The 72,089-nt window shown below is 39.5% G+C and overlaps 2 protein-coding genes across 2 annotated transcripts in view; one reads left to right on the forward strand and one right to left on the reverse strand.

The window, feature by feature from the left end:
• Positions 1-7,873: 7,873 nt before the first annotated feature.
• On the reverse strand, positions 7,874-33,521 carry LOC126382745 (macrophage mannose receptor 1-like). Its single transcript, XM_050032798.1, has 31 exons — positions 33,371-33,521; positions 32,452-32,808; positions 31,918-32,088; positions 31,518-31,673; positions 30,467-30,577; positions 29,056-29,193; positions 28,750-28,926; positions 27,471-27,625; positions 26,799-26,912; positions 25,582-25,697; positions 25,312-25,460; positions 25,025-25,224; positions 23,898-24,013; positions 23,348-23,420; positions 23,076-23,229; positions 20,723-20,761; positions 18,556-18,719; positions 18,381-18,442; positions 17,735-17,835; positions 17,459-17,601; positions 16,318-16,423; positions 15,920-16,047; positions 15,785-15,829; positions 14,521-14,623; positions 13,464-13,696; positions 13,076-13,241; positions 10,638-10,802; positions 10,367-10,483; positions 9,252-9,407; positions 8,941-8,970; positions 7,874-8,729 (listed from the first exon to the last, which is right to left on the reverse strand). The coding sequence occupies exons 1-31, from the start codon at positions 33,471-33,473 to the stop codon at positions 8,488-8,490; spliced, it is 4,290 nt and encodes a 1,429-aa protein (XP_049888755.1). The 5' UTR covers positions 33,474-33,521; the 3' UTR covers positions 7,874-8,487.
• A 9,888-nt stretch (positions 33,522-43,409) lies between these two features.
• The window catches only part of si:ch211-106h4.4 (MAM and LDL-receptor class A domain-containing protein 1), a 45,416-nt gene continuing 16,736 nt past the window's right edge, over positions 43,410-72,089 (forward strand). The window contains exons 1-31 of the mRNA XM_050032325.1: positions 43,410-43,581; positions 44,722-44,853; positions 45,040-45,164; positions 45,510-45,747; positions 46,530-46,792; positions 48,230-48,320; positions 48,468-48,608; positions 50,643-50,774; positions 51,725-51,858; positions 51,963-52,134; positions 52,947-53,066; positions 53,282-53,436; positions 53,526-53,621; positions 55,346-55,436; positions 55,550-55,669; positions 56,906-57,008; positions 57,090-57,240; positions 57,395-57,614; positions 59,317-59,440; positions 59,936-60,065; positions 60,168-60,246; positions 62,436-62,591; positions 63,504-63,629; positions 63,715-63,930; positions 64,026-64,145; positions 64,580-64,735; positions 65,501-65,592; positions 65,669-65,836; positions 69,471-69,668; positions 69,788-69,896; positions 70,575-70,697. Coding sequence (XP_049888282.1) covers positions 43,410-43,581; positions 44,722-44,853; positions 45,040-45,164; positions 45,510-45,747; positions 46,530-46,792; positions 48,230-48,320; positions 48,468-48,608; positions 50,643-50,774; positions 51,725-51,858; positions 51,963-52,134; positions 52,947-53,066; positions 53,282-53,436; positions 53,526-53,621; positions 55,346-55,436; positions 55,550-55,669; positions 56,906-57,008; positions 57,090-57,240; positions 57,395-57,614; positions 59,317-59,440; positions 59,936-60,065; positions 60,168-60,246; positions 62,436-62,591; positions 63,504-63,629; positions 63,715-63,930; positions 64,026-64,145; positions 64,580-64,735; positions 65,501-65,592; positions 65,669-65,836; positions 69,471-69,668; positions 69,788-69,896; positions 70,575-70,697 — 4,453 coding nt within the window. The remainder of the gene's footprint in view (positions 43,582-44,721; positions 44,854-45,039; positions 45,165-45,509; positions 45,748-46,529; positions 46,793-48,229; positions 48,321-48,467; positions 48,609-50,642; positions 50,775-51,724; positions 51,859-51,962; positions 52,135-52,946; positions 53,067-53,281; positions 53,437-53,525; positions 53,622-55,345; positions 55,437-55,549; positions 55,670-56,905; positions 57,009-57,089; positions 57,241-57,394; positions 57,615-59,316; positions 59,441-59,935; positions 60,066-60,167; positions 60,247-62,435; positions 62,592-63,503; positions 63,630-63,714; positions 63,931-64,025; positions 64,146-64,579; positions 64,736-65,500; positions 65,593-65,668; positions 65,837-69,470; positions 69,669-69,787; positions 69,897-70,574; positions 70,698-72,089) is intronic.

Here is a 72,089-nt window from a genome sequence, read left to right on the forward strand (position 1 = left end):
ACGAGGAAAAGGAAAGCCAGGACTCTTCTGTGCAGACCTCCAGGTGTGTTTGAATCCATGCTAACATCCAGGTTTGCCAACGTTTCATCAGCCGAACTGGACGAAGCTACACAGCTGCAGATCAATGTAAATACAAAGTAGCTTGTGAGTTCGTGGCGTGTGTGCCGCGTTGCCTGGCAACAGACTGGGGGAACTGTTGGTTTTTTTCGCGGAGCTACATAACATACTTAAATAATTCATTTAATGACCTTTTGTTAACATTTCCTTACTCAGCATTGGTCTTTAAGCTGTTGTTGAACTTGTATAAAAGCAATATGACACTCCAGGTCGTGACGTTGTACTGTATATCGTCACGGCTGTAATTGTCTTCTGCGTGGATGAACCCAGTTAAAGATTACCCGCCCGGATGGGACACTCTAAAACTAAAGCTAGCACGCCCACAAGGTATGGTCAGTGTGCGAGCCACATGGTATCTGAGTGTGAGCACACAGTTTGAGCAGAAACAGAGTAGATCCAAGCGCAAGCAGAAGCTATTTGAGTGCGAGCGCAGGGTTTTTGAACATGAAATCAATAAATAATGCTCTCAAACTGATAGATCACTCTCTTAAATAAAGATAGGGATAAAGCTCCATAGGAAGTGCTCTAACACTTTGATTAAAGTAGTGATATTTTTAGTAATAATGATATGATGTTGACACACTGACTTGACCACTCCTTCAGTGATGAGTAATACTAGTACTGTAAGTGACTTACTGTGGGAGGGTTTCCGCTTCTAATGTCTACTAACACCACAGCAATACAAAAAATAGTTCATCTTACAACTTAAGGATACAATTGTTTTAAATGAGCTTACTCAGACATTTACATGGAAATAAAAGCAGAATAGGCAGAATAAGGCTGCTGTTCAACAGTTTGGAACCGCCTGCCACAAAAGCCAAATTGAGTACATTTAGATGATGGAGAGGACTAATCTATATTTTTTAATGGTCTTTAATGCTTTTAGGTTTTAGAAATTCCTATTTATTAATAGATGTTATTTTGTATTAAGAGTTTGCAAAAAATGTCGTGCTTTGTTTATGGAAAGCAGAACTCTGTACAATGATTCAACCAGACTGACAAATGAAAGGGCAGACAGAGGAAAAGAGGATACCTTTGAGCAGCAATTCCATGGAAAGATTCTGAATAGAAGAAGTCCCCAGTGATTGGTTGCGTTAGAAGCTTAACATCAAAGTCTGTGCAGATTTAAACAGAAACAGGTTTCTGATTGTGTCATGTGCACAATAATGTCTGTAACAAGCTGGAATTAACAGACGTGTTGTTTTAACAAAGCTGTTCTTCAAACTTTACTATAGAAATAGAAGGCTGGTCTAAGGTTAGCACTATTGGAATCGGATCAGGACATATCAGGTGAATATACTATGGACTGACAAATCAGTTTAAACCTATTCAATCTAACCACTGTGTAGACTGCAGAGGGCCTGCAGAAAAGAACCTTTTCAAAATATTTTGTGCCCAATTGAGTAATACTTTATTATAACCATCATTAATAAATGGTTTATTATTACTTACTTAACAATGCATGTGTGCATGAGTGTGTGAATGAATGAGTGTGTGAATGAGTGAGTAAGGGGTGCATCCATGCGAAATACAGTGCGCTGTGTAGCTGTACTGGATTTTTTAGTAATGGAATTATTCAAGTTACTCAACGACTCGTTTCAGCCATAATTTTATTGTTGCACATATAACATTTTCTTTTGCTGAATTAAGTATGGGCGGCACTGTGGTACAGTGGTTAGCATTGTCTCCTCACAGCAAGAGGGTTCCTGGTTTGAACCTGTTCGAATCTCGGTGTTTGCTTGTTTTTCCCATGTCAGCATGAATTTTTCTCTGGGTACTCCAGATTCCTCCCACAGTCCAAAGACATGCACATTAGGTTAGTTCCTGACTGTGAATTGGCCGTAGGTGTGAAGGTGTGAATGTGAGCATGAATGGTTCTGTCTCTATATGTTAACCCTGTGATAGTCTGGCGACCTGTCCGGGATGTACCCCCCCAGTGACTACCAACAGGATAAGCAGTTATGGAAAATGAATGATTTTTTTATCTTTTTATTTTTTTTAATTTAACCTTTATTTTACCAGGAAATAGTCCCATTCAGTACTCAAATAGTCCTTAATCCTACTTTTCAAATGTTCCATATATGGCAGGTAATCCATTTTAAAATGTCTCTGTAACTCACACCAGGACGAGGGTGCGAATACTTTAAAGGCACTTTCACCAAAGACAGTCCGTGTTCGACGAACGACATACATACTTTGTCCATCTGACCGAAGATTACAGCTCCTGGCGACTTTAGGAATCCAGAGAGAACATAAATAAGAAGGCAAATCACGCAATATAACCTTATAAAGACAAATGTACCAATGTTCCAATCTACGATTGTGCAAAGAAGGCCAACCAAAACTCTCATATAAGCTGCAGTGACGAGTACGAAAACCAGAATCAGTTACAAATCTTAATGCTGCATGATACACTGAATCCAGCAATTTTCAGAGAAGATATATTTGCATGCATGTATAAAATGTCACTGTAGTCAAGTATTGATAGAAATGTTGCTTGTATAAGTCTTTTTCTCACACTAAAGGAGAAACAACATTTGTTTCTGAAATAGAAACCCAACTTAACCCTGATTTTTTTTCATAAGACACTCAATGTGATGTTTAAAAGACAAATTTTCTTCTAAGAAAAATCCCAGATATTTGTAGACTGATACTCGTTCAGTCACTTTGTCATATAGCGTAACAATCTGACAAACTTCATCATCTGTATTCTTTGACTTCGAAAAGCACATCATTTTAGTTTTGTCAGAACTGAAAATATATTACGCATTTCTTAATGGTTAATTATTGATTTGTAAACTGTATATAAACATCATTTGGATGATGATTTAACTTCAGTGTTAAGTGGTTACTAAATACTGTGTAGTGCATCTACATGTATAAACATTGCAGCTTAATAATGGCCACCCAAATAATGTTTATAGATGCGTTACGCAGTATTTATCAACCATTGAACAAAGTATTATAATCATCAGTTACAACTTCATAATAGCTATCCAAATAATGTTTATAGACACTTTATAAACCAATTATTACAGATTAACAAATACTTTAATGTGTGCAACAATAAAAATATTGCATTACTAATAATTAGTAATAACTATCAAATATTTAATTGTTTGTTTGCAGTAAAATAATCAATAATCAATTTCCCATTTATTTATAATGGTTATTATGAAGTTTTACTTTACATACCACTGCAGAACACAGTTCGAGACCAACAGACAACAAAACTGGTTTTGTTTGAGCAACGTGTTTTTCCAGCAGCTTTTTAGTCACCAAACGCGAGTGTGTTACAGCGGGGTTGTGCTGTCACTAAAACATAACCACAGTATATTACTTCATAGATATATTTGTTTACCTTGATTGATATGGATCAAACATAGGGATGGAAGAGGACAGGAGACCTTGGGGAGGAACAGATGAGGAGATAAAGAGAGGAGACAAGTAGAGTAAAGTGTAAAGATGAGGGCAGGGTCCTAAAAAGCTTCCAACCACACAAAGTCTGGAAGGGAATTCTGCAAGCTTTGTCACCAAATAATAGTAATAAATCAATACATATATTGAAAACAATGTCTGCATTTTCTACAGTACCATGGTCCTTTAACAGGTCATGGGAAGTGACTGAACTGTACATTGCTGCCACAGCAAATCTTTCATTCTATAGGACACACTGTGTGTGTCGTTTGTTCTGACAGTTAATAGTAAGAACCGGTTTGATGATGAATCAATGTAGTGTTCCGGTTACAAAAAGAGGAAATGGTTTCTGGGAATCTGTGTAGTGAACTGTGAGACACCGGTGACGAATCATGAGTCCAGAGATTGAGAGTCTTGTGTGAGTCCTGGGGACAAAGGTTAGCCAGTGACAGTTGAACAAGTTGCTGCAGACAGCACAATTTGTTTCAAGCATTTCCTCCTAATGCCTCACCTTTATCCTCTTTATTCATAGCCATTATGTAGTTGGTTTTGTTGTTTTCTTCTAAGGTTAGTGCATCAACTTTTAAAAGCAATTGATAAGCAAAAGCATCACATTTCATAACGTTTTATTCTCATTGCCCCTTAGGTTCAGTCGGTTGCTGGTTTGCTGCACTGTTTCCTTTAATCAGTACAAAACCAGGCCTAAACAAGCACTGATTATACTGTAAGGTTAATAGTTCAACCCTGTATGTATCTGCACCTATAGCTATGTGATTTTTTGTGGCTTTTACAGTCTTTTGCTGAGCTTTTGACAAATAACCAATTGCATGATGACAATGCAAAGTGATATTTAGGATACAGTATACATAGGGAATGTTAAGAATGAGTTAGTACATGTAATTAACACGTCTATGGCCAATTAGTCGTTTTTCTGGATAGTTTTTATTTGGGATTATTTTTTTATTTCTTCAACCACTCTTTAAGAGTTTCTGACCTCTTTGTGATGCCTGCATCATTCTTCCAAAATACCCAAGGATAGGGCTTGGGACAGCTGCTGTTTTCTTCTGCATCACAGGTTTTTACAATTGCTAACAAGCATTATCTATTCCTCAGAGTTTCCTTTACCACAGCAACACAACCTTATCACACAATTAGCCAAATGGTTCATTCTCTGCTCAAAACCACGTTTTGTTTATTAAATATCAAAAAGCAAAAAAAAACAAACCTTCCTACATGCACTTACTCTATCAAATATCAATGTCAAATCATTTTTTCAAACACTAACATATTTTCTATCCAAGAGGAACATGTAATCAATTATAGACCAACAGCTTTCAAAATACTAACAAGTGATAAGAAAAACTACATTATCATGTTGTATTTCTATAATATACTATATAAAATCCATTGTTTTTTATCATTCCTTTTCTTTTTTACTGTAATCCGCTCTAAATTGTTTGGTTGAGTCTCAAAAGTGTGTATTTTTTTGGTAACATACTATCTTAAAGTGAAAGCATCTTTAAAACTTTATTAGCAATAGAAATTTCAGCCATGAACAACAAAAAAATCCAACATACATGGCCTTGGTTTCCGAAAAGAAAGGGGGGGAAATGCACAGATTTAGACAGTCCTGGTCCAGCTACTCCTCTGCCTGGTTCTCTTTGTCTCCCTTGATCAGATACTGCATTAATATTTCTCTTTCTTCTCCTCTGTGTTTTTCTGCATCCACATTAGACAAAATTAATCCAAAAAGTCCCCTTTTGACTGTACCCATGCGATTTACAGAACTTAAAGGCATGGCTACTTTTCTGATTGAGATTTGAATCAGCTTTGGTTGGGCTATTTTACACAACTTACAGTAAATCAGCTGTTTCTCAATGTTTCAGTGTTTGTTCATTTAAAAATGCATGTCAGCTCTTTCAGTCAAGCTTTTACAGTTTCTGTTGTTGCAGAGGTACTGTAGAGGCTTTGTATTGTATTTAAGGTTTGAACAGTCAGTTTTCATTTATGGCTTTCTCTGTGCACTTGTAAATAAGACAGGGAAGATCCATACTTTCAGTGTAGGATAAGCTTGTATGTAAGGACGATTGAAGCATTTTATAAATGCGTTACCTGACTGCAATTATTGTATTAACTGTATGGCCCACAACAGAAGGATGTGCCAATGTTAAGACTTTTACAAACTTGATCACATATTGAACAAAAGGAAGTTAGTGATTGTAAAAAAAAAATGGTAGCCTAATTTAATAAGGTGTTTAGACATGCAGTTTTCAGATTTTCAGTGGATGATTGTCAGTGTTTAAACATGTGCAAGGTCCACATACGAGAGCAGTTGCTGTAGACTGCTGGTTCCCAGACTGATGATCCTGACCCCCACTAGGGGCACCAAAGCGTCATGGATGGTTACAAGGCCTTCTTGACTTTAACGGGTGCAAACAAAAATGCTTTGAAGAATATACATACAGGATGCCTTCATCTCCGCATTTCATTCATTTCTGTGAAGAAACTAAATGAATGTGCTATTTTTAAAGCTTGGATTAATATTTGAAGGTATAAACGAAAAAAAAAAATCTCACAGGATAAGAGCACAGTGAAGACCTGAACACAAGCTATATTCACAGAGCCCTCCATCTCTCCTAAACAGCCTCATCTTGCGATAGAAAAGCACAGTTACAACAACCAAAGAGCTAATAGAACAATGCCCAAGTGTCAGTGAGAGGAAAACACTGAATACGTAGGGGAAAAAAAGATATAGTAAACACACATTCACACAGGTTTACAAATGTGTAAAGTGTGAATGTGTATAACCGACTCTCAGTGAAAATAAGGGGGACTCTCAAAAAGTTGTAATACTCCTCAAACAACAAAAGCGCAGTAGGAAAAAACAGACATTTTTGTTTGGAAAAAAACCCCCCTCAAAACTAGGCAATGTAGCAGCAATGTCGAGACAAATGTTCACAGTTCTGCTATAAATGTGTCATTAAATTACAAACTGAGTGCACAGCAGAAAAGGTGCCTTAAGTTTGGCACGCCAATGCATTGGCTAGAAGTGTTAATGGTTTCAGAGATAAATGAATCAATGTAAGTGTTTAAGCATTCAGAGAAAAATACATTTGTATGATTGTTAAAAACAAACAGACAGAAAGAACTTGTCTCTGATGTAGTTTTTTACAGGAAGCAATCTTTTTAAAGTTCATCCAAATCACTCATTTTACACTAACTTCCTGTAGTAATTAACCTTTCGCAAAGCCTCACCCCTTTGTGACGGTCCGGCAAGCTGTCAGAGTAAGCATAGAGCCCACACTGTAAATAATTTTGAAATATTATCATATTTTTGGAAAAATGAAATGGTGATTCCAGAGAGAAGCAGACAGAGCGGTCTACAGTCTGTGTTTGAAGGATGTATCCAGGATGTCAAACTGACTCAGCAGCAACAACAGTTTAAAAAGACAAAGATAGTTAGAAGCTAAAGCCGAACTATAGGCTACAGATCACAGTGTAAAAGTGAACCATCACATGACTGCTGATCGCCGCAGAGGACAATGAATATAAAGGGAAACTTTGACAATATTGAACCAGCTGTGTGGCATTGCGGTATGTGCAGATGAACAGCTTCACCCTTGTGCCACTGCCAGCACCCGGTCAATGCTGCCAGACGGGTGGGGATCTCCAGGGGAAGTCAAACACCGTTCGTCTGCGCACAATGCGATGACACACAGCTGTTTGAATATCAGCAAAGTTTCCCTGCTTCCCTTCACTGGTTCCTGTACAGCAGGGTCGGTCTTTGTTTCACTGTTATAATCATTAAAAAGCAAAAGCAGCATGTGTATACATTCAGTAGGCTATATCTTCAGTAGCTAGCTAGCTAACCCTACACTTTTCAGGGTCTGATTTTGGTTTTGGAACAGGGAAGAAACGTATATCTTTTTCCAACCTCTCCAGGTAACGAGTGTCATTAATACACGACGTGCCCCAGGCACAACATTTAGCTCCAAATCCACAAAACCAGCCTGAAAATGAAGGAATTCTGAAACGACTGCATTAGAGTCAATGGAGCACAGCCGAGTCGTTGTCGGTACCTGGTCTGAGGCAGCCCGATGCTGCGTTATGATTGGCCAGTCTGCATCCAGGGGTGGAACTTAGCAAAGGGTCAATTGCGCTCAATATGTAAGTTAATAATTGTACAGTTTATCACTTGTTCTGTTATTGATATGCATTAAATATTATATGAAATATCCATAAAATATGTAACTTAGTCAGGGGTCACCAGTTTATTCAGTAATGTAAGAGTGGTTCCTTAAGGAAAAAGTTCTAGACTTCAAAAAGAGTCCAAGACTTTCAAGTTCTCCATAACTAAACAGATTTCATACCTCATTAATAATAAATCATATGTGCACAGTGACTTATTGAGTACAAGCACACAAGATAATAAAAGTATGCAAGACTATAGAGCTAACAGAAACACTACCACTTTTTTTAACAGCTAGGAAGGGAGGATGATGGGAAATGATTTGATCCTTTGTGATATTTTATTCATTAAATTACAATTTATTGTTTAGTGCCAAGTTTAATATTCATTTAACAGTAACAGGCGGTGAGATTTTTTTTTTTACACATTTCAAGAGTGCAAGCAATAAACACCATCTAGTAAGCATAACATGTAACAATTATATACAGTCAATCATAGATAAAAGACAAAATCAAATAACAATCATTCCCATTGAGACATCCTAGAGCCTAAATTATTCTGTTCCACGAGGTCAGACATTGCCAACTTCATTGAAACTCACACTAAGTGACATATTGTTAAATAACTGAATATATATACCGAATATAGTAAACACAAACAACAAAACAAAGCAAAAACGCTAATGAAGCATCAACGCGTAATACATCAGTCTGGGATATAGTACAGTATAGTGCATGTCCCACTAGATTCTGCTCCTTTATAAATCACAGAGTTATAATAGGCTCGGGGTTTTCTACTTCTGCGTTCTCTATCAGTTTGTTGGTGTCAACCACATCAGGCTGGGATCGTTCACTGTAGAGCGGATTTTCAAAGGTGGGTAATGGTTGTGGAGACTTCTTGTAGAGGTAGAATGCAACGACTATCAGTACAGAAGTGATAATAATGATCATCACAACTATCAAACTGGTGTGGACACGACTGCGAGGATCTTGACCTTTCTGGGGATCTGCATGAAATTCATCAAGTAGATACTGATCAGTCAAAACAATTCAAAACTGAATTGAACTTTGAATATAATTTTCCTTTTAATGTTATTTCACTACATAGTTTCTGATAACTGTCAATGGTGCATTACATGTCACTTGTTTTTCAAATAATATTATTATGACATAAATACAATATGACATAACTTAAGGAAACAAAAAGGTGTAACTTACCAGTTTTTGATCCAGAATCTCCAGGCATCACTGTTGGGAAAAGAGGGGGAAAATGCTCAGATAACTGATCGCTTTTAAAGAACAGAAATGTATCATGTCCACCTCCACCCCGCGTCCACGTCTACAGCACAAATCATATAGATGTAGAATAATCATACCTTTTTCTTTTTCAATTTTCTTAGCTTTTTACGAAAATGGACTTCTAGCAGAGTCTTAAGTATGGGTCCCTCTTACTCAAGGATTTTTTTTGAAAAGGCTACATGTGTGAGAGGTGCCTATAAGAACACCATACATGGGAATGCTGATCTTACCTTTGGGTGTTTCACAGACATATGCTCTGTCGTGCCATCTGCGACCTGTCCTCCAAGCCCCATCTGAGGCTCCGATCTCTCCATAGTCATCATCAGGCTCATCTTCAGCCCAGTTAGTGTAGTCCATGACTGTTTTATCCAACCACTTCCATGTCCCTAGAGCCGAACAGAGACTTAATGTTTTACATATTTCACTTTGATAGTTTGTCATATCACCACTTAGTATCATTATGTATGTATAATTTGCCCCACGTGTGCTGTGGCAGCCATGTCACATGAAAAGTGAACAAAGGAACAAACAATTAAAAAGAAATAGTGAATTTTTGTTACACATATTTTCTTAAATGAGTTATTTTTATTCCAATTTTTGGGGGTTTGTTTCACGTCATCAGCAGGGAAACTTATTGCAGGACAGTTTGTTTTTATGTGCACAAGGATAACATGTTACACGTTCCTGCAATTGGTTTCACTTTATTCCGACCAACAGGTGGTGGTACTGTGCGAAACCATATTGTATACTTACAAAACAAACTAAAATAAAATTTAAAATATACAGTAAAGGTCTTTAGTTTGGTCTTTGTCAACACAACAAGCATCAGGAGGTAGTGGTGCATGTTTATTAAGACTGGGATGTTTACATTAACATGGGTCAATTGGCTTTACGAAATGTTGTGTTTGAATTTTAACACCTTCTTAGAACTTCTAAAGTCTTGCCCCCAAAAAATACCCTCCATTTTTAAAGAATAAAAACTAAACTGAAGCAAGCAAACCCGCAAGCTAACTGAAACTGAACTGAATTGAAATTTAAAGTTAACAAAGAAATAAAAAAAAATAATGAAAAACACAAACACATAATGACTCTAGTGCAAAAGGAGACGGCTAGCTAACAAACGCGGATGTAAACAAAGCAGGTTTCGATGGGTTCCAGTGTTGGCTTTGTAAATGTTTTATGAGGACGGAGATGTAATCAACAGGTCTGTTTGATCCGGAGGATACACACAGGGTGTTCTTGTGAGAAACAGTGAAGGTAAACAAAAGAAGTCCACAGGGCACCTTATAAGTACAGTTTTTACTGGAAAGAAATTTTAATGCAGGGGAAAAGAGTGTGATCATACCTTTATGAGTTTTATACAGGCCGATCCAGAAACTGCTGTGGCTATCTTGAAATATTTCCACATTGCTTTTGATGAACTGTTGCTCTGCAGGATCCTCAATGCTAGCCAGGATTCCACCTTCACAACAAAAACAGTCAGGTTGTAACGACTACAAAGCACTTATTACTAGTAACCGTAAATCAATTTTTACTGACATCAGTTAACATCATACCATACACTCGATCTACATAGATCTAAAATTGTCCAATTTTCTCTGCAGAGTGTCTCTTACCATGTCGGACACAGCTGCTAGCTGCATCTGCCCATTCAATTTCCTCTGTTGCAAACAAATAACAATGACCCTTAAATGGCGTCCAGGTAAAACTCTGGTGGTACTCCTCATTCGTCTCTTCAGGGCAAACCCCTGGGAAGGTGGTTGACTCTGTTGGTGGCACATCTGTGTGACAGAGACAGTGATGAGGGGGTCAGCTAATTATGAATTATTCGATACAGTGAACTTAAAACCTTTATGTAGTGTCATTGTAATAACCAGCTCTGATACAGATCCTGAATTAAGGCTGTAGCACTGTGTCTGAATATACTGACTTTGTCGGTAATCGTGGATTTCTTTAAAGAAGCTGTATACGACATTCAGAGCATATGTGTGATTAAGAGTCTGAACTGGGATTGACTGCACGTGACTCTCACAAAAAGAGGTGGCTGAGCCAACAGCTAAGGGTACTAACAGTACAAACATTGCTATCAGCAACAGCGTTGACGGAGCTGACGGTGTCACTATGGAGAGGACCAGAGGGTTGAGCACAATGCTTTTGTGCCGCTGCTGTTCCACCACCATCAGTCCAGATCTTGTTATCAGCAATAACACCCTCATGAGTGCAGTACAGAGTGCCATAGCTGAAACAGAAATCCCATTAGTCCACTCTATTTTTACACAGCAAATAGTGGTTTGCTGCTATATCAATGCTCTGAATGTTGCAAAGGCTTACAGCTCCTCTAATCACAAACTCACATCAAGGTAAGTATTAAGTCACAAAACCACATCTTAACTAATAGAGTGTGGGCAACTGAATTTGATAAAACAAAACTGATGTATTCTTTTCAGTGAAAACCATGTTTCTGCAAATTTGGTGATGTTTTTTTTTATGATTAAGAGGTGATGTTTTTTTTTACGATTTAGAGAAGGATTATCTTGAAACTACATTGTTAAAAAGCCAAAAACAGAGCGTGTTTTCTGAGCTCATGGACAAGTAACATGTTTTGGAAATACATGGTTTTTACAGGACAACAAAGACTATTAGACTGTAAACTGTTGCAGTATGGATTCAGTGCCAGCAATGAGGGCAGTGCTGCAGTTGCTGCCCTCTGATGGACTTCTGCACTGCACTGCACTGCAGTGACAGCTATTAAAGGAAGGCAACCCTCACATAAGAGGCTATTGGCTGATTTAACTCCAGCTACTCCCGCTCCCCTCCTTTTATTCCCCTTGGGCCTAACCGCCACACCTACTGGTCTGCCACCAGTGTAACACTCCAACCCACTCTCGTGCACCTTAAGGCTTTTACGTTATTGATTATTACTGTTGGACATTTGACCTTCTGACTCCACATAAACTACACGGCCACTGCTGTTTTGTCTTCAATTATTATTATTACTTTCTTAATCCCCCTGAGGGGAAATTCAATTTTTTCACTCTTTTGTCATTAACACACAGGTCTGAAAGACACACACATGCACAAACAGGACCTATACATGCACAAAGTGGAGAGATGTCAGGGTGAGGGGGCTGCCTTGGTCAGGCGCCCCAAGCGGTTGGGGGGGTTTGGTGCCTTGCTCAAGGGCACCTCGGCCAAGGAGGTGAACTGGCACCTCTCTAGCTACCAGTCCACGCTCCATATTTGGTCTGGATGGGGACTTGAACTGGCGACCCTTCTGTTCCCTCCGGAGCTACTGTCCTCATATGCACTGTTATACATTTCTTTTTACTATGCTCACCACACAAATTGCCCCACAGGAATAAATACAAATTTTTGAATTGAATTTATAGGCCGACATATACACAGATGCCAATATATCTGCAATAAGATAATAATGGCTCGTAAATATCAAGAAATTGCAGCACAGAAATGCCTAACTTTCTCTGTGATACACCTCCACGCAAATGTATTTCCTTATATAGAGAAATGGAGGTGTAGCAGTATGCTGATTGCAAATAGCGTGCATGCGCCAGTTAATTTAGAATGATTTTACTGACTAACATATGTATGGTGGTAAAGACAAAATCAGACAGTGCTCACACATCATGAATTTTGTGTGTGCACTCATTTTGTGTGCAAATTAAGGTCATTTCTATGTAAATATTAGTGAATGAGGCCCATTGGGCTCACTTTGATAGTGAATTAAATACTAAAAACTATTGACCACTAACAACTCGCCAATTTCTACAGGGACCGCCTGGAACTCCCTCAAAGCCCTTGTTGAAAACCACTGCACTAGAGAGTACAAGTGAAACGTCTCGCTTAGTATGTACCTTGGTCACAATTCTTTATTAGCACAAATCTACGGGATTCGTACCAACATTGTTGTTTATGCTAAAAGTAATTACTATCGGCCAATTAATCATTATCAGAATCAGTTCAAAAACCCACCAAGGTTGACACTCGGCATGACTGACGGACTGTATTCATTTATGTTACATACTAATGATAGTACCTGTAGTTTGCATGCAAACACTGTTCATGGTCTGATTGCAGAAAGCAGTCTTCCATTTTCCATCCACGTCCAGGTACACACATGGTTTGTCTCTGCTTGGTTCACCTTCACCCCAGCCAGCAGCATTCAGGTGCCAGCCATCAACGTACCTAAAATACCCTGCTGTCTGATAGCAGGAATGGATCAAAGGGACATTTTAAATCAGCATGCACTGTAAATGGCTATTTAAAATGTCTTTCTTTGCTAAAAGGATTCAATAAATATTCACTTTTACATAACACCCCTGGTGTTACAAGTAGATGATCAGCTGCATTGTGAAGGTTAGGAACTAGCTTATAGAAGTTTTTGTTCTACAGTGCAGTAACTTTAGGTGGTCGCAGCCCTGTACCTGCTGTTTGTTCAGTCCAATCCAAAGAGGAGTTTTGAGATTCATAGCAAGCAGCTCGACATAGGCCTGCGTCCACTCATTTCGCAGACTAGCCAGGTTGGCCTTTTCACTTTGACATTGTTTCTTGGCATCATCCCAGGTCAGATTTTTCGTCACAACCTTGATGCTGTCATTTGCCAGAGTTACATAGATGTTTGAAACTGCTGGCTCTGGTTGAGGCTGGATATTTGGGTCTGTGAATAAAATGAGAGATGATATCAGTTTTATTTTTCATTGTCAGAGACATCATTTTTGTCACAAGAACTAAAGGTAATTATGTAAGATTTAGCCTATTATTTACACGTTCAATCTTTATTTTACTGCCACAGGTTTCCAAACCACTGTGTGTATGCATGCATATTTTTTGTAAACCAAGAATACTCAACTACGTGGAATACAAACATATGCTTGGGCAAAATGGTGCTGTACATGTGAAGGCCAGGAGGGCCCCCTTGACACTTTGAGCACTTGGGCCTGAACCTAGTAGGCCCGTTTAGAAATTCATCCATATTGCTATGTAAAGATATAGTGGAGTAATGGCATCCTGAGCAGAAAATGGAGTCACGCTACCTCTATGTGTGTTGTAATCCAAGCTTCTCTCTTTGTTGTTGTGGAAGCCATGCTTGCATGTCAGTGTATGCGAGTCCCTGTGAGTGTATCCTACTGGTGCGCTCATTGCCACTACTCTGCACTGTGCTCGTAAGGCAGTTACTGCTGACACTGAGGCAGTGTCGTTAGAGAAGCATAGCACCCACTCCCTGCTTCCCCTCAGGTTAACAGTGTTAGCTCTGTCAGCAGTGTTGCTGTTATTTTTGCTGTTTATTGAGTTAATACCGTTGTAGCTAGCCGCTGACTGCGCAGTCTATCCCACCCGAGACTAGTCTGAACCATAGAAACTCTTTGAATGTCACATACAGCTCTTTTAACGTAAGACACACGTACTGTACTTAAACAAGATATTGCATGATTGACTTTTAATCCTAATACAATTTCTGAAAGAGAGAAATGATGAACTCACCAAGATTTCGAAGACAGACAAATCCATTAGTGTCATTGCAGGACTTAACTATCCATTTACCAGTGCCAAGGGTAGGATTGCTGGTCATCACAACACAGTCTTCCTGTTGAAGGACATTGGGAATGGTTCGGATTTCAAAATCTTATCAGTATGAAATAAAAAAATAAAAACCAGTGCTGTCTTGTTTAAACTTGAAGTGGTCTTGATTGTCTTGATGACTAAAGGAATTTTTTAAAACAATCTATCGCACGTTGTTTAAAGTGCATGGCTCAAGTGCATTTTGGGTGTGTCCAACCACTTTTGCTGGTTAAACTGAACATAGTCTGGGTGCAAAGTAAGACACAAGAGGCGTAGGGGTTGTATTTAGTCCCTTCATTAATTATAGGTGTATTTTTGGTGTGTCATGAATTCAACCAATCAGATCAATTATCTCCCATTCCCGTTTAAAAGCCAGAAGTGCCCGTAGATGCTGCACTGCTATTTAAATGGTGGATTCAGCAAATTAGAGAAGCGACTGGTTTTCTGCTGAGAGTAATGTAACAAATATTGTGGGGCATTTAAACAACTAAAATCTGTAGTTCTAAACTTGACAGAGGAAACAGCACTCAGCTTTTACCTACTGAAATAATCAGTGAAGTTATGCTGCTCCTTGTGCATAAATGCGCACAGCATCTTTCTGCATAGGGAGTTGGACTTCAGCTCTGCAACTCTGCTCTGCTCTCTGCTATGTTCACATTTTAGAGAATGTAATTATTAATATTTTCCTCCTTAATGAGGTATTATGTCACCCACCTGCAACCCATCCGACTGTCTCTGTGTGTGTAACAAGCTATGTCTATGTAGGTGCATGTCACTTTCTGAATAATGTACCCTTTAAATAGCAGGAAAATACTGCACTATTGACTTTAGACCAGGTGTTGATTGGTCAATGGTGCAATCTCTTTCTGCTGCCTCAGAATAGTAATACACCAACACTACACCTGACCACACCCCATTTTAAGACCTGCATACCCATGGACATACAGATGAATGCAAGTTCATTTGCTACATATACAATGTGGGTGCTGGCCATAAAAATAACAACTGTCAGTCCGAAACCAGCAAATAAAGGTGCACTATGCTATGCATCACTTTACACCAAGTTTAAGATAGGGCCCCAAGGATTTAAAGTTTGTCAAGAAATTAATTTTATTATATTCTTTTATCAAGACTTAAACTAAAAAATAATGATATTTCACATTAAAGTCTGTCTTGGAAATGTTACCTCATTCCATCTCTGATAAAAGGTCCCAGGACGACGTCGATATTTCTGAAGAGCAGCACAAGATACATGTTTCAAACACTTGTATTTGTAATAAACAGTAACTCAACACCAAGCTTGTGCATTGTGTGAACTTACAGAATAGCCCCAGTTTGTGTATCGCCTTGCTTTGCCATCAGTCCAGTAAAATCCATCTTGTTTTAAGCCATTTAAACCAATCCACAGGTCTGTTGTTGATACTTCAGCCATTACAGTGATCAAAAATGCTGAAATTTTCAAAGTTGGAGTTAAGTTATTTCCATCTTTTATTTCCCTCATTTTTGGCTAAATTTCGAATGTAATGTGGACAAAGGTCTAATTCACAATTACATTACATTCAAATTAGTTTGACAAAACATATTAACACAACTCACTTCTAGCTCTTTCCCAGACATCTTTCAATTCAAATATATTTTTGCCTATTTACATTGTACCCACAGTTATATATGATAATGATCATTATGAGAAAAAATATTTGGTAAAACAGTAGGACAAACCTTGCACACGCCTTGAGGGAATTGAGACTAAATTGCCTCCCATGGTAATGCACTGTCGCCTTGCATCTTCCCAGGTGACCCTCCGGTTAATAACGATACTGTAACACTACAGATAGTGACAGAGAAATGAAAGTGATTTTTCACTCTACAACCAAACACTAGCCCTCTTACACTGAGTTTTGATGACACTGATGTGATCTTCAAAATGTCAGTGTGCTTATTCTTTTACACAACTCTGTATTTAATAGCTACTTCTTTGTGGAAATTCTGAGATCATTTTTTTATTCAGTGTGTGAGGAATACATGACTGTAGCATAAAAGCTATTGATAAATATCAGATTTGTAGCATTGTATCTCATAGTCTTAAATGTATCACTTTTTCTTTAAAACAAATTTTAAATGTTGCGGCAGATGACATTTTAAAATAAAATAAAAATCAAATAAAATCTTTTATTTGCATTTTGCAAAATGACAAAAAGCACATGTGAAACACAGATGCTTTACATCATTAGACATTAGAAATTCACATTGTATGTTGTAATTTTATCCTGTGACATTTTGCATATGTGCTTTTTTGTGTTTTTATTTACTTTTACTTTAAATATAACTTTTAATTATTGCCAAAGATGCATCTATTTGGTACTGGAGGTATTTTAGAGTATAATTAAAGAATACAAAGTATAACTGGATAATGGGATATTAAACTAATTGGCCCTACAAACGTAGCATTGTCTGCAAAGCGAATGTATTGTGATAAATCTTTTGTTTTTTCTTTTTCCATCATGCCACTCCTACATGTAGTGTTTCCAAATTAAACTATGACAAGCCCTCCCTTTTGGGTAGTACCCTAATAGTTGCAACACCTGCATCAGTTAGGGCATGTTATGTGTTTAAAACAGGGCAGTTGGTATGGCATAATATAATTTCAAAAGCTGATTATTTTACTTTAGTGAGATGTTGAATAGCAGTTTTGTAAAACACACCTGAACAAAGTAATTCAATCTCAAGGGCCCTTTAATGAGAGCCACTTTAGATCAGTGCCATGTGACAAAGATTGACTAAATGCTGAAGAAATGACATTTTAAAAAAAAGGTAGTACAAATTTGCACGAGAGATTTTAACAGAAACCTTGAATTCTGACCTTTGAGTCGAATTTGGACCACTTGAGTGGGCAGCCGCCTTTAGGAGGAGGTGGGGGGGCAGCAGTGGTGTTGACAGGTGCTGAGATGCTACGTTTACAAATGAACTGGTGCTCTTGCCCACAATTACATGTGCGCCAGAAGCCTGTAAGTACAACAGAGATACAATGAGTAACATTTCAGCAGCAACATTTTACTTAATCTTATCTTATCCAGAACATCTCGTCTAGAGTAAACTCTTTGTTTAATTTGTCTGTCCTCAGTTTGCTACTACTCACCCATATAATAAGTCATCATAACACAGTTCTCATGAAAGGAATTGGTATCTGGCTGATCTTCATCCCATTTCTGTAACCCCACAGGAGAACCATCCAGCCACCTTAAAGCACACACAGTTCAGTTGAATTGCAATGTGTAAACATGCAAACAATAATCTATCCACATTTGACTTTTTTATCCAACTTTTTGCTGTTTTGCATGGTAAATAAACAGAAGACAAACAAAATATAGAGGTGAAAATAAATGTAGTCTGACAAGTGGGAAAAAAGTACTGTGCTACAAATGTCATATCTAATCTATCAAATATATTAATTATGCTATTCAGGCTGCCAGCCCACCCACTGTAAGGTTTCGTTAACTCTTAAAAATAGTGATGGATGGATGCATGGATGGAGTGTTTAATTAATCTCAGTGGGCAATTTTACTGTTAAAGAAGCTCAGAGTATTAAAGAAGAAAAATATACAATACTTGTCAACAATAACTTGAATTAAAAATGGCAGAATTTATGTTGTACAAATACTCATGTACATGTGTGAGCCAGACATAGTGCAAGTAGTGCTACATTAAATTCAAACTATACTGTAATCAGTAGGCCAAGGAGTTAACGTTCACTGTATTACTGTATGGACTTCATCGATACTCACCAGAATGACCCATCAAGATCCACCTGCATACCCACATAATAGGAACCATAGCTTCTGGAAATCTTTGAACACACACATGGAAATGCACACAAATTTAGTTGTTCTGTCAATATGTGTAAAATTTTAATGAGTCGATTAGCAAACAACAACAACAACAACAAAAAATAACTCCTACCTGTTTCCATAGGAAGGTATTTTCGTCCCTACTGCTGATGGATACCAAGTCACCGTGCCTCCGCTGACAGTACTCTCGAGCATTCTCAAAGGGCATTGATTGTCTGTTAATATAATACTGATTCCCTCTCCACACAAGCCAACCATCTGCAGTGGTGTTGAAGTCTGCAAAGGTCACAGAAACATATTGACAATTTTTGCCTTTTATTTTTAAGTTTCTTTCTGTTACAGTAAAACTTGTACAGCTTACACTTAAATGGGATGTATTATGCTCATTTCAGTTCATACTTGTATTTTGAGTTTCTATGGGGGACATGCTTACATGCTTTAATGTGAAAAACAAACAAAGAAAACAAAAAAAACCCTTTATTTTCTTAATATGTCCCCCCTCCCAAAATTGCCCAGTCTGCGTATATTTGTCAGCGTTTCTGGGTCTTCCGCATCTTGGTGCACATTGGAGATGTTTGTGTTCAGGGCTCTCTGCCAGAAAAGCCCTTTCTGGCAGAAATGTATTCATTATAATCTAAACAATGATTGCTTTTCTAAACTAGTGTTAATTTTCACAGCTATATTAGATTTAGTCTTAGTCTCAGTCTTGGGATGAAAATGCTTATTAAATTTAGTCACATTTTGATCATTTTTATCCTTCATAGTTTTAGTCTAGTTTTAGTTGACAAAAATTCAAAACGGTTTAGTTGATGAAAATTCATGACATTTTTGTCAACTGTTTTCTTTGTTTTTTTCTTTAAACTACTCTGGTAAGGCTAATTTGTGTATCAGAAATTACAGTCACAGTTACAGGTTGTGTAAAACTTCCATTTAGACATTTTTTTCCCCCACAAATACAAATAATTTCTACACACTTACAAACTTGCATTCATCATTTAAGTGTTTGACAGGTTTAAGGGTTGACTTACAAGCAAACAGCTTATCATCAGTTGAAAAGCTCAACATCTCTTAATAACTTTAAGTCAGAATTCTTTCTTAATCTACAACATGTTAGTCTGGAGGTTTGAACTTGTGTCATTTCACAGTGTTGGTGATTAAACTAAACTTTTAGCTGTCCAAAAAAAAAAACCCTTACAACACAGCTACACTCACAGATAACCGAGCCTCCTACCTGCCTGTCAAACAGCAATCAATCCATAAACCTTCTCAAGTCAAGACTGAGTGGAGTCATAATGGGATCAGCTGTGAAGTCCAGCAGCCAGTGGCTGCTTGCTCTGCTGCCATTCAGTGGCTAAGGAGCAGAGCTAGATGGTAACAGCCACTGCTGCAACAAACAAACTCCACAAATCCATTCAGCAGCTCCACCATCCACAGTCGGTCACACACAGTTGATTATTTACTGCTGAATTACAGCTCACAACTTGCATCAACAGCTGATGCTGCTCCTGTGTGAGTGTTTTTACTGGCTAGCGAAGATAATTGCAAGCACGGCGACTCTCAACTTGATGAAACAAAATTAACACTGCTCTAAACCCAACCAAGAAAAGGCTTTCTAGCAGAAACTTCAAAAAACTAAAAACAAACTTCTTCGAACAGCCATCTCAGCGTGATAGGATAATAGCATGATAGGTCCCCTTTAATGTCTGACTAATGAAAGGTTAAACAACATCAGAGTGAACAGGTTTTTATGGTACTAATTAGAAAGGTTAATATTACAGATGCCAAGTGTCTTGTTCTTTTTTGTTTGTTTTGTTTTAAGATTGCGTCTGCTCAAAGAAACAGATGTATGCTCAAACTTCCCAATAAAATCAACTACCTCAGTTAATGAAATGAATGCTCACAGTTTCACAGTTTGTGATTGTGTTGTTTTGGATTTAGGATTTCATTATATTTATTTTTAAAAAGCTGTTTATGACACTTGAATGCATTACTGTGCTTACATTCACTTGGACTTGTTCAGTTCTGGTTGAGCAAAAAACATCTAAAACAGTAAATTGCAACTTTTTTGTGATCATTTTGATACCTGCTCATTTGTACAGTAATCTTAACTGTAGGAAATTTTGAGCACTACTCAAACCCATTAAATAGGGTTAAATGGGACATGTAAGTTGTACCTGATCTAACCAGCTATCACTAGTTTCGTAGTTTGATACATTTTATGTGTGTGTGTGTGTGTGTGTGTGTGTGTGTGTGTGTGTAGTTATACAATGTCAACTTACCTACTGCAGTATTATTTGGAGGTAGTCTTGGAGTCACTCCTGTAAGGACACACGAAAGTGTCAACTTCATGTAAAAAGAAAGCAAACAAATCTGCCATTCTCCCCACTCTGAGTTCATCTCATACTGTGGGATAATGTAAATCAGAGGAGGGGAGCATGGCAGTAGCATCGGCATAGATTTGACTACTCTACTCTTATGATGAGTTACCATGGATAACAGTATCTAGCAAATTGCTGGCCATCGTGAGAGAAATGGGTTTGCATTGATGGTTGTACAATAGGTAAATCTACAAACAATAAGACGTGGAGCACTTCTCTTGGTCATGTGAGTCAATATTTGATAACCTGACCTTACTTGTCCAAAAATTAAATGTTCTTCATGTAAATAAGTATTTGCTTTTTAAGCTTATACAGGTGTACGTCACAGAAAATGCACAAAAAGTTAAAGTGCTGAATTGAATCTTCAACTATTTTGACGGAATTTACATCCCTGGATTGTGTGGGATTTGTAGCCCTTTTTACACATGGGCTGTCAAATTTAAGACAGTGCTGCAGGGTAATAATCTTAAACATTTAGACTGTCAAAATAGACCAGCAGTTACCCAATATCAATCCGGCTAAACATCTGTTTTACCTGCTGGAAACCAAAGACAAAAGTGATGACAAAAGTCCCCCAAAACAAGCAGAAGGTTAATTATGATGAGAATTATGATGTAGTATTTTTCAGCCAAACATCGAACATGATGATTTTATGTACAGGTATATTAACTAAACTTGTCTTTTTACTGCCTCCTAAAATTGAGACTATGTATAAATAGGGATATTGTACACTCTTTCCTTGTGTTGTATATGGAGGTGCAGCAGGTTGGTTTCCTTTCTCTGTGCTTTTAAATGTATGTAGCAGGTGGTGTAGTCTTTTTAATCCTATTGGATGTTAACAGCCCAAATATAGGATAAATAATTTTTGTAATTTTTCAAGTTACATCAACTCTTAAAGCTGGTGTTTGTAACTTTATGAAAATAACTTTTTGTCATATTTGCTGAAACTGTCATTATATTCATACAGTAGTACATGAGATGGATAATCTGCGAAAGATCTGCCTCCTTGTAGAACTTCTAATTTGCATTTGAGAATCCACCGCAGCTGAACAGAAACAACCAGTCAGAGCCAAGGAGTCTCTAATGCAGTTGTCAATCATGCTAATCACTGATGTAAAATGAGAAAGTTTGTTACCCGGCCACCATATACCAAACAGTCGAACCAAAACAAAGCACCGGCCTGAGCAAGCTTTCTCATTTTACAACTAAACAGTGCACCTAAATATGCTTCTGAAAACATTTTAAGGCGAGAACAGAATCTTGATTTGTATTTCATCAGCACTGCAAAGTTTGACAGTTTGACTGTAGTTCACAAATTGGAATTGATCAAAATGTTCTCATCACAGGTCATCAAATACCAAAAATTTTTCTCACGCTGCATGGGGTCAAAGGGCAGCCTCTGGGAGTCTCTATGAGATACACCTTTTATCATCTGTCATCACTGCTGTCTCCTAGGTGACACACGTTGTTGTCAGTCGGTTAAGGTCAGGTTTAGGCAACAAAACTGCTTGGTAAAGTTTAGAAAAAACATCATACTTTGGGTTGAAATAAGTACATAACCTCATGTAAATATGTCACGATTGATGTAAATACATGACCGATAGATGATAGTTACATAATGTTACGTTAAAACAGCATTGGCTTGAGTCTGTGGGTTTTTTTTTTTTTTACCTATCTCCCACCTTACACAGATTTTCTTGCTCTTTATATCACATCTGTTGCTTTGAGAGTCAAGTATTGCCACAGATGTGTTTACATTAGAGTGAGATGAAAGCCTAGTGGGTCTCATGAATGCGCCAAAGGGTACCTTCAGCGTGGGTATCACACACTGAGAGGTGTAACAAAGTGTTGGTATTAGTCAGCTTGATAATGAGAACAGGCTGGCTTGACAAGACTGACAGCTGCGCGGGAGACTCATCGGCTCTGATTTGTCGTTTTTCTTAAGCCATGGTATATTCTAGCAAATGCCGTTAGAAGCACTAATCACTCATGTTGTACTGTTGATGTAGTGACAGTTTCACCAAATATAACAAAATGTTATTTTCATAAAAGTCATCAACTGTAGCTTTAAGCTCAGTTGTTGATATGTTTGTGATAAAGATACTGTCTTGTGGGAAGCAATCGCTCCACCACCAATGCTGGAACTAAGCATGGAACAGCATGCTAGCTCAAGTCAGTTTTTCCTGGATGAAGGTTAGAAAACAATTTTTCTTCAGGATAGACAAAAGAAAAGTATTTATTTTTCCAACTGTACCTGCGCGGATCTGACACAGCCAGTCATTGAAACTCTCACAGTTCACATCGTTCCAAGACCCGCTCTCATCCCAGTGATACATTCTGAATTCAGCACAGGATTCGTCATTATTATGATTGTTTGGCTCTCCTTCCTGCCAGTGCTGGAAGTTTAGCTGTGAACAAAAAGAAAAAAAAATGTAAATGTAAAAAACAACAACTACAACAAAATAACGAGATCGAAACATTTATGTTATCATATTAGTTGTAAAAAATAGAACACAGTTAACTTACTGGGGATCCATCAGTCCATGTATATCCAGTATCTGGGTCTGGCATACGAAGTCCAATCCAGGCTCTTCCATTTCTGTAGTACACAAAATCAAATAAATGATTCCTCCAGCCAACCTTATTTTAGAACACTTAAACAAAAAAGTTTTTGCGTAGTTTCATAGTTATCTGATGCAGTTTTGTCCTAATGCTTTGCAGGACTGTATATCACTCACCCTTTGTTTTATAGCTGCAACCAAAGCAGCTAGAATATCTAACTTTATGCATGTCGTTGCCCTCTAGGGTCAAGACGTGACTGAGATCATGGAGTTGAAACAAAGAAGTTCCAACCAAATAAGAAGGCCTAATTAAGTGTGATGTTCACTACTGGTTTTATGCTTCAGATGTGACAAAATACAAACATGGAGTGGAGTGTGCATCTTTCAGCATGTTGGATCTGTTTCTAACAGATTTGACACTGACCATCAGGACTGGTTGAAGTCTTCGTGTCAATTAACACGTTTGTGTTTTACAATCCTCTGACAGACATATGGATACAGACACAAACTCATACCGTCCCACCAGTAGCTCAGCAGTGCTGTGGATGCTGAGTAGATCCCCTCCGATGGCCCTGCAATAATCTCTAGCCTCAAACCAGGTCTTCTCATCTGCACGAGGCCCTGTAAAAAACTTCAAGACAAGACAAGAAGTGAAGGCCTGGTTGGAGCAGACCACATAGGTACAGTAATAGAGCAGGTGATTTGACTGGACTTTTATTTATTTCACCCAGATTTATATGTCATTGAGAGGAAAACTGATTTATTTCCTTGTAGAAAAAGTATTTTTGACCGATTTCGGGCCACTTGAGGGCAGCAGAAGCAAGTTGTGAACAAAACACTAACATATTATCTTTTCAGCTGATACGGGGAACTTATTAGCAAACAGTTATTTACACACCCAGCACATATGGAGAAACATTGTCAACACCGCTGTGCTTCTGGCAACCTGAAGAATTTAAGTCAATATTCACTTTAAGCTCTGTTTTTGGTCTCTACCAACTCCTCTAGCTCTTTAGCTGTTACACGCCTCTCCTGTTTTGTGCTGAGCAGGTAAGGTACACTGGTTCTTCAGAGCTTCACTGAAACAGCTGCCTGGTGCAGCTATTTCAGTGAAGCTCTGAAGAACCAGAATCAAAAGTTCTTAAAAAGGAGGGGAGCTGCAGAGTTGGGTTTTAATTCTCTGTAGTTTTATCACTCCGAGCAACCTCTTGGCCTTTCACATCGTCATATTTTTCTTCAGATTGTCTTTTGATACATTGTAAGTTTAAAAAATAATGATTATAGTCACGTTAAAGATCTACATTTTTGTTTAAAACAATGGGCTCGGGGCTGAGTGAGTTTTGGTCTGTTCGTGGAATGATAAGAGTGATGCTAACATATTTTTACAGTACAGCACAGCATAACTCAGTGAAGAAAAAAAATACAAAAAAAAAAGTGTATATACAGCAGTAAGGTGGTTTTAAGTAGTGGTTGGTCTTGTACTTGAATGTGTCCACAGTTGACGTGTTTTGAATTGCCTGCAGTAGCCTAATTTGATAAATAAAGTTTAATATATTTGCTGATTTTGGCAGGACACTGGTCTTGTTTTGTTGGTATTAGCATGTTTCAATTATGTTTAGTCGTGCTTGACCTCTGGTCGTACCTTCGCGCAGACGCTTCTTGTTCCTACTCGAACCCAGCCGTCCTCACACTTAGGAGGAGTTTGAGTTGGTGGTGGAACGGTTACAACTGCCCCCTCTGCCAGGTGTTTGCAGATATATTTCTCCTTATTGGTGCAAGGCAGCAGGTCCCAGAGTCCGGCCAAAACCCCAGTTGCCATGGCAACGCAGCCCTGTTGGAAACCTTGAATTGTTGATGGGAAAGAAATTAATTGTGGAGTTGCTTTTTATGCCATCTGTTCTAAAAATAGAATTGCATCTTTATCGGTACCTGGCATTTCAGAATTCCAGTGAGTAAACTTCACGAAGTCTGTGTTGGTCCACACAAACTGATCAATATCTCTCTGGTTTGAGAGGCCTAACCAGAAGTATTTCTCTGGTCTCAACCCCACCAAGCTGGCAAGGAAGGAATTATCCACCCTGGAAGTATTAACACAAGTTTTTGTCGTGGTGAATTATGTGAATATATTGTTTAGTACTTGCATATCCAGATGTTACAGTGTTAACATCACATGGTTATAAAAACAGGAAGTGTTCTTACCCATTTGAAACATCAGCTAAGTAGGAGTCTGAGGCCTTGCAGTCCTCTTTAGCTTCATCAAACGTCTTTGTCTCTGTTCCTACAAAGTAGCAGTAAGACCCATGTCTTTTCCACCCCTGTAGGAAACCGAACACTGATTAAACTGAGGATTTTAATGATTTGAACATGCTTTATATCCATTTTGTGCATAAAAGACATTTATCTGCAGTGTTTGGATCTAGGCCTACATGAGATAGAGCTTAGTGACTTTACAAAGTTAATTTCTGGGTTTTAACCTTTTCATACATTGTGGTTACTGACAGCTATTCAAAAGCCATTTTCTTGTTTGTGCATGAGTTATGATGCTATAGTTGCACAGCTATCACCACAATGGACCATAGTGCCTCATGCCATACACTGCCACACACTGGCCAGATGTCACAATGAAGATGGCCAACAAATGCTACGCAGCTCAGAAAAAACTTGCCAGTCCATCTGTAGTAAGAGACCCTTGAAGGCAAATACAATTTGGTACCATCAAGTAACAACTAAGGAGCAATACAGTTGTTAAAATTTCCAAGTATTCATTTTATGTTGGCAGGATTTGTTGTTGTGATTAATCATCTGTCCACTAAACTGGACATCATGCATCCCTGTCTATGATTCAGCTAAATTATACTATTACTGCAACATTCTTGAAATTACTTAATCTGCAGTAACTTTTTTGGCTGTAAATCAGTTGTTTGCGTTAGTAGAATGCAACTTGCAGTTTTTATAACAAACACAATATGTATATATATATATATATATATATATATATATTTTTTTTTTTTTTTTTTGTGTAGAAAACAGTCATTGGAAATAATATACAGTTCTACAGGGGCTCATGCAATGCTTTTACATCACATTAAACAGTATTACAGCATGTTAAGTGTGTGAACACACCAGTTTAACAGCATAAAAATATACATATATATTTATCATCAGTAACACATAATATGTCATTGTATTCATTGGTTTAGATTTCTGTAGTTAAAAACTCAAATGCATGGTGTCGTATTGAGTTAGTTATTTTTTCATGTCTTATGAGGAATAAAAACACTTATTTTAAAAAAAAAAAAATTGGCTGAGGTGGTCATAATTCATCCATCAAAAGCATGCACCTTGATTTGCAAGATGCCTATGAAGTTTTTTTAAATTTATTTTTTTATCATAGATTACATGTAAACTTCACTCACAGCTTTGCAGCCATGATCCAAATCAACTTCTTCTCCGGTGGCTTCAGTGCCACTCTGCTTCATACAGATAAAGCCATGCTTCTCATCACACGAGTGATCGGCCCAGTTCCCATTCTGCAAGAAAAAAAAACAAAACATTTGCATAGGCTACTTGCTACTTGAAAGTATTGCATGGATAGATGTCATATACTTATATTCATAATGTTTTTCTCTTTTTCTATTAAACATTTTGATCAAAATAAAATAACTAAGACATGATAGACACTCCTGTGTAGTGATTCTGAGATCACCACACCAAACGTAAGTGAAAGAAAAGAGGTGTAGTCTGGTCAGGGTGGAAGAGCCTCTGGAGCAGCATTTGACATAAAGAAAGCGTCACACTGTTTAATTTGCTCCTGAAACCTGGCTCCTCTCAGACTTCAAAGGTGGGCCGGATTGAACCCTTTGTCGGGACAGCGCTGGCCCCCTGGCCTTATGTTTGACACCCCTGGTTTAGATTTTTGTTGTCTTTGTTTCTTTGTTCTTCCTTTTTTACTGGCTGGTTGTGCACTTGAATGCACAAATTGAGCTTTTCCGAAGAATGGATACAACCATTTTTGTACAGATATACACCTATGGATATAAGAAGGTTAAAATGTACGTGCACCATCTTATCCACATGGTGCTCTTTACCTCGCCCCTGATGAGAACACAGTCGTCTGAATCAGTGGAGACAGCAGGTTTCCCAAATTCCCAGCTGGTGAAGCTGACAGTAGAGTGGTCGCTCCAGTCAAACAGCCCCTCTATCTTTATGTCATTCAGTCCAATCCAGAGCTCGTCAGTGGATGCTGCAGACATGGACAGTAAAGAATGTACATGTCAACCAGTGGTTAAAATTTCACACTGTTAACGTGCCATACACTGTGAAATTAATGTCAAAAGAACTACTTTACATCTGTTTGTAAAGAATCTGGCAAAAAGGCAATGCCGTTTCACATTACGGTCGCTGGTATTCTTTGCTGGCCTCTACTAATTTTTACCGTCCTGCTCTCGTCCACTGAAAAGCTATCAAGTTTGTCATTTTCCCGATTACTTGAACGCAGCATTAGATTTTGGATATATCATAGGTGTTTTCCTGGTTTTGAAGGCTGCATTACACTGAAGTGATGTCATTTTCTGAACTCAGCAAACTGTTCTAGCTGTCCTATTATTTGCCTTAACCTGCTTAGTCATTATAGCCACATTACTGATGATCATTTATAGCAACATTTTATTATGTAAATATTTTGTGAAGGCATAAGTTGTCAACATTGCAATATTGTTGCAGTATCAATATCAAGGCATCTGGTCAAAGATATTATGATATTCGATTTTCTCTATATCACCTAGCCCTTATTGATATCTTATGTTGGGATTGTTCATATTTAGAATGATTAAATGTGATTATAAAAACTCTTTTTTTTTTTTTTTTTAATAGGGGCAGCTTAATAAATGTGGACATGAGGCATGCCATGAACTGGAGGTGAGACTATGACAGCTTAAATTTGTAAAGTAGTAGTTTTTATAGTTCAGTGAATTTGCAGCACAAGCTCTTATTTTGAAGTCCCATTTCCTGTTGTAGAGTGAGTAAATAGTGGACAGCTACTTAACAGAGACAGCAAACTAGCTTGAGGACATGGCCAAACTCACGCTGAATATATGAAACTGTGTGGACACGAAACTAATGACTAAGGAGAAATCTGGACCCTGGGACTGGACCAGTTGGGAACCACTGATGTAGAACACAATTTATAATGTTTATAGTTGTTGTAGTCTGTGTGGGCTTGTGTGTCCTCCCTTCCCAGTCAGACTTTGAGTTTTTTGTATCATCATGTTGAATACACTTTAAAATCACTCTGCAGCAAAAACAGGACACCACAATCTCAATCATTTTAGAAGTTTGGATGTCTTTATGTCTATTGTCTTAACTTACCAAATCCAAGTTGAGAGATGACAAAGCCTTGGTCCTCCACATTGCGGATGCTGACTAAGTCCCCTTCTTCTTTGCGGCACGCTTTCTGAGCACCAGACCATGTTTGAGGAGTACGCAGAAGGTGGAAGCAGTGGCCATTGTAGGGAATCCAAGGCGCTGAGCAAAATCCTTGCTCAACTGATAATGATAAGAATTAAGAAACAGGAGATTGAATGACTGATGTCATACAGCGCATGTGTCTCATTGAGAAACAACCTGGTAGCCAGAGGAGGGTAGATTAGAACAGAGTAGAATATGTTTCTTTACTTTGTGGAGGAGCTGGCGAGGCCCCGTCTTTGTAGCAGATGTAGCCCAGTTTTTTGCCACAGGTTGAACTTTGCCAAGTGTGCTGCCCAGCAGAGTCCAAAAATGCACAGTTGTGTCCTGGGTTAGGAAGCGGATGTCCTAAAACAAGATGATGGATTAACTTGAGATTCCTTCTTTATTGGTGGAGTTTCAAGAGTTTCATATCAGTTATAACATTTGTGTGTTTCAGTGATGTTAAATTGTTTGTAAGAATTAAGTTTCGGAAATTAATAGAATACTGCATTTTTACCATTTAACAAAGACGGACTGGTTTCTTGTATCTGAAATCATTAGATGTCGCAAGATACGACATACGACTACCTCCTCTTGGCTCTATTATCAGGCATCAGAAAATCTAGCTCATGACAGCAAACTTTGGCCAATCACAGGGCATTTCAGAAAGAGGGCAGTCCTTTTGGCTGTTCTATGAATTCAGACGCACATGCTTGTCCCCTCTGTTGCTAACAGCCTAATTTAATGGTGGAAAAAAGTGCAAAAAAAAGTTGCTATTCCAACATTGGTAACAACTACCCACACTGCAAAACAACCCAAAAAAGGAAGACTGGCTTATCAAAAAGAGAGCCTAAAAGAGAGTCTGACAATAAACAAAACAAAACACGTATCAGTATCCTCAAAACATTTCAGAGATGTAGAGAAAATGATGCTAATAGCTTAGCTTTCTGCTAACTGTAACCAAAGGCTCGTGGTTGCAGCTAATTCATTTTTATGTTTATGTACCTTGCTAGAGTCTTGAATGACAGTATGCTATCTCAAAGGCCTTTACAGTCTCACAAGTCTGCAAACAGGTTACTGTATGAAGCCTGAGCATATGTCCATGCTTGTCTGGTGGGCAGGGCTTAGGACAGAGACAAGAGAGCTTTTTTTTTTTTTTGCCTACCTACCCAAACTCCCAGTTTTAAGGGGAGAATATGTAAGCTGTAATGTAGAGATAAAAGATGGAGTCACACAGAAGGAAATACTAGTTATGTTTGAAAGGATGAAAATAATTTTTTAATGGGTTTGTCTTGTTAAAAAATATAAACCTGTATTAGCTGATGTTTGGTCGTGTGGGGGCAGTGGTAACAAGCTGAAAATACATCTCTGACATATCATTGTCTTATACTTGATATGAAAACATGTTAGCAAAGTGTTGCTCATTTACACACCAAGGCCAATGAGAAGCAACATCATCATTCATTTGGAGTCTTGTTTGTGAATGTAAGTCAAATGTTTGCTATCTTCTAGCTCTGTTTTTGGTCTCCACCAACTCCTGAGGCAAACATCTGACTCTTCAGCCACTAAACCTAAACTTCTATACAGCTCTAGGAAAATAGTGAGAATTTTAAACCTTTTTACTGGAGTGAAGACGTACCTGAGCTCCATCTCAGATAACGGAAGGGCTTCCTATCAGACCACTGCCATCCGTGTTCTGGATCCAGGATCGTCCCGATCCAAAGTTTATGTTTTCCTGATCCTAATAGTGCTGTGTGTGTTTATGTGTGTTAGTGTGGTTGAGAGGGAAAATAGGGAAAAAGACAGAGTAAAGAAATTGTTCCTCTTTTCCACATTGTTCCTCTTTTCATTGCTTAAAAACAAGTCAGCAAAAAGACAGAATCACTTTCAAACAACCACAAAGAAATACACCAAATGCAACAAAAACAAGCGTAGCAATATACTGTTTGAGGAAGTCTTACGAGATTAATCATATCCCTAATGTCTACTAGTGTAAAACACTGCATGTATCCATGTATCTAATAATGTTTGGTAAAGTTATACTGAATAAACATTGTTCCAAAGAGACCCTTCAGATTTGCAACCAAAGTGCTGGGGCTTTATACCATCTCCTAAACAAAATGGATTGCACAGTCTCACCTGTGTGCTCACAGTGTCACTATGATCTTTGGACTCACTGTTGAATGAAACAGTAGGTGGATTGTAAGGTTCTTTTCTTTGTATCCTGAAGTAACTGGTATCCTCAAGGTTTAAGAGTAATTTAAGGAAACATCCAGTCTTAAAAGTTATTATATTGTGGCCTGATCAAACATCAGGTCGAGAGAAATGGGTGCAAAAAGTTACTGGTAGTCATGTCATCTGTGTTTTCTAACCAAAACAAAGCTACAACCCTCTCTGTCATCCAAGGCAATAGATTAATTTCAGTTGTTTCAAATGCAAATAATTCAAAATGTCATGTTGTCGTTATAATCTGTTTGCAAAATGTGTGGGTGCCTCGTCTACTGGAAAACAAATCTATCTAGGGGTACAAATATAACCTGACCTGACATGACCTGAGGAAACTCCCCAAACATTTGAAACTTCATTACAAATCATTTTAACCCATGTAATATTAGCAATGTTTGACAGTTTCTGTATAAACTAATCCCTCTACGTTGGGTCAATATGTATCTGATTCAGTACCATCTTACCTGAGACAAATGCCTGCTCGTTGGGATCGATGACGCTGAGCAGGGAGGCACCCTGCTGTTGGCAGCTGGTTTTAGCTTGGTCCCAAGTCAGCACAGACTGTGTGTTGAGCTGGTAATACGCTCCTGTTACAAGGTTCTTTGCCCAGTGGTCTGTGGCTGTGTATCAATACAGAAATCATTCAGTCATTCAACTATTATGATATATTACTCTGATCTAAATTTGTGCTCTTTTATAAAGCATCAAAAATGCTGACTAAGTTAGCAGACAGCCTGTAATATTTTGTAATGTGTGCTCTGACACTGAATGAATCTGCCTGAAGATGCATGTAATGCTGGTTCGTCCACTAAGCATGCTTCTTACTCACTGTTGTGATATTTGAATCTTAAATGCAGTACTCACAAGTAGTCGGGCAGTATCCCCACAGTTCTTGTTCATATTTTGTTCCGATTGCGCACCAAAGACGCTTTGATGAAGAGTCATACATAGTGCAGTCTCCAAACCACCGGTCTTTGTACAGGAAGGGAAACATGCAGATCTTACCGAATGCATTTCCTTCAATGGTGTAAAGCTCTAAAAGGGGAAAAAGAGGTTGAACATGTTAAATCTTCTTAGGTTAAACAGTTGCAAATGAATTATTCTGCAAAGATGCATTGTTTTGCCAGATTCTTTCAGGGTAGAAGTAAATCATGTGTTTGTTTTTAGCGTCTCTTCACTTGTTACTACTCCAGACATGCACAGCCACACTCTAGTGAGCAGGAACTTGATGTATCATTCTACTCCATAATATGTGACACATAGCATCAGTAGGTTTTGTGATAAATCCCAGTAAAAAGTTGAAGTAACCACACAACATCTGATGTGATACAGTTTAAAGGAAGCTATTTTCTCCCTGCTTTGACTATTAACTTCAACGCAGAGATTTTCATACTGTACCTCTGTATGTTCTTGAGCAAGCACCACTGGCTGTCCCCGTGATTGTGAGCTCGTTATTTGGCCCGACTGTTTTGGAGAGGGCAATTGATTCATCAGCTCTGACTTCAATGTAGAGCTGTTGGTCTTTGAGGGCCAGCAGTGTTTCATTCTTGCATTCCCACTTTTGTAGCTCACTCTTCTCGTCACAGTCGTAGAGGCTTACTTCACTCCCCGCAGTTTTGCCCTGAACTCCCAGGCACTTTCTTGTTGAGGTAACAAAAAGCCGATCACTGGTGGTCCAGCGCACTTCAAGGCAGCGGGTTGTTTTTTTCACCAAACAAAAACCAGTGGCCTTGTTAGTGAGTGAGAATGGGAAATCTACAGAGAGATGTTGTACATATGATACATGTTTAAATTATGTTGCACCATATTATATTCTTGCACAGGAATTTATTTATTCAAAAGCTTTGTTTTTTTTAATGAAGTTCATTTGGTGACAGCCAAATAACTTTATGACTTTATGACAAAATATGTTTTTTTTTAATTATCTTTCAGCTGAATGCATTGATTCATCTATGTTTTCAGCTGGAGCTCCTCTCTTTTCAAAACATGCTTCCTGTTTAAGTGGGACAGACTGGAGATGCTGTCAGAGCATCCTTCAAAAACAGCCTGTTGCAACAGGTGTGTCAGTGCTTCCTGTAGCCCAAAGTAACATTTTCAAAGCAATTTTTTTATAAGGCTTGTGACAAGACATCAGCTTATAATCATAATTTACAAAATAACTTTATCCAGTTTAAGCAGAAGTTTTGAGTACCATCCTGTAGTGAAACAAATGAATAAATGACATGTTGACAGCTCACAGTCTTCCACAATACAAACTTAGAACAAAGCCCTTACATGCAGAATATGTCATATAAGAAAACTTAAATTCATACTGTACCATTTCTTGTTAAACACTGAGATGTTGGGATGATGAGCACAAAGACTGCTAGAGTTATCCTGTAGGTCAGCATTCTTCTGATAAGTCTCAGAGCAGCAGCCATGGTCCACGCATTGCAAGCAGAGGACTTATGAGCATGAACATGAAAAGGAGGGATTCTTAATACTACTGACACTGTCCGTCCCCCCCTCCTTCTTCTTCTTCTCATTGAGAAAGTGTCATGTTTCAGATTGGCACATTTCAACATTTTGCTACTGGTAAAAAAAGGGGGGGTTGGGAGGGAAGTAGTGGCAACATACACAAAACACCCACACACACACACACACACACACACTTTCTCACTTGCACGAAGTCACACTCTAGAAATGGCAAAAAGTGGCCCCACTCACATCCTGTCCTGGAACAAAATGATGTGTAAGAGATTTAAACTAAACATGACTCATCACAGTCAATGGTCCAGTGCAGCATCCACCTTATGAGACTTTGATGCACATTCCTGAAATCTACCACTGATGTCTGCAAGAGCTCAGGACCAGTGGCGCCCCCAGAAAGTTTTAATAGGGATGGCCAGATGGAGCTACTGAAAATCTTGGGGTGGCACACCAAAACCTAAAGCCATAACTGAATTTAAGGAATTCTATTATACTGGTGTAGTACATAGGCTAATTGAAAACTATGTCAGTATGAGAATTAAGGAATTGCGTACTGATATACTTTGGTTTCATACTAGTTTACAGTTAAAATTACTAATTACCGGCACGGTGGTTGCATTGTCCCCTCACAGTGAGAGGGTTCATGGTTCAAACCCAGGGTGGGGGAGCCCTTCTGTGTGGAGTTTGCATGTTCTCCCCATGTCAGGTGTGAATCTGACTTTGAATGGTTGTCTGTCTCTATGTGTCAGCCCTGTGATAGTCTGGTGACCTGTCCAGGGTGTACCCTGCCTCTCGCCCAATGTCAGCTGGAATAGGTCCCACCCCCATTGGGCTAACACGCAAAATTTACCCACAAAACCAGGGGATCAGGTGATCACATGAAAATCCATCCTGCAACCACCTGTGGTGCAATCCGATCAGCATCCAGTTAGGGGCTGCTGACAACTACAGGCATGGTTAAGATGTGTGTTACAAGAAATGGAGAGAGGACTGTTCAGTAGAGAGTAACTGCCTCAAGTAAGGGAGTTCAAGTATCTCTTGTTTATGAGTAAGGGTAGAATGAAGCTTGAGATGGATTGGCGGTTTGGTGCGGCTTCTGGAAGGCAGCCGCCTTGAAGGCAGCGCTTTCCATTTACTGGTCCATCTACGTCCCAACCCTCACTTATGGTCATGAGCTTTGGGTAGTGACCGAAAGAATGAGATGGGTGATCCAAGTGGCTGAAATGAGTTTCCTCAGTGGGGTGGCTGGGCTCAACCGTAGAGATAGGGTAAGGAGCTCGGACATCTGGCGGGAGCTTGGAGTAGAGCCACTGCTCCTTCACGACAAAAGGGGTCAGTAGAGGTGGTTCGGGTATCTGATCAGGATGCCTCCTGAGTGCCCCCCATTAGAGGTGTTCAAGGCACGTACAACTGGTAGGAGGCCCTGGGGAAGACCCAGAACATGCTGGAGGGATTACATATCTCATCTGGCCTGGGAATGCCTTGGGGTCCCCCAGGAGGAGCTGGAGAGCATTGCTGGTGAGAGGGACGTCTGGGGTGCTTTGCTTAGCCTGCCGCTCTGGCTTCGTATAAGCGGATGAAAGTGGATGGATGGATCGATGGAAGATTATTAATGCTTTGTACCCCAATTCCTACCCTACCTATGTTATGTAACTTAAAAATAGTAATGCTGGACAATTTTTGCCTCTTTTTAGGTGGCAGGACTGAAAGTTACTTATTCTCAACATATGTTGTGTTATAGCTCAGAATTATGAAGACAGTTGGAGAGCAGCCAGATACAAAATAGGATGTAGGCTCTACAGAAGGATTTTTTTGGCAACAACCATGTTTTTTCCAAATGATATACAGATTTTTAGGCATTCTGTTATCTCAGTTGACTTGAAAAATTGTGCGTATAGCCGCTTTAAATGGGAAAAAATCTCCCCAGGGAGCATGCCCCCATACCCCCTAGGTTTGGTCTGACCCTCAATGCTTATAATGTCTGGCTCCACCCCTCATTAAAAGTGTAAACTGTGGTCTAATATGTCCAGTAGATGGAACAACAAACACTCCATCTTATTAGCTAAAAATCTGGCACCTCCTGCCCTCCTGCCCTCCTGCACACAGCACTTAGTATCTGTTTCCTAAGAGTTTTTAGATATAGCATTTGTGCTATCAAACTATTATTTTTTCCTCATAACGAAAGACAGAAGATTCATGCATACCGATCCCAGTCATTGTGAACTGAACCACAGAAAAAGGCGCCAAGCTGCGTTAGGTGAAGAGGCTGAGAGAGGTTCAACTTTACGCAATTATCCTCTGACGTGCTGAAATCAGCAGCTGGCATTCCCTCGTGAAACTGGAACATATTTTTTTCTACTCCACCCAACTTTATTCAGATTTTCAAAACAAAATGGAGTATTGTTGTGGTCATTGGCTCTCCAATTCTTTATCATTGAACTTTAAAGAGCTACTTGGACTTAAATAAGAAAGCGATACATGCAAACACATTAATTAGATAATGAAGTACCTCATCATGCACCGTTATAGTGGCAATGTGAGAAAATAACTGCCCAGTTAGAGCTGCATATGTAAATTACTGGCTCATTGCAAAGACACAGTCGTCAGACTTGTGAGAGACAAAAGACAACCTGCCACTTTGAATGCATTAGTGAATGAGGCATTAGGGGGAATGCTCAAATCAACTAACTTTTGCTATTGACATTTTAGTTTCCTCAAACCTCTAAGTAACAACCAAGAAAGTACTGAGCTATCAGAAGTCATACCAAACACATAGTACATCCTTGCAATGTCCTAAATATACCATCAACCATCCACAAAACTTGAGCAATTGTTGTCCAACCACTTTGAAAAATGTAAAGCAACCAACAAGCAAGAAATTAGCTAGTGTCATAATAATAGAATAAGCCAGTGAGTTCTGCTTAGTCTGCAAGTATGCAACATTGCATGCTTGCAGACTGAGCAATTAAAAGGGTGTAAAAGTCATTAATTCACTGATAGTCTGTGCCCCGGACGTGCTATGATAGCTGTACCAAGGTGGAAGATTACTTGGAAGGTTATTTGAGCAGAGTGATATTGCACTGTTGCTGATGAAGACAAATTTTTTTGCATCCTGAGTGTAGCAACACAATATCCTGTTTTGGGGCAGAGGCATTCAGCTGTTGAGGTTTGTTCTCCAACTCTGCATTAACATCTATCATAGCATTTTGTGTTTTCACTTCCCCTTTGGTTATTCTGCTTTTTGGAGCAGAGGACTGTGCTGAAATGTGCACCATTGTGACTGCAGGGATTAATTTTATAAGGCCTCTAAGTAGGGCTTGTAGTTACTGAGTTTCTGGCTCAAGATTTGACAAAATTTGGATGGGAGTTATCGCCAGACAGCTCATTGCACTACCCAGTTTCACTGCTACTTTCAGAGTTCTCACAAGTGTTCAAAAACTAGTTTATAGAAGAACACCTAAAATCACAATAGACCCAAACATAATCAAATTTAATTTCAAAACAGAAACTGATGAACACAAAAAGGGAAAGGACTAAAATACAGCTCCGACACTCCACAAATGTGTAATCAAACAAGATGCAAACTCTTCAATTTAGGACAATTATACAACCCCAAATAACAACAAACTAATTGACAAACCCCCACTTGTCACAGGAAGTAGCAACTACATCAAACAAATGGGACAAATGACCACTTCACTTCTTCTAAATGGTCAAACCTGTGCCTCGAGACTATCCTGGACAAGCCCCTCATACCTCAGCTCTAACTACATGAGAAATTAAAAGACAAACTAAGCGCAACCAACCAAACCGCAGGGGTGGAGTCTCGCAGTCATACTAGGCAAAACAAATTCACCTTCACGACCACTGAATGAGAGGCCAGGGAGTTCTCTTCAGAAAGGTCATCATATAAGTGAGAGCCCACAAATAAAAACATTCTGTTGAGGAAAACAAAAACATAATGGTCAGAAAATAACTGGTTCCGCTTCAAAACATAACTGGCACAGTGTCAATTTGTGCCAGTTGGGCTTGGTTTTTACTTGATGGGTCAGTTTGTCTAAAATCAATGCCATGTCCACCAAGAACGATGCAGTGGCTTGGTGGCTTGCAGTGGTAGAGTCCAAACAGAAATGGCTACAGTATGTTGCTGAAACCTGTGAAAAAATTAAATCAAAGTTTATTTAACAGGGTTTTCATGGCCTTGCCAATACCTTTCAAGTGGTGTGCAGACATGGCCCAATGGAAAGCAGCCATTGACTTAAAGTAAACCTATGGGATAATGTTAATTTGTGGAGTTTTAGCTCCCAATTACTGAGATATCACTGATCACTGACTAATTTTACATGTACAAACCATTCCAGGTTTTGCCTTTATTCCAAAAAAGTCAATATTCCCACTTAGCTGTTTACGTGGCTAATGACAGTGAATATTCCACTAATTTTCCCCTTTGCATACAGTCGTGCATAATCTGATAAACATGCCCTAAAATGTTGTTTATCATATCAGAATATGGAAAAATGGAATGGCTGAAGCCACTTGTGTCATTTTGTTTTTTTGCCTCCTTCAAACCATCTATCTTCTCTGGCCAACATGTGAACATTGCTGTCCTCGAAAGAATGAAAGAAAGAATATATCACTAAGGAATACTCACTTTTGGTGGCACAAAAGTCAGTAGAAAAGCAAGGATGGGTCGTTGAAAACCACCCAGGATCGGTGGCTCAAATGCTTACTTACTTAACTTAAGAGCAATAGGCACCATCTAGACAGGGCTTCAAAATTTTGAGCCGTCCGAACAAGAGCATTGCACCATGATTGCAGCATATCCCACATGTCGTAATCTAAAAATGCTTAATTCAGAAAAAGGCCTAATTCAAAATATCCAAATGGAACATGCTGTTAACATGACCTGTATTAAATTCAGAATATTGACATATTTGGAATAGTAGTGGAATATTAGTGTGCTGCTCCCCTTGCTGTCCATGATTTCACACAAACACACAACACACAAACCTTTACATGCTGTTTGTGAAACGACGTCACTTTTAGATTTATTGGCCAGATGCTTGCACACCCAACAGGTGTGACCTCACTGTGAAAAACAGTTTACAGCTCCTGTAGAGGAAAGAGGTAGAGGGTGGTTATCGGCTGGACAGAAAAGTAGCAACCTTTTGTTGTTAGTTGCATGTTCCAGAAGCCCATTTCACCAAATGTTTTAAACATTATACTTTTTCCAGGCTCTTTAAACTGAACAGTTAAGTTGCATTCCTACTGCTTAGTAGTGTTTTCTGAGTCAAGGCTGTTCAATGACACGTTGACACGTCCTTACTTTCCTACTGTACTACCCAGAGCTGTTTAACGGTTGATTAACAAAGTTAAAATTAATAGCTCTTTACTTCACCATTTCACAGAGCACTCGTTGACCTCAAACACTGAAACTAGAACATGGAGTATCTAAATTATCCAGTGTTTTTATCTCCCAGTTGCAAAGTCAGATAAGATTCAGTAATGTCTGGCATTGTCACCTTCTTCAACAGGGTAACTAAGAAAAGAGAGCCGACCCTCCTTAATGTTGATATAAATACTTGTAGCAAATTCATACAATAGAATTTGAAAATGCTGTGTGTTTGAATTTACAAAAAAGGCATATTTTATGTGAATAAAATCCAAACTTATGCTATTTCATACACCTTTAAATAATATTCACTTCATCATGAGTTTATTGCTTACTGACTGCAGGTCAGAGTTCACCTATATTATTGTTTACCAACAGAACGAATACAAAAATCTGGATCTGTGCTGTGATCTGAATCTACAGTGGATATCATTGGCAGTGCTTGTAAAATATAGCTCTCAAGAAGGGTCATAAAGGAAGTGATGGAAATATAATACAGTTTACTGAGAGCACTCTGGACTTTAAGCTGTAACGGTTTACCGATAAGGACTCACAGCCTGAGCTCAGTTGTTGTATAAAGATTGCACTCCAGTAACATAGACAGAAAGTGTTAATAAGAGAGTTAGCTGGAGTGGGGATCACACTTGTAAGATCTTTCCTTGTCTTTGGATTTTCTTGTCTTGTGTCATGTTTCTTCAGACATGAAGAAAGTATTTATTCTGCTTACAGGTAAGGGTGTTCATAGATAAATATTATCTTTAAGGCAGTGTGTATCATATTATGTGCACGCTGGTTAAATAAGGGGTGTAAAGATGAGGGAGAAGTCAACTAAGATATCACTCATGGAAACTACAGAGTGACAAGTGAAGTGTCAATGATGTTTGGAAAACTTGTATGTGATTGTGGAATATCCAAACTGTTACCTGATGGCTTGGAGATGTTGTAGATGAATTAAGACACCCATGATGGAGTTCCAAAAATTGAAATCATATTTCTCCCTCAGATCTTATTTTTGTGATCTCTTTGTGATGAAACTGTCTTTACAGTATTGTTGGTCATTGTTGCCTCCTGTCCTGATGGGGGGTTCAACTGTACATCTGGAGAATGTCTTCCAGCTGGAGTCGTCTGTGATTTTAAGAAGGACTGTGTAGATGGCTCAGACGAGGAGTTTTGTGGTAATTCTTTTTTTATGGTTAACGTTTTATTAAGTTTTTGTGAGACGTGGGAATACCATCAAATAGAAGTAAATTATAATATATACAGAGAATTAAGACATACACTAAGAAAAAGACAATGTACATGTATATATACAAATAAAACAAGAAAAAAGTGCAAGTATTGTAAGAATAAAAAAGAAAAAAAGGGGAGGCTGTGTTATAAGCTGAGCCAAATAGGCAAAAGCTTGGTGTATATGAGCGTATGTGTGTACATGGAAGGGAGCTAAGACATAGATTCTTTAAGGGCCATTAATGTAATCAAGAAATCTTTACTGTTTCAAAGTAGACTTCTCGATGCTGCCCAGCAGAGAGAAGGATACCCAATCATGTACCACCACCCGAGCAAAGGTTGTGTCACACTGTGATTGATGGTGCATGAGCTGGCTTCTATTGTTGAATGAGCAGTCTAATACCCAGCATAATAGTGTTCTGGACCGATCCAGGATGGATGGATGGATGGATGGATGGATGGATGGATGGATGGATGGATAGATAGATAGATAGATAGATAGATAGATGATAGATGGATAGATGGATAGATGGATGGATGATAGATGGATAGATGGATAGATGGATAGATGGATAGATGGATAGATAGATAGATAGATAGAAGTCTAATTTAATTTTTTCTGACTAAATGTCACCAAAGATCATCAGGCTGTTAAAAATGTTTGAGTCTGAGAAGGTATTGGCTTTTAAATACACATTGAAAATAGTGTAATAAAACAGAATAAACAACACAACGTTGGGAACAAGAATGCTTTCAGGTTATGTCACAAAATCTGTAAATACTTTCTGGATCAATTTTCACTCTGTCTCACCCTCTTTGTTAAGGGTCATGTGAGTTTGAGCATCACTCCTGTGGTTGGCACAACACTAGTGAGACCTCCTACAGTTGGAGGCGGCAGATGGCAAACATCACCTCAATACCTGGAGAGGACCACACCACAGGAAGTCCCTTTGGTAAATGTTAACCTTCTGCCCTGTTTGTGTCATTACTTTGTTGATAATTATTCTTAACTGATACAGTGGTATTTTATATCTGTGATATAATCAGACCACAAGTTTGGTGATAACGCTCTTAATTTGATATTTGTCTTCTGGATACAGGACATGTCATGCATGTAGATGGAGGGGGTTTCTCTCGGACGGCGAGTTTGGAGTATTCCGTTGACAACCTGGCAGCTCTTGGATGCCAGATCAGGTATTAAACACAATATATTCTTTTTAAAAAATATGTGTTTTACAGTTACACTGAACAAAAATTTAAATGCAGCACCTCTGGTTTTTCTTCCATTTTTCACAGGTTTAATTTAAAGATGTAAGACTTCTTATGCACACACAAAAACTTATTTCTCTCAAATTGTGGTTGCAAATTTGTTAAAATTGGTGTTAGTGAGTGGTGCCATTCATGTGAAATTAAATGTCAGATTTTTTTTTGGATGGATTATCTTGAAAACAAAGAAGTACTTACCAACACATTTTATCAAATTCCCAACAAAATTACAGATAAATAAGACTTTTGTTTGCATAAAAAGTCTCACATTTTTAACTTAAACAAAAGTGTTGCATTTAATTTTTTGTTCAGTGTAGATGTGTCCTTGGCTGACAAAGCATATCAATTATTTCACTACATTTGTGTCTTACATTTGCCATGAACCCTGTACTAGCTTTTGCCTGTGTTTGTGAATTTGACTGTCAATGTGTTTCAGCTTCTGGTACCATATTTACAATGACGAGTCATTTTCATCGCAATCATCCTTTCACGTAACAATGATCAGAGGCACCGCTGAGAAAGAGTTGCTGAAAATTTCCAAAAAAAATACAGAGGGTTGGGAAAATGCCACAGCTTTCATTGGTAATCAGCCAGGAGGATACAAGGTTAGTGAAATATTCTGTATGCTTTTTGGCTGTACATGCACATAGTCATCTAAAACTATAGTTTATAAATCCACTTAGAAATCATAGAAAAAGGCTTTTCTTACAACTGCAGAAGTTGCCTTTATTGCTTTCTGGACAGATTTCAAATAGGACCTGCTAAGAGCTAATTCTGTAAATGTTTCCTAATTTGACCAAATGTCAATAAATATAGGCTAAAAACAACTGGGCACAAGTTGCAGCCCACGCATACCTCACTGAATCCATGAAAACATTAAGTCTGTCGTTAAATCCTCAAAGCATTGTGGGAACTGTAGTTTTAAAATTTAGAGCATGGTTATCAGCTAACTAGAGTAACTAGAGTATGCAAAAAAGAATAGCAGTGACAAAGGTGGGACCCAGAATGTCAGATTTTACAAACCTCTGACTTGTTAGAGGTTAGGTTTGATTGATTATTACTACTCTAGTTATTTTCTATCTGTATATTGCTTTAATTTGATTTAGATTCACGGGGTAGCTCTCCAAATTTTTATTTTCTTAATCTTTATTGCACCCCAAACTTTTATTGTATCTTATCTGCACTGCTTCCTATTGTTATATAACAACCTATTTCCCCCTGGCGGATCAATAAATCCATTTTTTTTTTATTTAATTATGGTACTTGACACAATGTAACTGGACCTGTTTATTACCTGGTACCTATTCCTCAAAAGATTTGTGTTGCCATGCAGACGTACAGCTAACTGGGGACAGGTGTGTTCAGAAATCTGATGTCCTGATTGGTTTCAGGGGCTCAAGGCAAAATTAAGATGCGACGTAAAAGTCTGTTGGATATTTTGTACTTGAAGTGTGCTTAAGGGGTAGTTCACATCCAAATCAAATACACACATTTGTCTTCTAACCTGTAGTGCTGTTTATCAATCAGGATTGTTTTGGTGTGACATGTAGAGTGTTGGAGATATCAGCTGTAGAGATGTCTGCATTTTTGAGCTTCACAAGCCGAGTGCCATCTAGTTCCATTATATTTTAGAGAAGACAGACATCTCTATGACTGGTATCTCCAACACTCTGTAACTCACACCAAAACAATCTAGACTGACAAAGAGCACTACAGGTAAGACGAAACTATGTACAGTATTTTTGATGTTGGTGTGAACTGTCCCTTTAAAGGCAACAGGGTACACACACAATACACAGGCAGTGGAAGGCACTCGGTGGTCAGTAGGGTCCACAGCGAATTTTTTCTCCAGGGGCCAGAAATGTAGCAAATGCAGCCTTTAGGGGTAAATAAACTAAATCAGTATTAATACTGATTTTCAGAATAAATGTAGGGTAAAACACTTCTCTTTCTACAGCTGCGGTTATCATTCAAACCTCCATTAATGGAAGCCAGCGACGGTATGTTGGACGATATCAACTTTGAATACTGTGGAGAGGGAGATGTCCCCGCAGGATCAAACCAACTCTCATGTGATTTTGAAGAAGACACCTGTTCGTGGTACCACAACCACACTGCCAGCCTTTTGTGGGAAAGAAGTGATGGTGGATTTGATGATGGCCCAACAGGAGAGGGTGAGTATCTTACTGACAATGAAGAGGAATTAGTTTGAGCATTTACTTGGTGGCATCTTGATTACGTACTTGAATACGTACATATGGGTACATCCGTATGTACATATGTCTGTCCCATCCTTGTTAACGCAATATCTCAAAGCCATAAGGGAATTTCATAAAATTTGGCACAAATCTTCCCTTGGACTGAACCATGAATTGATTAGTTTCTCATTCTTGTAAATAATATATATCTAGACAAACGTTAACTTAGACTCAAGGATGAACTGATTAGAGTTTGGTGGTCAAGGGTCAAAGGTCAAGATCGCTGTGACCTTGTATCCATCTCAATCTCATGAATGCAATATCTTAAGAACAACTTGAGGGAATTTCTTCAAATATGACACGAACATTCACTTGGACTCAATGATGAACTGATTAGATTTAGTGGTCATAGGTCACAGATCAAGGTCTATGTGACCTAATCTGTCTCATTCTTGTGAACGTGATATCTCAAGGACAGCTTGAGGGAATTAATTCAGATTTATTCACATGGACTCAACAATGAACTGATTAGATTTTGGTGGTCAAAGGTCAAGGTCGATGTGATCTTGCACGTCTCATACTCATGACTGCAGTACCTCCTGAACACCTTAAGGGAATTTTTTAAAATTTGACACAAACATCCACTTGGACTGAAGAATAAACTGATAAGAATTTAGTGGTTGAAGGTCAAAGCTCAAGGTCAGTGTGACCTCGTAGAACATTTTTGGCCATAACTCAAGAATTCTTGTGCTAATTTTGACAAAACTTCACACACATGTCTAAGGGGATATTATGATGAAATGATGACGTTTTATATCCAAAAGGTCAAAGGTCAACTTCACCGTCACATCATAATATTCTGCATTAAAACACTTTTCTGGCCATTGCTTAACGTCTTAACTCAGGAACAGAAGGAGAGACATTTGGTCAGACACTGAATTCGTGATACTAATCTTGGGTGTCCACTTTAAAACTGTGCTGATTGTATAGATCCTCTGTGCTGATGGGGGGAAGATGACTGTGAAGCATTCATGTTTTCACAGACATGGATGTTAACTGTGAGAAAAACTTGACTAGTGCACAGAGACATACAAACGTTTTTTATTTTCTCTACAGGCTACTACATGCTCATAACTGCTTACACACAACTGAATACCTCGTCGACAGCCAGACTTGTCAGCTTCCCTCAACCTGCAGGACAAGTCATATGTGTGAGCTTCATGTATCACATATTTGGCAACAGCATTGGTACGTGCCTCAATGTCTGTAGCTACACCTCCAGACGTATTCACTAAATGGGTCATTAAATAGACAATGAGGTATACACACAATATACACGACAGCTGTCCAGCATTTCCTAATTTTAAATCTTTAGCTTTTTCTCCATAAGATAACATGTGTCCCTCAAATGTTATGTTGATTTTTTATAATCAGGTTCATTGAAGTTTATTGCAAAGCGCTCTGGCGAAGCTGAGATAGTTGTGTGGATGAGAAGTGGTACCCAGGGAAATAAATGGAGATTTGCAGATCTTACCTTCAACAGTGACAAACCAATACAGGTATTGTTATTGCTCTTTTTTGTGTATATTCCTCTGCTGATCATAACAAAAAAGATTTATTCCAAATGATAAGACATTTTATTTTCTTGCAAAGAGCCAAGAATACAAACACATGCAAATTAATGTTCCTATTGTCAAACGCAAGCCTTGTATTTGTGTGTCTTTCTTACTGATACAATTTTTATTTTCTTTCCGTTCTTATTAATGTCTAATAACGGGCAGTGTACTTAAGATGACTTTGGTTTTGTTTCTCATTTATTTCCGTTAATAACTATGTTTCATGACAAAGTTTAACTCTTTTTTACCTCAAAAACTATACTTCCATTAAGTTGTGTTGCTCTCCAGTTTATTATAGAAGCAGTGGTGGGTGGCACACAAGGCAGCATAGCCATTGATGACATTATGGTATCCAGCAGTGGGACTGGCTCTTGTCCAGCTGAGAGAGAGTGCACCTTCCAGGGCTCTCTCTGTGGTCTGCTGCCCCAACCATCTGCAGACTTCAGCTGGAGTCGGGTCAGAGGGGTGTCCCAACCAGCCAACTCTTCAGGCCCCGCCGCAGATCACACTCTGGGGACACAGCAAGGTTTGGAACTCCTTGAGATACAGACTCAGCTGGCTCATCTGCTGTAAATTTTTCAAATCATGTCAGAACTAGAAAGTGGTTATATTTTTTGTTTTTAGCTTGAAGGTGCATCTGATGATGACACTTGATGTTTGCTCAAACAAAGAAACTGGGAAGTCTGTCGGGTTTGGATTGGGTTGACTATACTGTATTCAGTTTGGCTGGAATTTTAAAGATACACTATGCGGGATTTTTGGATGTACGGAGTCATATAGAAGAAATCCCTCTAAATCATCACTTTTGACCCATTAGACGTTTGCGATAGTTTGTGGAAGTTAAGCAGCAGGCATCCACCAAAAAAAACTTAATATAGCGAGGTAAAACGCCAAATTAGAGTGAATCTGGGGTTAGCATGTTAACAAACAGTAACCAACAATTCTGTATAGTGTATCTTTAAACCAGAAAATACATTAAACATGTTATAGATTAAGGATCCTATATGTTTAAAAGTCAATATTTGTCATTCACGTGCAATTTCAAAGGAGATGGACTGAGGAAACTGCTTATTAACAAGTTGAATCTTGTTTTCTTTTATTATCAGAACAATGCACTGATTCATTTGAAGGATGTCTGGTAACTTAGCATCAAAATTTTAAAATTCAAAATGCCAGTGTTAAAGAAAGATGATGAATCTTGTTTTTTATTGCAGTATATAAATGATACATTCAGTTGTTATTAATAACTTTGTGTGATCCCATTCTATGTAAAACAACATGTGTGTACAACTCCGCCCTGTTGTGTAGGTTATTATCTGAGTGCCCAGTTGTGGAAGCACCCTGTGGGGTCCAGAGGCGCAGTGATGACTGCAGTAATGAAGCCCACTGCTCCTGATGGGGAGTGCCTAATGTTCTGGTACTATATGGAGGGAAGTGGAGTGGGAGAACTCAGCGTTTATCTTCGAACCGCTGACAACAACACTGTCCAGCACTGGACCAGGAGTGGAGATCAGGGGAAGCACTGGAGGCACGGAAGAGTGACACTTCTCAGTCTTGAAACCCCATATCAGGTACTTGGTGGTTAGTTATCAATAAATGATTTGTGAATAAACGATTGCCTAATCAGTGCACATTTTGAAAAGCATCTTAAAACTAATTTGTTCTGGACTTTTTTTAATATAATTTTCTAACATGATATTTTTGGGGTTTGCACTATTCATGCATATATTTTATACATGCTGTTGTCCATCTTTTTACTATGTTCCCAAGATTCACTCAACTTGGCTTTTCGTCTCGCTCTCGTGTTTTTTGGTGCTTTGTCAGTGATTTTTTTTTTTAGCTTTCTCTTGGATACATGCTGCTTACGGCCTGGCAACTGGTTGCTATGGTTTTATAAAGTTTACATTAACGTGCTATCGGTTGCTTTGATTGTTCCTTTTTTCCATACTGGCCATAAGGAGTTCCCTTCCTAAATTAGTTTTCATTCTAAGTGATGAGGGACAAAATCCACAGTCCTCATTCAGTGTAACAATATGTTCAGTCAGGACCACTTTAGTCAAAAAAAACTTTAATTCCATTTGCAGTATTATATTTGGTGGCCTTTCCTCGGGCCTATGCAGAAAGCCTCTTCCATGCGCCTACATGAAAAGCCTGAGGCAGAGAACGCAAACCTCCTTGCCCTTCCATGTGCAAACAAGGAAACCCTGAGGCAGAGAGAGCACACCGCCCTGCCCTTCCATGTGCCTACATGGAAAGCCTAAGGCAGGGAGAGCAGTAGCAAAGACCTCCTGGGAACAGAACAGAGACACAAACAGAAATTACATTGATAAGTCAGACACAACATGAAAAGGAGGAGCTGGGGTGGAGGTGGGTTGCAAAGTGACTTGCAAAGGAAGCAGCAACAGTAGGCAGGCCAGAGCAGTTTAAATAGGGCACTCTGAAAGACATTCACCATTTGGTTGCATAGAAAGGAATCATGTGATCTGTCAGCTGCTCCATCAGTTGATTGGGCTGCTGAGCTTGACATTGTGTCTTGCCTGAACTAATGCTGTGTGTGCAATTTGTGAAGTTTAGCTGAAGTTAAAATGAGGCTAAAGCAGTCTTAGTCAGACTAAATCAAATGTAAAAATAATCACATTTCAAAATCACAATCTTTTTAGTATGAAATTCCTTTTGTATCCACTCCTCTGCTACAGCTCAGTAAGGAAACATTTGATACTAAAAAGACTATAACGCTGGAAGATAACAACACTGGAATCACTTTAGAAAGAGATCCATTTGATGCCAGTATGGACAGGAGGACTGATGCTTAATAACTCTTTAACTGTATAATAGCATGTGAATATTGTTTTAAGATTGACTTGAAAATCCTATTCCTTGAGTATAATCAATATGTTTACATTCAGAAATTGTTAGTAGTTTGAGATAAGTCTGCACTTCCTCGGTCAGAACTGTATAGAAATAACATGTCATATAAGTTCAAATCCTTTCATCATTTTAAATGACAGGTGATCTTTGAGGCGGTGGTTGGAGATGGACCGAAGAGAGATATTGCCATTGATGACCTAATTGTCCTGAATGGTGCCTGTCCTCCGCAAGGTTAGTGACCAATGTAAACCCCAAGACTTGAAAGTTAAAATGGAAAATGGATGAAAAGTATTAAAATTAGTATATGTTCTGCTTTTCTAATGTGTGCATGCATGTCCGGTTGCATACGTTATGTGTACCTGTGTTATTCCCTTACAGGATTTTGTGACTTTGAAATGGACCTGTGTAGTTGGGTGAACAATCCTCCAGCAGAGTCTGGAGTGGACTGGGACTGGCTCTCAGGTGAGAGTAAGGGTTCCCTTATTCCAAACAGGGACCACACCACAAATTCTGCTTTGGGTAAGTCACCACACACACAAACACACTTTGACTACAGGCATCATAATGAGTGTGGGATTTTGCAGTCCACAAAACAGGGAGAGCAACAGGGATCATGTGCTTGGAACAGCTGAAACAGAGAAACATGGATTACTTAAACTTAAAGGATACATTCACAGTGTTTTAAGTCTGTCTTAAAACAGTAGTCAGGTGCCTATATGAACACTGAAACAGGTTTTTGTATCGCTATAGTCATCCCTCCTGTTTGTGCTGGCCATTAAGGGATGAGGGGCTGCAGCAGAGGGATAATGATAATAATGATAAAAAAAAGAAGAAGTACAAGAAGAAGAAGAAGAAGAGGAATTTTATTTATATAGCACTTATCTAATCAAGATTATTTAGTGCTTCCCAAAGTGTATAAAAATAAGACAACAATAACAATACAATACTTTTTTTTTTTTTTTTTTTTAAATGATGTGTACAGAGGCAAAAATAGAACAAATGGAAAAAAACACAAAAGTTACAAATCAAAAAGAAAAAAAAATCAGGCATTAAAAGGGAACAATTAAGTATAAAAATATGTTTCAAGTAATGATTTATGCACAAGTAATGTGCTAGCCAGTCTAATCTCCTAAGGCAGAGAATTCCAGAGCATTGGGGCCTTGATGTCTTGTCTGGGTTTAGCTGCAGAAAAATCACCCAAAAGTCATCCAATTTTTAATAGCAGTGAAGCACTCCATTAAAAGGCTCAGACAGCTAACATTATCTGGCTTAAAGAACAGGTAGATTTGGGTGTCATCAGTGTAACAATGGTAGGATACCCTACTAAAATGGCTGATAATGCGTCCTAATGGAAGCATATAAAGTGAAAACAGAATAGGACCAAGAATAGATCCCTGTGGCACCCCAAACATCAGCGGAGCTGAAGATAAAACAAAATTACCAATGGACGCAGAAAATTCTCCATCTGAGAGATATGATTCAAACCATTTAAGAGCAGTTCCAGATATACCTATGCAATGATTTAGTCTATTGATGAGAATGTTGTGATCAACAGTGTTGAACACAGCACTGAGGTCAAGCAGCAGTAAAATTTCCCAGTATCAGCGCCTGTCAGTTAATCATTAGTGAACCTAGTGACACGGGGCCTAGTAACATAAAGAAGCAATTTCACACTAAAGGTACTGTAACTTTGGAAGATACCAACTAGATCCATCTAACTCAGATTGCTGTAGTCTCATATTAACTTCAGATATACTTTTTAATGTGTTTTTGCACACAACAAGGATGGTAGATTCTGTCCCCCATCACTGACATTGTAATTGCATTAGGAAGTGATCTCTTAATGGCCAGTGTGAACAGAAGGAATGATTATAGCATGCAGTGTTTCAATATTTATCAGTCAAGCTTCAAAGAAATACTTCACCCCCTGCATGTCACCTTGAATTTGTAACACAAATTCAATGTAACGCAGTATTTTCCTCACATCCCTCCATGAAGAAGAAATAATCCAAAAAATGAGAATTAAGGTCATGGGGTCCGTGTTTACCAAAAGCAAAACTATATCAAAACATCTGTTCACAAACTCTCACACAAGTCATGCAGTCTAATCCAAGTCTCATTTATCCAGTTGTATGCTGAATACTTCCCAAACAAAGCCCCTTCCGACTGGGAACTGAACTAAATGTGAAACTTATCTATGCTCTTTTCAAAGCCAGACTCCATCGGCAAAACCGGTAATTTTACTTCACTAAATACAGGAGGTGCTGGTCTACCACTGCCTCAATTGAAAGTTATGTTTTGTTTTTTGTGTTATTGTGTGACTCTAATGAATCCAACCTGACCTTTAAAAACACCAAAGTCACACAATAACACAAACTATCTGATAGAGGCAGTGGTAGACGAACAACTCTCTTGATCATGGAGCCGCTCATATTTTAGGTGACTGTATAAAGCCGTTATGTGAATCTGAAATTATGCAAATTATTTGCATGTGCAGGACACTTTTGGAAAAAAATGTCCTGGATATTTTATGTTGTTTCTTTCACCCTACAGGCCACTTTGCATTCTTCACGGCCTCTCAGTCTGCGAAAGAAGTTATTGCCCAACTGGAGAGTGAGACAATGGAGGCAGTAGACCGAGCTTGCCTGCAGATTTGGCACTATGCCGAAGGGTGGTTATCAGATGGTGAGTACACTGGCATGGGACAAAATGTTATGTCATGATCACCCTGGCCAAAATATTTGCAATTCAGAAATGTGCTTGAAACTCTTAAAATGGCACTAAGACATGCTGGGGTCGTTTTACCTACATTTTGTTAATAAACAAATATATACTGCATCACAGATAGGACACACATTTTGTTTAGTGAACATCCTTCTAGTGAAAAACAAACAATGTTAAAACGCCAGGCTTTTTAAAAAATATGAATGGTATTCATATATTTCATATTCATAAATGAAAAAGTTCCTAAGATCAAATGCTAGAGCATTGATGGGTATAGTGGAAAGGAGTGTATGCAAGAGCAAAGGCAAAATACATCCAGGGGGCAATACAAAACAAAAAGACAAAATTGAAATTTGCAAATTTGCACATACCATATTCTGTTATTGTTTGATACAATATGATACGATACCTTACAATACAATACGATATGATACAATACAATATAATATTATATGATACGATACGACATGACATGACATGGCACGATACAGTACAATATGATATGATATGTATATTTATACACTGAAGTTGTTTGTTTGTGTTAATTTAGCAGTAGTTCTTGTTCTTATTTGTAAAAAGGAAATGCAATAAATATAATGGGGGAGGGGGGCACAATAAATACAGTACGACAACAATATAAAAACATAAAAGCAGTTGATGAAAATTAAATGAATAGTTTACAGTCTTACATTTGTATATTTAACTGGGTATAAACATCATACATATGATACTCTCAGATAGTGTGGGATAAAATTATTTTTCGAAGCTTCTAACTTATTATCAGAGGGGGCTCCTGGTTATACAGTGGTACTCTGATGTGCATGCCTCATTTCAGATCTAATTGTCCTACAAAAGAGAAGAGGAAACATTCTCAAACCAGGTTTTCTGATGATGAATTTTGTTTTTTCCAGCGCCTTCTTACATCACGCTTACAGTGTTTGTGAATGAGACTGCTGGGCTGCGTCCTGTGTGGAATACAACTGGATATTTAAATAAAACGTGGATCCAAGACAGGGTGGATTACAGTGCATCAGGGCCTCACCAGGTAAGGCAAAATGTATAATTTTATAATAAACCCTGATAAAGTTCCCTGGGGAAAAAAATAAATCAGTGCACAATTCTAAATTAACTATTATCCTGTCATCACAGATTATTTTACAAGCCAGATGTCCAGACTCAAAGGATGGCACCTTTTCTCTGGATGACATCCATATCATCAGGGGCAGGTTTTGTGACGACACTATTCCAACCACCACTCCAATCCCTGCCACCACCACCACCACTGCTCCTGCCTCCGCCATGGACTGCACATTTGAACAAGGTGACTCAGGAAAACAGGGCAGACTGTGATTCGTCTTATATCATCCTATAATAAAGTATCAAGGTCAACATTTTTCACAGCTAAGTGACTCAATACCTGATTTTCTAGCGACAGTAGCCAGATTCAAACACCAAAAATGTAATACTTTAGCTATTAAAGGAATGCTTAACTCCCAAAATGATCATTTGTATGTAAATTACTCACCCCATGTAACAGTGTATTGGTGAAATTTTTTTTTGTATTTCCCTCATGTCTCCATGATGAATGAAGAATCCAAAAGCAGGGAAAATTCATAATGAATTACAGTCATAGGGGTCCCCATTTAATAACAGCAAAATTATATCAAATCATCTGTCATCATCATTATGCATGTGTTTGGGAAGTACTGAGCACACGATTAGATAAATGAGACTTGAATTATACTGCGCAAGTTGTTTGAGAGTTTGTAAATGGATGTTTTGATAAAGTTTTGCTGTTGGTAAACGTGGTCCCCATGTACTTCCATTCATTAAGAATTTGCTGCATTTTTGGATTCTTCCTTCACAGAGGAGGCATGCAAGAAAAACAAAGGTTTTGTCATGAATTCAGCGTAACATGGAATGAGTTATTGATGTGTATATTATCATTCTGAGAGCAAAGTATTCCTTTAATGTGAAGTGTATCTCTCCATTGTTTCTCAGATATGACTTTTACTTGAAGCCATTTAGATATATACTACATACTTTTAAGTAAATGTTCTGTTGACTATGTATCCCACTCTTTATGTTACAAATGAAGTATTTTAAGAAGTGAAATTATATCTTGTAAAACAGGTCTCTGTAGTTGGGTCCAGGAGGTGAGTGATGATTCGAACTGGACTCTCAGTAGTGGACTTCAAGTGGACCAGCCATGGGACGGACCTCAATATGATCATACTGTCGGAAATAATGAAGGTATTGAGTACTGACATTTATATAAACACCAACACTGGAAAGAAACATAAAACAGAGCCCTGGGAAGAAGACCTGCAAACATATGTAGCAAAGGAGTTGAATGGCAGAACTGTCTCATCAGTGATGAAACAGACAAAGTAACTCTGATCTAGAGCCATGCTTATTCAGTGCCTCACAGTCTGGTAGCCCTTTCTTTGTTTTCTTCACCCACCAAGGTTTCTTCTTACTGTTGAATGGATCTGGATCAAAGGATGGGGAAAGAGCAGTTGTCTCTGTTCCTGTCATTGATCTCACATCACCTATCTGTGTTGGATTCTGGTACTACATGCTCGGGCCTTCAGTATCCACTCTGGACCTGCTGGTTGAGACCGTATGTATCCCAGTTAGTACTACTTTAAACCAGCTGTTACAGAGTTAACTTGCAGTGTCGTAACTTTACAATGACTTGCTTTGTTCTAGATTTCCTCTGAACTGTTGGTGTGGACTCGCCGAGGGACCCAGAATTCAGAGTGGATTAACGCACAAGTAACGATCAGCATGAACAATATAACACGGGTAAACCTTAACTCACATATTCATCTTTGCGATAAAGCCCAACTGATGCTGGATTTTTTTAAGCTGATATTTGAGTGTTTAAAAATCAGATAACAATATATCAGACAAAAACACATAACATAAACAAACATAAGGGTCCCTTAAATTCGTTTTAAAATGAATTGTGAGATTATATGTTGTCATAACCCAGTTCCTAGGCCATGACAAATACGGGAAGGGACACAGTGGATGGTGTTCAATCAAAAAGTATTATTGTGACAAAGTAAATAACTAAAAAATAACTACGTACACTCACTGGCCACTTTATTAGGTATTCAACTGCTCGTTAATGCAAATTACTAATCAGCCACGTGGCAGCAACTCAATACATCTAGGCATGTCAACATGGTCAAGACGACCTGCTGAAGTTCAAACCGAGCATCAGAATGGAGAAGAAAGGTGATTAAGTGACTTTGAACGTGGCATGGTTGTTGGTGCCAGACGGGCTGGTCTGAGTATTTCAGAAACTGCTGCACCAGGTGCCACTCCTGCCAGCTAAGAACAGGGAAAAAAAATTGGAAAATAGAAGATTGGAAAAACGTTGCCTGGTCTGATGAGTCTGGATTTCTGCTGCCACATTCAGATAGTAGGGTCAGAATTTGGTGTAAACAACATGAAAGCATGGATCCATCCTGCCTGTTGCTGACCGTGTCCATCCCTTTATGACCACAGTGTACCCATCTTCTGATGGCTACTTCCAGCAGGATAACGCACCATGTCACAAAGCTCAAATCATCTCAAACTGGTTTCTTGAACATGACAATGAGTTCACTGTACTCCAATGGCCTCCACAGTCACCAGATCTCAATCCAACAGAGCACCTTTGGGATGTGGTGGGACAGGAGATTCACATCATGGATGTGCTTCCGACAAGTCTGCAGCAGCTGTGTGATGCTATCATGTCAATATGGACCAAAATCTCTGAGGAATGTTTCCAGCACCTTGTTCAATCTATTACACCAAGAATTAAGGCAGTTCTGAAGGCAAAAGGGGGTCCAACCTGGTACTAGCAAGGTGTACCTAATAAAGGCAAGTGTGTATGGAGTGTGGCTAATCAATAAGTCAGTGATGTAGATGTGAGTGAGTGAAAATAGTGTGGTGTCAGGTGTTGTGAAGCGAAACAAAAGAAAAAACAAACAAAGGCCAAAATGCACAAACGCCAGAGATGAGTCAAAGTACAAAGAGAGAATGAGCAACACTGGAGCTGGGTTTTAATTCTCCAGAAGCGCTCAGCCCAGGTGTTCCGAATCAGCCGCTGCACTGCCGTGATGCCTTCAAGAACAGAGGGGAAAACCAGTTTCTGGTGAACCACAGCAAACTCAGCACCTCAGGGGCCATCAAAATATATTAAGCAGGACCTTTAACAGTTGAAAATTAGACTACTCAGTCCTATCTGTTAGACAAACAACGGCACCACTGTTTTTAAACTATCTCAAAGACATCTTTGACCTTTCTCCCCTACAATTATTCCAATATGTTTGCAATAAGATAATATCAGCAGTTTATCAGTAGGGCTCAAATCTGCACATGCATTTCGTTTATTTCATTTTATTTATTAGGATCCCCATCAGTGATTAAGACAGAATACAGGGACAGGATCAGTGTTACAGAGGCACAAACCAAATTCTTTAAATCACTCCAAACTCTTTTTTTCCTTGTCTTTTGTGTTTCTCCTTCGTCCACAGTTGATGTTCACCGGCCACAGTAACACCAACAGCCGAGGATTCATTGCCATTGATGATATTACAGTGAAGGAGGGTGCCTGCAGTAATCTGAGTACGTAAAGACTTATCCACCATTGCTTGATGTTCACAGGAAGTCAAAACATACTAGAGACTATTACAGCTTCTCTCTCTTTTTTTTTTTTTTTTTTTTTTACACCATTTTAGATGTGTGTGGGTTTGATTCCAGCTGCTGTGACTTTGAGAATGATGTCAGTCATAAGGGTCTCTGGGGTCGCAAAAGAGGCACAAAACATCAAGTGGATCACACGTATGGAACTGAAAATGGTGAGTGTAAAGCTGCTGAGATTATGTGATTAATAACAGAGAAAAGCAATCGTGGTCTCACCGATTGCTCACCGAAGCTACATCTGCTATGTTTTCAAACTCTTACCTTTGTTTTTATTGTGAAATACTGGACAATTTTACCTCATCAGGTGTCTCAAATGATTGTAATGCAACAGTCTGGGAAGAGAACATCACTCTTTGGGTGACCTGCTAGTTTGGGAACCCCTGTTTAAGAGTGTGTAGTGTTGCTAACATCTATCAAACCAGTGGTTCCCAACTGGTCCAGCCACGGGGTCCAGATTTCTCCTTATAGTTCAAGGTCCACACAGTTTAATATATTCAGCATTATACTTGTGTTTGGCCATGTTGTCATGCTACTTTGTTGTACTCTCTAGTAGCTGTCTGTTCTTCGCTCACGCTACAGTAGAAAATGGCACTTCAAAATTCACTGTACTACTGTAGTGTGTGTTCTACAAACTTGACATGTTGACGAGTCACTTGGGGTCCATTTAGACTGGACCTGGGACTCACTTTTAGACCCACCAGTTGGGAATCACTGAGTTAAACAACAGTTGAAGCATGCATGGATTTTTAGTCACGATAGCATCACACCTGGTGTCCGTAGATCCATAAATATCCTTGGTGTCCAACGCAAGGAAGTGGATTTCTTAGTGTATGGTTAGAAACCTGATAGAAACTACCTGTAGCCATGGGGGGGAGGCTAATTTTGTCTGTTTGGCACATTGGATATCACAGAGATTTCCATAGGAATGAATGGACTTCCTGTTGCCACATCTTGGTACACATGCATAAGAGGTGAAGCGTAAAGATGGTCATGTTGTTCAGTCGTGTCAAACACTTTTCGTGAAGTGAAATGTCTCAACAACTGTTGGATGGATTTTTGTACAGATATTCATGGCTTTTAGACAGTCAGTCCCACTGATTGATGTAGCACCACCATCAGGTCAGACATTTAATGTGTTCGTCACCTTGGTTTATGACCAAAGACAATGCAAAACCCATTCCCGTCAGCTTCAGCTGTACTTTGTGTTCAGTGCAAGTTCTAGCATGCTAACATGCTACGCTAAAATGTTCAACGTGGCAAACAAAAGGTCTATACCTGCTAAACATGTCATATTGAGCATGTTAGCATGCTCATGTCTTGTCAAGTCAATCAGTCTTGCTGTAGCTGGATGTTTGATGTTAAACAGCTCTAACTAACTAACTCTGCTGTAGGTTTCTACATGACTGTGATGATGTCAAACTCGACAGAGACTGAAGTAGCTCAGCTGCTCACACCTGAGGTCACCTCAGCTACAGAGATATGTGTACGCTTCTGGTGAGTCCAGTGCTGCCATCACACACTGTACACACAGTTGTGGGATGAAGATTTTAATGTGTATCTGCTGTATTTGTCCAGGTACTGGATACCTGCAGGTCCATCTAACAACCTTGCTGTGCATGTTCTGCGGAGTGGGGAGCCAGGTGAAGCACTTTGGGAACGATCTGGAGCGCCCTCTTCAGGCTGGGAGGTGGCAGAGGTCACTGTGTCCTCCCCTGCACCATTCAACGTAAGTTTTTAACTTGTTTACAATGACCCCATACCTCGCACTCTCCGCCAAACAAATTGTCTCCTCTGCAGTGAGTCACTAAACTACATACTGCATTGTAATTTCAGTCATTCCTGTAAGTCTGCTTTCTAAAACAGTTCATGTCCTTCACCAGGTGGTGTTTAAGGCAGTCCATGCGCCAGGCACCATCGCTACAGTGAAATTAGATGACATTTCTGTGAAGGATGGGGCCTGCAGTCCTACAGGCAGCTGTGACTTTGAGTCCGGACAGTGCACCTGGGTCAACATCCCTAAAGAAGATGGACATGACTGGGTGCTGGCCAGTGGCGGTTTTCAGGGTCCACCGACAGACCAAACCACTCAGACCCCAGAGGGTACGACCTTTGATATGTCTCAATGTAATAAGATGAACATGGACATGCAAATAGAGTAGAAATCCCAGCTCTATCCAGAGATCACATTCATAGAGGAGCAAATCCCAGTATAAATTACTGATCAGCAGTAAAATGGACTTTCAAGAGAAAAATCTTTATATCAAAAATCTCAGGATTAAACATAGTAAATCTGTTGGTAATGAGTTTAACTCTGGGGGGCAACACTGGGCATTCATATGCTCGGCAGCATGGAGAGGGGAATTTACAGATTTAAACCCTTAAAGCTGCACTAATTAATATTTTAGATCAAGAAAAGGTCAAATGACTATGTGTAATGTCAAAGATGCTCCATAATAAAAGAGCTATTACAAGCTGCACCAATGGCAAGGAATTTTATTTTTTTTAAAGATATTTTTGGGGCATTTTTGCCTTTAATTGATAGGACAGTGAGAAGGCGGAGAGAGAGAGAGAGAGAGAGGGAATGATGTGCAGCGAAGGGCCACAGGCTGGAGTCGAACCCGGGCCACTGCGGCAACAGGGGGCGCCTGCTCTATCCACTGAGCCACCGACGCCCCGGAAATCTTTTCATTTCAACCCAAACTATCCTCTTTTTCCTGAAACTTCAAGTCTACAGAGCAATACATTCTAAAACATAATAAAGGATACAGAAAAGAGTAAAGAGAAAAAAAGATATGATAGGTAAAAGTATTACTAAATGACTTACAATTTAAAAAATAAATCACCATTAAAAATAGCAAAAGTGAAGACAAGAGGTGCAAAGGTAAAAGTATTATTTAAAATGATTTAAAACTGGGTTTAAAAATAACTTTGCAGTAATTACAGGTTGGAATGGGCAGTGTAAAAAGGAATGTTTTAGCTTTGACTTAAAAGTGTTGAGAGTCGGGGCTTGTCTAACATCATCTGGGAGGTTATTCCAGGTTTGTGCTGCATGATAACAAAACACTGCTTCACCATGTTTCATTCTAACTCTTTGGACGGTCAGCAGGCCGACCCCAGATGTCCTGAGTCCTAGAGGGTTCATGTCACAAGCATGTCAGAGATATATTTGGCGCTGAGGCACAGAGTGATTTATACACAAGCAGCAACCTAACATTTTTTTAAGGTTAAGTGGCTAATCATATCAATTATAGCAGCTCTGACACACTCTGCTGGTACAGCACCTTTAATAACTGTGGAGGGCACAAAATGATGATAGGTAGCTTCATTTTTTCCTTTGTTTGACATTTGAAAATGTGACAAGCCTCAGCAAATAAGTGAATACAAAGTTAGCTGCCTAAGAAGCTCAACAGCCACCAGTGTTGCAATCTATGATTAATTTGAGCCTCTGTAGCTGCTGTTCCACTGTTACTTATTAACTTCTCTTTTTATCCCTGACTTATGTCCTGACATTACCTCCTTATTGCCCTACAAACAATTTCCTTATGTCTGTTCCACAAAGAAACTTTAAAAACTGAGACATCTGATCCTTCTCTAAGTAATCTGCAATCACAGATTTTGAAAAGTTCAAACAGCCAAAATTATAGTTTGCACTAAAAAATAAGGTCCCTCATGAGACATGTGTGCAGCTGACACACTGAAATGACTGATCACTGACGGTACAATCATTAAATATTGCAGAGGTTTGTAATTCTTGTGCTATTCTTATTTTATGTAATATCTGTATTCTTATTATTGCATTCAGGTCGGTTTTTATTGAGCTCATCACTGCACCGAAGCCACAGCAGTGTAGCGCAGGTATTGTCAGAATGGATCCAACTGAGAGACACCACCTCCTGTCTCACCTTCTGGTACCATATGGACAGCAGGTCAGCAAAGGAAAATTACAAAACACCACCCTTTAAACACCACACAGGATGTGACAACACAGAGGATGCACTTCATCCTGTTTGTCCTGTTTAGCTTCCTCACTGACTTCCTCTGAAAGTGGGCACAAATGTCATTTGTGAATCACCTGCTCCCATTTTGTGCAAGACTAAGAACATCCTGTGACAGAGTTCACCTTTTACACAGATGTGTGTGTGAAAAAGACCCTAATGGACTCAGCAACCTAGAAATAAGATGCATGTAGAATATATATATAAATACAAGTAGCTCAAATGAACCAAAGGAATAGCTGATAAATAATTTTTTACACACTAACAATAATTTCCAGGATTTCCTTTTTTAGCACTGATAAAGTATAAAGTCATCTGCAAAGATAAAGAAAAGATACTAAAGAAACTTTTTGATTAAACTAAGTTGACAAAAGTTTTCAGATTTCACATTTCATATTTAACATTTCACATTTGTCTGTCTGTCAGTGACTCCGGTACACTGAAGGTGTACATGCGTTCAGGGCAGTCGGAGGAGCATCTGATGTTCAATGGTACCAGCAGTGGACGTGGCTGGACCAGGTTCTCTCAGTCTATAGAGAGGAGAACACCTTTCCAGGTAATACCAAACAGGCTCAGGGGTTTAAATAATAATAGAATTGAAAAGAATGGATGTTTTATCGATGATATTCACTGACTCCCTCCATGACCATATGCTCAGCTGCTGATTGAAGCAGAGACTAACAACAGAGGATTCATTGCCATTGATGACATCAGTGTCACACCAGGCCTTTGTCAAGGTACTGATACTGTTTTTATTTAAATTTCTTTAGTTAATTAGTCGAGTGGTACACGAATGAGTCCTGAAGCCAGGAAATGAGTTAGCATATTTGCACCTCGTGTTGAAGTCAATGGGTTTTTGGTGGTTGCTAACAAGTGGCTAAATGAGACTACAGAGGTTGTTGGGGGCAACAAGCTTAGTGGTGCTGATGTTGAAGTCATGCGACCATGGTGTAGTTCATTTAAGCCCCGTTTCCACCAAACACATTCGCTATGGTACCTTTGGAACCAAAAGTAACCCTTCTGACATGGTACCTAGACCCTAGTGTTTCCACTGCAAATAGTACTCTTAGGGTGCTTTCACACCTGCCCTGTTTGGTTCGGTTCAATGGAACTCAAGTTCATTTGCCCCCTAAGTGCGGTTCGTTTGGGCACGTGTGAACACAGCAATTGCACTTGGGTGTGAGGTGGTCTCTGTCCGGTTACACCCGAACTCTGGAACGGTTTGTTTGTGGTGAGAACGTTTTCCGACCTCGATCTGAACCAACTGCAGCCACATTACGCGTTGTTTGGGTTAAACATGAGCATGTTACAGTCCTGGAGGATTATTAATGTGCACCTCCTCCTGTAGCTACTGCCTTAATATGCACATTCAGCACATCCAATGCATCAAGACATTGTTCGCCTTGTTTTCACACTGTATGGTTTGACTACAATGAACAATGACAGCAATATAGTCCAAGATGACCAGCGCTAAAATCAACCTGCGTAGTTGTCCCTCCATTGTGACATTAGAAAGTGTCACATTTATCTTGCAAGTGTACTCTTCTTCAATGTTTTGTTCACTTCTTGTATTTTTCCCACATAAAAATTCTGACCAATCAAGAGCAGCTTTCTTGCGCAAGCATTTTATCTGGTCTGCTTGTAAATGCTGCCGTGAGAACATGAACCAACTCTTGGCAGTTATGCAACTTTGTAACAAAATCAGTCCCTGATTTGGACCAAAGCAAAACAACTCTAGGTCTGAAAGCAGCCTTAAATGTGGGCGGGGTTGTTGTCACTCACTGTACTGTATGGCTCTTCACCGGTGACACAAAGGGAAGCACCTGCACCTCATTTATCGTCCACAGAACGAGGTTGCATGCAAACTTTTTTAGAACAAAATAAAACAGGCTGCAGCGAGATTCTCTCTCCATGGGATATTTAAAAGTAGCAGGTTTGTGCATTTAGTCCTTCTCAGGCAAGCTCAGGGCCCACAGGAACGATGCTCCACGATGCCTTTTTTTCTCTCAGTGAGGATTAGAATATATGCCGTTCACATAATCCAGTCAAATCCAGTCAAAATGACCATTTATTTTCAAATGATTAAAAATCCATTCATTACTAAAAGTCTTCCAAAAAGTCATCCAAGAATGACAATAAAAACTAAAGTAATGGTCAAAATTGTCATATTTAAATTTAAGGTGTTTTGATGGATTTATGTCGTCACCTCATGCATTGAGTAACATTACAAATAAACATTCCACCTTAAAAGTCACCAGTCGGCCCAGTGAATTAAGTTATTTTTCTCTGACTCAAGCTGCTGCAAGAGGCAGCAAAACATCCTTTCATTGTATAGTTACAGTTTACTAATATATATGACTTGCCATGGTATGAACAGAGATTACATAATTTTCAAAACCTGAGCAAGAGTATGTGTGTGGAGTGCAGTGTTCACAGCTCCACCTTTTTGTACCGAACCTGTGTGCTAGGTACCCCAACAGAGGGGTGACCAGAAATGGGGATGGTACAGAACAGTTCCATTGGTACCATCCACAACTTTTCACAGTGGAAATGTAAAAAAAGCGTGCTGAACTGAACCGTACTGTACCCGACTGCTCGATGGAAATGGGGCTTTATAGATTAACGTTAGCTTTTAACCTCTGGTGACTGCATTCATGCTTGAAAACTCATAAATGTGCTGTTTAGTTGTGAGGATTATTGTACAGAGCAAAATGTGTGAGTATTATAAAGTCGTGTTTGCCACAGAGCTTATTTTCTGCAGTAATCCAACACAGCAGGAAAATCACATCGGCTTTTTGTCGAGGGAACCAGGGCGACGCTACCTTCCGAGTTAGCCTATAAAAACAAAGCAAAAAAACGTCATCTCTGCAGCGCTATACATGCTTGATGATATTTAAATAAATAAAAATGTTTTCTTTTCTTGTAGTAAATGACACAAGTTTGAGATTTGTGGGCTGTTCATTTGAAAATGACACATGTGGCTGGGAGGACATCAGCCATGGCGGTTGTCAGTGGACAAGAGGAAAAAATGCTTCTGGGAACACTGGACCCTCTGTGGACCACACAGTGGGCACAGGACTGGGTAAGGCCACACAGTAACCCCTCTGATTCTGATACTGCCTTTATTTTCAATGGGAGAGGTTATCTGCGTCTGATCCGTCACTTATAGCAATAAAAGGCAGAACAGTGAGGTTAACAAAATTCTTGATGCTTCAGTGCAACTAAATTAGTACACATTAGTAAACAATGTGGGCTTCCACTCATAGAATAAACAAAGCACCTTTCATAGTTACAACCCACCAAAGGGGGAAGAGGCAACAAAGCAGTACACTTTTCATCTTTCATCCATCTTTAAGTATTATAATGAGAAGTTTGTTACAACGGTAAAAGAAGCTGAATATGCTAATTTGCTGAATAAGCTGAATTTGTTTCCCCTTTTACAGTATGTATGGTGGCTGTGTGTTTGCCACAGTTTCTACATCCCCATGCTTTTTTTGTTCTTGCTTGGATTCGTTGACTGTAATGCTTATTCTATGAAATTCTTTACTGAATTATGCTTTTAGTTTTTCTGTCATCACATCTAAAAATATGATGTGCGTTTTTAATTTAGCAGCACCATATGTCCCTGTATTGCCTAAACCTTTGAGACTGTTACACAAAAAGGGGGGAAACTCAACAATCATGGTGCCTTCCTGACAAAAATATATAATAAATCCCCTGTGAAATAAGATAAACAGCTTTTTACTGCATGCATTGCAGACTCAGCTCGATTTCAGCTGAAAATTAAGGAGGTTTATAATGTCATTGCCACTGAAAATCGTTGGTTTCAGGCTCTCTAGTGTGAATTAAAATGTAAATATAAAATCATGCCAGCACGTTTCCACTACATGTCAGTCTGGCAGATCTAGCATTGCTTCATTTTTTTTCCTGCCGTGCTTTTTACACTGCTGACAGTGTATAGAAAAAATAAGGGGGCTGTCATTGGTTCTTCCAGGTTGGTACATGGCAGTGGAGCCTGACCACGGAAGTCAAATGAGCCCTGCTGCCCTACAAAGTCCCACCATGAAACAGGCCAGTGCCACCTGCACACTACACTTCTACTACAACATGTATGGAGACGGTATGTTTTCCATTATTGTGTTCTGCATGTATGTTCTTGCTTTCTTTGTATGCAAGTTTGCATGACATCTTTGACACTGCTGTAGACATAGAGGAGCTGACTGCGCTGCTAAAGGAGGGCGCCAGGACCACTGCACTGTGGTGGCTGTCCGGTAACCATAGAGATTCGTGGCATCATGGTGAGGTAACAGTGGGTCGAATCCCTCTGGACTTCACCATCCTGTTTGAAGCATCCAGGGCCTTCAACAGTCGGGGACACATCGCCATTGATGACATAGATTTCACCAACTGCACCCTGCCTGGTAAGCTCTACCTGCAGGACACTCGGTTTATGTCAGGTGGCTCCTTTTATCAAGCTGATTTCCACTGATGAAATATATTTTGGTTTCCACCTCAGAGCCCCAGCCCTTGTGTCCACACAATATGTTCACGTGCAACAACAGTGTGTGTGTGGAGCAAAACCAAGTGTGTGACTTCAGTGATGACTGTGGGGACCGGTCTGATGAGAACAACTGTGGTGAGATAAGACACACTAAATGTACCTGTACAGTAAATTCATATATGTCAGGTCATACAGGCTATCCCTCTAAACTTCCCCTTGTCCTGAACATTATTTCATAATTTCTGTTGAAAGGTCTCAAAGTTAAGTAAAATTTGATAGTGAGTAAGTCTATTTAAACTTATAAGCATGAATGGAATGAAAAGTTTAAAATTGTTTACATTGATTTTTAGTGTCTTTCCTGATTTGTATGATTTTCATCAGTAAAAATACAATAGTATGTGATGTGTAATGTATAATACATTCATAGAGTCATAGTGTGATGGGCTTTTCCATGTGTTGTTGTTTTATAAACCAACCAAGAGCTGCACATTCACAGGTTGATGTTCTCGATTATCAGTTCATAACTTGTCTACCTCTCGCCCTCCTTTTACCTGATGATAATAATGTAGAGACACATGCAGAGCGCTGCAGCTTTGAGCAAGGCCTGTGTTCGTGGGCGAGAAGTGATGTGGACACACCTAGAGTTGAGTGGACGTGTCACAAAGGACAGGAGGCCTGGCCCAAACATGGGCCTCCCAGGGATCACACCCATAACTCTGCTGCAGGTATCACCCTCCCTGAGCTGCTTGGCATTTAGATAATCCTCACTGTCTTTGACTCTGAATAACTTGTTAGATGGTTAATTGAGCATAGTGTTAGTTCGGGCAGGACAGCTCACATCCCAGCTACATCAGCTGATCTCAAACAGCCAATCAACTGATGGAGCAGCTGATTGATGGAAAGGAGTCAGCTGACAGATCACATGATTCCTTTCTGTGCAACCAATAGGTAAATCTCATTCAGGGCGCCCTATTTAAACTGCTCTGGCCTGCCTACTGTTGCTGTTTCGTGTGCAAGCCGCTTTGCAACCTGCCTCCACCCAGCTCCTCCTTTTTATGTTGTGTCTGACTTATCAGTGCCGTTTCTGTTTGTCATTGATGCTGCTCTGTTCTGTTCCTGGGGGGTCTTTACTGCTGCTCTCCCTGCCTCAGGCTTTCCATGTAGGCACATGGAAAGGCAGGAGGTGTGCTCTTTGTCTCAGGCTTTCCTCGTTTGCACATGGAAGGGCAGAGAGGTTTGCTCTCTCTACCTCAAGACTTTCCATGTAAGCGCGTGGAAGGGCAGAGAGGTGTGCTCTCTCTGCCTTAGGCTTTCCACGTAGGCACGTGGAAGAGGCTTTCTGTGTAGGCCTAGGAAGGGAAGAGAGGCCCCTGAACAGAGCCATACTGCCAAATATAATACTGCAAATGGAAATAAAGTTTTCTTTGACTAAAGTGTTCTTGATCAGTAATGCTATACTTTACTTATACCTTTCCAATTTCATTATACAGGTCACTATATCATCCCTGGGACTGACCTGACTGAGAAGGGTCAGGCGTCAGAGATCCTCTCCAAAACATTATTACCCAGCTATAACTGCACTGTGGGTAAATGTATGTGTACGTAGCATGTTACATCCTTACAAAAGAGCTGTGATGACTGTTATTGTATCCATGCAGGTGAGATTCTTCTACTTCAGCCTGGATGATGCTCCAGCCAGACTGATGGCCCAGTCCAGGACGCGACAGTCTGGTAGTGACGACACCATGTTATGGCTCAGGGGTACAGCTCAGAGTTACAGCTGGCAGAGAGCAGAGGTCACATTCTCCTCCTCAGACAATAGCAAGGTCAGTGAGGAAGGAGACAGGTAATTAAATGATGGACGACAGCTGCATTAAGCAGGGATTCATTCATGAAAATGTTGTCAGATTGGTAACTCTCTCACGTGTATACAAAAAGGAAACATTTTTAAAGCTCCTCCGATCAGTATTTTAAAGTGAGCAGTGGTTTGAATGACAACATGTAATGTGAAAGATGTTGCTCATGTTGACAAACCCACAGAGAATTATTATTTATTTGGTTTTACAGCTCATAACTTTACTGTTTTGGTTCACTCTCGTCGCTCTCATCGTTTTCAGCTGCAGCAGGCAACTGTTTTCTGCAACAAAAAAAAAAGTTAAAAAATAAATAAACCACTCCACACTACCTGCTCAGCACCAGATGTCAGACTGAACTTATAGGAGCCTGATTTCTTACTGTGGAGTTAGGGGACAGCAAATCTAACCTACAGTGAGAGTGGAATGGGACTTTGCTTCCTAAAGCAGCCAGAAACACAACTCCAGGTCTGCTCAATGTTCAAATAAGCAACTGTTTGCTAAAAACTGCCCCCAGCTGGCCAAAAAAATCAATTAATGCAGGTTTAAATAGATTCATATGAATGGCACTGATAAATATAAAAGGTAGTTTAGAAAGCCTCTCTCCCTGCTTTATCTCTGACCTCTTGGTACCATATGCACCGGTACATACTTAGAGATCCTCAGGCAGAGGTCAGAGGCCCAACAGAGCGCCCCAAGACCCTAGAACGATCGACCCAAGGAAGTCTGAGTCAGGGATCTCCTATAAGTCCTGTCTTAAAACATACTTTTATCAGAACGCCTTTTCGGTTTTACAATATATTATCTATGACTAATACTTTTACTATCTATTTTAAACTATTATCGAGTTTTCCGTTGACTGATTTTAATTTGCTTTAAAACATTCGTACCTTTTCATACGCTGTATTTGTTTTGATACACCAAATTGCTCTTTACATTTTCTTTTAAAGCCTGATGATTTTATGACTTCTCTGAAAAGTGCTTTATACTAACATTACTAAAATTATTCATATTATCATTATTGTATAGTTTAAGCAGCATTGTTGAGCATTGTTGCCTCACAGCAAGAGGGTTCCTGGTTTGAAACCAGGGTGTGGGAGCCAGGAATTTGTACGTGTAGATTTGCATGTTCTCCCCGTGTCAGCGTGGGTTTTCTCCAGGTTCTCCGGTTTCCCCTCACAGTCCAAAGACATGTACATTAAGTTAATTGGTGACTCTAAAGGCCCTGACACACCAAGCCGACGGTCGGCCGTCGACCAAAGTCGGGCCGTCGGTGAGCGTCTGTCAGCCTAGTTTTTGCGGTGTGTCCCGCACCGTCGGCACTTTGGCGTCGGCTTCGGTGGCTTTTCGGCCGATTGAGCATATTGAATCGGCGGCAGAGCTTGTCGATGAGAGAGATCACTCTGATTGGCTGTTCAGGTTTTATTTCCTCGCCCCTGTAGCGAGTGAATCTGCCTGTAGTCAAACCGGGGCTCACCGGTGCTTCCTCCTCAGGCTTCACTTCAGTCAGCTGCCCACAGACCCACTGCTTCTTCCCACTTTAACCTGAATAACAAACCGGAGCTAGCTGGGAGCGGCTAGCGGACCGTTAGCAGCAGCATGACCGGAGGGAAGCACAGCCAGTTAGCCTCCGCTAGCTTCCCAGCTAGCCCCAGCTCTCCGTTTGGATCCAACCGGAGCACCGAGCCCTGGTTTGTTATTCAGGTTAAAGTGGAAAGAAGCAGCAGGTTTATTGGGCAGCTGAGTGAAGTTGAGTGAAGTGGAGCCTGCGGAGGAAACACCGGGACCATCTGGATGTAATAGTCCTTGGAGGTGCTGCGGTGCTCGGCTACACAGATAGGAAACCCCTCGGCTGTCAGGATGTATCACTCTCTCATTCCACTGTCTCTCACACAGGCGCAGAACGTACGTGCCACTTGGCCATTGGATGTAGTCCGTGTAGTGTGTTCAAATGCAACTGACACAGGGCGACGTGAGGCGACGTAGATGACGCAATAGTTGGCTTTTGTCGCCGCTAGTTCTTTGATGTCGGTTTGGTGTATCCACACCTTAAATTGTCCAAAGATGTGAATGTGAGTGTGAATGGTTGTCTGTCTCTACGTGTTAGCCTTGGCCCCCAATAACCTTGTATGGACCCAGCCCTCCTGAGTGTGATATATGTGTCGGTTGTTCAATGTCTGGTGGTGTTTGTGCATTGTGTGTGTATTCATATGTTGTTCAATGTTTGGTGGTGTTTGTTGGTGGTGTTTTGTCTATCCAAATGTTGTGACAGATTGTGAAAACAAATTTCCCCATGGGACAATAAAGGCTATCTATCTATTGACCTGTCCAGGGTGTACCCTGCCTCTCACCCAATGTCAGCTGGGATGGGCTCCAGCCACCCCGCGACCCCTAACAGGATAAGCGGTTATGTAAATGAATGAATGAATGAATGTGTAGTTTTAGCTTTTTGCAAATTGGCCTTGACTTTATTTCAAGACTTTGTTAATTATGCGTTTGGTCACCCAGAAATAAAATTAAAGCAGAAATAAAAAGTAGCAGCAATGTAAGACGGTAGTTTTTATAACTCCGTAGCCGGAGGCATATGTTTTTGGGTTGTCCGTCTGTCTGCCCTACTCTTATGATTGCGATATCTCAAGAAGGCCTTGAGGGAATTTCATCAAATTTGGCAAAAACGCCCACCTAAACTTGAGGATGAACTGATTAGAATTTGGTGATCACACGTTTTCGGCCATATTTCAAGAACTTATATGTTAATTATGAGGGGTGGGAATCACCAGAGGATCTACGATACAATATTATCACGATACTTAAGTTGAGATACAATATTATTGCGATTAAAAATATGTTGCGATATGCTGAGTATTGCGATAAAAAAAATTTGCAATTCAACTGTAAATCATACTACCTAAGGAAAACTTTGTCAACATCTGTTTTATCTTATAAGATAAAGTTTTTAATTTCTTCATCTCACTTTTTTTGCCACAGCAAAATATGTCTAATGGGCTGAAAAAGCATTTGATTATATTATTCTAGTAGGCTACCTAAAGTTTTATTTGTATTTGTAATAATGATAATTTATATAGTAAAAATATCAATACTTGGCACTGTATGATGATACGATACTGCCACACAAAAATATTGTGATACTACCCCCCACCCTCACTAATTATGATAACATTTGACACAAATGTCTCGTAGGATAGAAAATTAAGTGATGATGTTTTATAACCAAAAGGTTAAAGGTGAACTTTGCTGTGACATCATAATGTTCTGAAAAAAACACTTTACTGGCCTCTATTGAACACCAAAACTCAGGAACAAAAGATATTTGAACAAAGATATTGAACTGTTGACACTAATCTTGGGTTCCCATCTTGAAACTGTGCTGATTGTATAGATCTTCTGTGCTGATGAGGTAAAGATGTGTGTGAAGCATCCATGTTAGAATATGTCGCTCCTTTGCAGCAGCATTTATATTTGAAGTATTGTCTATTATCTTTACTACATATGAGTTCGTCTGTAGTCTGTAACTGCAACTTGACTGGTCCATGGAGGCATACAACCATGAGGTGGTTATCCTAGTTTAAGATTGTCACCTTTTCAGATTGTCTTCAGATACGAGCGAGGTGAGGGTCTCAGAGGGCTGGTTGCACTGGACGACATCTCTTTCTCCAGGGAGTGTTTATTTGACCCTGAAAACAACAAACTGCCTGACACATCACCCACCTCTGCCCCACCTACATCTTCTGTCACTTCTCCAGCCACGCCCGCAACCTCGACCACACCAACCCACCCCTGTCAGGTAAACTACTTCACATAATAAACTCATGTCTGCAAAAGCAATTCTGTGACACATTAAGTAATCCTATTAACCTGTTGAAAATAATCCAAAGCTACTGTTCTCTTTTTTTGGTGTTGCAGGATAATGAGTTTTACTGTTGGCGGTCAGCTGGAGAAGTGTGTATTCTGGCTACTTTACAGTGTGATTATCACCCAGACTGCCCAAAGGGGGAGGACGAGGATGGCTGTGGTGAGGCTGCGTGTTCCATCGACTGCATCCATCTAAAACAGGCTGTAGAGGCCTGCAGTACAAATGCCTCTACCATTTTGTCATTAGTGTACAATGTCTTACAATATGGGCAGTCAAGCGATTAAAAAAAACTAATCGAATTAATTAGATGCTCTGTGATTAATTAATCTAAATTAATCACATACATCAACTTTTGCTGTGAAAGTATTTAAAAAAAATTCAGTTCAATTGAATTTTGGCAGAGTAGGCAAAGTAGTAAAGCTGCTGGATTTTGGACACAATTGTCCCCTTGTCCTCTACCACCAATGCTGTACTGCAGTCCATTGCAGTTCATTTTGTAAAACAGTTAGTCAGTCGGTCATGGATAGACTTGCTTAGTTTGTGTCTGAACACCTGGACGAGTGTGGCTTGACGAGATTGGCTGCTAGCGTTAGCATCAAAGGCTGTGCTCGCTCGGACCTTCAGGTTCGCTACTGATTCTCTCACAGAGAAGTCAACCTATTCTACCCCAAGACCAAGTTTTATATAAAGTTCATACTTCTATGAATAACAAACTTTCTTTTACTCTGTCGCACAATTTGTAACAAAAGCAGATTATTGTGGAAAAAAAAAAAACATTCAGAAGCATGTGATTCATTCATTCTGCAGTATTACTAACATCTTGCCTTAAACTCTAAGGTGGGTGCGCATTTGAGAGTAACCAGTGCCAGTGGACTGACACCAGTGATGGACAGAGTAGGTGGCAGAGACACAAAGCCAGTAACAACACCAAGCCGCCCACTGATCACACTACAAACACAGGTAACTTTAGTGGCTTATTCACTGATTGAATAGTTGACTGGTTTTAATGGACTGGCAGAACAAGGATTCAAGGGGAACCATGTTAGATTACATGGCCCTGAAATCTTCGTAACTACACTGCATGTTTAAGAGCAACCCAATTGCTAGAGGAAAATGTTGGCATTGTACGTTTCTGCAAACCATATCAACATTTCTAAAGTGACATCGTTCTGATTATCTGTATATGAGCTGACCTTGTCATCAGGAGGTGGAGGGGATGGTGGATTGCATGACACAGTTGGCAAGGCCACAGTTTGATACCTAATAACAAAAAAAACGGTTGTTTTGTAGAGAGACATTGGTGGCATTTCCAGCTGTGACTGCTCCACCAAAACCAGTTGTTTTCAGCCACACGGTGGCATTCCCAACCATAATATTATGCCAACTAAAACTGGGTACTTAAAGCCAAACTATGATATTTACTGCAGGATTACGGGGTACCGGGGTCACTGCTACAAGCCATCCAGTCCCTGTATGACCAAAGTGAAAGCTGCGTCCATATACTCAGTGTAAAGTCAAACATGTTCTTGTTGGTGTTGGCCTCCGCCAGGGTTGTCCCTTGTCACCAATCCTGTTTGTGATATTCATGGACAGGATCTCGAGGTGCAGCCGGGGGGAGGAAGGGGTCCGGTTTGAGGACCTCAGAATGGCGTCTCTGCTTTTTGCAGATGATGTGGTTCTGTTGGCTTCATCACACCGTGGCCTCCAGCATGCACTGGGGTGGTTTGCAGCCGAGTGTGAAGCGGTCAGGATGAGATTAAGCACCTCCAAATCTGAGGCCATGGTTCTCTGCTGAATTGCCCCCTCCGGGTTGGGGGAGAGTTACTGACTCAAACGAGGGAGTTTAAGTATCTTGGGGTCTTGTTTACAAGTAAAGGTAGAATGGAGTGTGAGATGGATTCGCGGCTTGATGCGGCTTCTGCAGAGATGCAGGCACTGCGCTGGACTGTTGTGGTGAAGAGGGAGCTGAGCCGGAAGGCAAAGCTCTCAATTTACTGGACCATCTACGTCCCAACCCTCACCTATGGTCATGAGCTCTGGGTAGTGACTGTAAGAATAAGATCGCGGATACAAGCGGCCAAAATGAGTTTCCTCCGTGGGGTGGCTGGGCTCAGCCTTAGAGATAGGGTAAGGACTTTAGACATCTGGAGGGAGTAGAGCCGCTGCTCCTTCGTGTCGAAAGGGGTCAGTTGAGGTGGTTTGGGTGTCTGATCAGGATGCCACCTGGGTGCCTCCTGTTAGAGGTGTTTCGGGCACATCCAACTGGTAGGAGGCCCCAGGGCAGACCCAGGAGGGATTACATATCTCATCTGGCTTGGGAGCACCTTGGGGTCCCTCAAGAGGAGCTGGAAA

Source organism: Epinephelus moara, chromosome 21 (genome assembly GCF_006386435.1).
Source record: "Epinephelus moara isolate mb chromosome 21, YSFRI_EMoa_1.0, whole genome shotgun sequence".
NCBI lineage: Eukaryota > Metazoa > Chordata > Actinopteri > Perciformes > Serranidae > Epinephelus > Epinephelus moara.

Coding starts and splice junctions, on each gene's coding strand:
- LOC126382745 (XM_050032798.1), bottom strand. CDS start 33,473: ATGGCTGCTGCTCTGAGACTTATCAGAAGAATGCTGACCTACAGGATA. Junction 32,089..32,451: donor TTGCTCAAGAACATACAGAG/GTACAGTATGAA, acceptor TTCCCCTTTTAG/AGCTTTACACCATTGAAGGA. Junction 18,720..20,722: donor TCCAAATAATACTGCAGTAG/GTAAGTTGACAT, acceptor TGACCTTTGCAG/ACTTCAACACCACTGCAGAT.